The sequence below is a fragment of the Xenia sp. Carnegie-2017 genome, unplaced genomic scaffold, assembly GCF_021976095.1.
Source record: "Xenia sp. Carnegie-2017 unplaced genomic scaffold, XeniaSp_v1 HiC_scaffold_3, whole genome shotgun sequence".
NCBI classification, from domain to species: Eukaryota; Metazoa; Cnidaria; class Anthozoa; order Malacalcyonacea; family Xeniidae; genus Xenia; species Xenia sp. Carnegie-2017.
Genome location: NW_025813493.1, coordinates 2,466,574 through 2,525,340, shown reverse-complemented (window position 1 = coordinate 2,525,340; position 58,767 = coordinate 2,466,574). Strand labels below are relative to the sequence as shown.

At 33.0% G+C, this 58,767-nt stretch overlaps 5 protein-coding genes and 3 long non-coding RNA genes across 10 annotated transcripts; 5 read left to right on the top strand and 3 right to left on the bottom strand.

Annotated features, from left to right (window-relative positions):
• Positions 1-4,766: 4,766 nt before the first annotated feature.
• Positions 4,767-14,414, bottom strand: LOC124455048 (angiopoietin-related protein 7-like). Its single transcript, XM_047005804.1, has 5 exons — positions 14,385-14,414; positions 11,102-11,490; positions 10,093-10,209; positions 8,050-8,427; positions 4,767-5,219 (listed from the first exon to the last, which is right to left on the bottom strand). The coding sequence occupies exons 2-5, from the start codon at positions 11,439-11,441 to the stop codon at positions 4,969-4,971; spliced, it is 1,086 nt and encodes a 361-aa protein (XP_046861760.1). The 5' UTR covers positions 11,442-11,490; positions 14,385-14,414; the 3' UTR covers positions 4,767-4,968.
• A 284-nt stretch (positions 14,415-14,698) lies between these two features.
• Positions 14,699-17,021, bottom strand: LOC124455055. Its single transcript, XR_006951679.1, has 3 exons — positions 16,997-17,021; positions 15,039-15,300; positions 14,699-14,788 (listed from the first exon to the last, which is right to left on the bottom strand). It is a non-coding gene; the product is annotated as an uncharacterized LOC124455055 (long non-coding RNA).
• Positions 17,022-21,582: 4,561 nt separating this feature from the next.
• LOC124455057 lies at positions 21,583-21,987 on the top strand. The gene is made up of 2 exons (XR_006951681.1): positions 21,583-21,618; positions 21,922-21,987. It is a non-coding gene; the product is annotated as an uncharacterized LOC124455057 (long non-coding RNA).
• Positions 21,988-24,813: 2,826 nt separating this feature from the next.
• On the top strand, positions 24,814-25,816 carry LOC124454890 (thyroxine 5-deiodinase-like). The gene is made up of 2 exons (XM_047005642.1): positions 24,814-25,059; positions 25,535-25,816. Exons 1-2 carry the CDS (start codon positions 24,814-24,816, stop codon positions 25,814-25,816), a joined length of 528 nt encoding a protein of 175 aa, XP_046861598.1.
• A 2,150-nt stretch (positions 25,817-27,966) lies between these two features.
• On the bottom strand, positions 27,967-30,240 carry LOC124454889. The gene is made up of 7 exons (XM_047005641.1): positions 30,192-30,240; positions 30,069-30,117; positions 29,860-29,915; positions 29,349-29,436; positions 29,030-29,172; positions 28,028-28,191; positions 27,967-27,984 (listed from the first exon to the last, which is right to left on the bottom strand). The coding sequence occupies exons 1-7, from the start codon at positions 30,238-30,240 to the stop codon at positions 27,967-27,969; spliced, it is 567 nt and encodes a 188-aa protein (XP_046861597.1).
• A 6,351-nt stretch (positions 30,241-36,591) lies between these two features.
• Positions 36,592-38,147, top strand: LOC124454888. Its single transcript, XM_047005639.1, has 2 exons — positions 36,592-37,577; positions 37,783-38,147. The coding sequence occupies exons 1-2, from the start codon at positions 37,250-37,252 to the stop codon at positions 38,145-38,147; spliced, it is 693 nt and encodes a 230-aa protein (XP_046861595.1). The 5' UTR covers positions 36,592-37,249.
• A 547-nt stretch (positions 38,148-38,694) lies between these two features.
• LOC124455049 (52 kDa repressor of the inhibitor of the protein kinase-like) lies at positions 38,695-40,664 on the top strand. Of its 3 annotated transcripts, XM_047005806.1 has the most exons (3): positions 38,695-39,576; positions 40,358-40,452; positions 40,652-40,664. In XM_047005806.1, exons 1-2 carry the CDS (start codon positions 38,718-38,720, stop codon positions 40,426-40,428), a joined length of 930 nt encoding a protein of 309 aa, XP_046861762.1. In that variant the 5' UTR covers positions 38,695-38,717; the 3' UTR covers positions 40,429-40,452; positions 40,652-40,664. The 3 variants fall into 3 exon arrangements, with proteins under 3 accessions (XP_046861762.1, XP_046861761.1, XP_046861763.1); XM_047005805.1 differs by lacking the exon at positions 40,652-40,664 and having other exon boundaries at positions 40,358-40,573; XM_047005807.1 differs by lacking the exon at positions 40,652-40,664 and having other exon boundaries at positions 40,261-40,573.
• A 2,885-nt stretch (positions 40,665-43,549) lies between these two features.
• LOC124455058 lies at positions 43,550-44,829 on the top strand. Its single transcript, XR_006951683.1, has 2 exons — positions 43,550-43,748; positions 44,389-44,829. It is a non-coding gene; the product is annotated as an uncharacterized LOC124455058 (long non-coding RNA).
• The last annotated feature ends 13,938 nt before the right edge of the window (positions 44,830-58,767 follow it).

The window sequence follows — 58,767 nt, the reverse complement described above, 5'->3', positions numbered from 1 at the left end:
TATTTTCTTCACTGCCATGGACCAATTTGGGAGACGGTCTGCGTGGGCCTGCCACCACTCCACCTTCTTTTCCTCTTGTTCAATGACCACATCCTGAGCAGCAACGACGTACTGTGGAAGCTCTTTAATTAGGCCATTGATAGTTGCATCATTGTCGAGGAAAGGGAAAATTCTTAGGGCTTCTATTGTGGCGGGTGTAGGCCTCATCCATTGAGCGGCAACTGGACACATGATTCTTGCAGCTTTGAAGGCCGTGACTGTGTCATAGAGCTTCACATTAAACTTCTGCAAGAACCAAAGTATAGCCGGCTGTACACAAGCTTTTGCCTTCCGTTCTAGATCCGCGGCTCTCTGAGTAGCATCTTCGTTGGCAATTACGGCAGCAATTGCGCGTACATTAGGAAAGTGCGGAGCTTGGCATGCCTCGGCGACAGCCTTTAACTTCTCGTAGCATGAAAACACAAGGGCCCGTCACCTTCCAAGTAGTATGTAGCTTTGACAAAATGCTCTCCTACATCAATGGTCACAGCCAACTCGAGCTTAAGATCGACAAGGTGCTGAGGATCTGAGAGTATAGCTCGAAGCTGTGCCACAATCTTTGGAGCAATGTTCTCTACTTCCGCATCATTCAGGAATCCAGCAACGTCTCCAAACTGCTCCAGTAGCTGCCTGTAAACTTCCCATTTTGATCACCAGCGTGTTTCGCTATACGATTTCGGCTTTCGATCGTTTAGATCCTGCCATGCCAACTTTGCTTTATGGCTGTGACTGAAAAAGCGTACCCACAGGTTTCCAAAACCCCAAAAGCGTAGGAATTTCCAGATGTTTGCCAACATTATCGAGCGTGTGGGAAAAGCAGACAATGTTCAACATCTTTGGGAAGATGAATGCTATCCGATCCAATGCTGCTTGATTGACACTTGCTCCATCCCTCATCGCTGCAAGCAAAGAGTTTGCCTTGATCCCAAATTCAACGCAAAGGGCTTCGTTGAGAACTCTTGCTAGTTCTTCTGAATTCACCGACTTTGAGCAAATGTAAATTCTTATAAGACGCTGTGTTATCATCCACTCATCATTAATAAAGCGAAGGATTATCGCAATAGCCTCACCTTGCCTGGTGCTGCCGTCAAATATTACTGAAACGTCCCTTGTCATATCTTCTCCTGGCAAAGACAGTTCCTCTTTATTCACTCAACCTCTTGCTTGAAAATAAGAGAAACATACTGTCCGAGATGCGCACTATGAGTGAGGCGATACTCATTTTTCTCTAGCAAAGGACGTAGCCTGTCTACCTTCCCGATTGGAATCCCTGCTTTCAAAAATTCCTCCACTACTTCCTGTCGGTATGCTTGCTCAGCCAACGGCAGCGGGTTGTCTTTACGAGTCTTCTCTATGCTGAGTGCCTCGGCTATCGTTTGTTCTCTTAACCTTGATCTCTTCAGCGCATCTTTCCCTTTGGCATGTTTTCTTGAACTACAATGTGATGCTAAAATGCTCTTTTTGGATGATACCATTTCTCTGCAGGCATTGCAAAAGATCGTTGTGCCTCTGACACTCAGGTGCTGATCAGGGAACTGATTAACACGATCTTGCAAAGGGACATATTTCACATTAGTGACATTACTCGTCCCCCTCCTCTTGTATTTTCCAGTGGTGGATTCGAGGCGTCTATCCCGGGCAAGTTGTGCAGGCTTTGGTCTATCCTCTCTGTTCTCGCAACCTTGTAAACTATCTGGATGTAAGTTCACTGCACTTGACTGGTTTGGCGTGGCGGCCGGCATTTTGAAACGAGCACTGGGAGAAAGACTAAGGAGTCTGGGACCGAGACACAGACTTCCGGTTCCGTTTCATCGAACTCCCGCGGTATCTCAACACAAGTAAAAAAAAAATCGAAAAATAGGAGTGGAAGCAACTGTTAATAGTAATCTATCGTTTTTAGTAGCTGAGATCTTCGTTTTCTTGAATTATTCTAAAATTGTGCTATTAAGACAAGAAAATACACGGATTATGCTAGCAGTGCTACTTTTGGAAAAAGGGCAAAACTTATGCTCAATTCCTCAGATTATGCCAAAAGTTATGCTAGCACAATGGGCAAGAGCCTAGTTTGTGGTATATATATTTTTCCCTCGGAGTTTTGCCGTATATATGTTTTTCCCTCAGTGTTTTGACGTATATATATTTTTCCCTCGGTGTTTTGCCGTATATATGTTTTTCCCTCGGTGTTTTGCCGTATAGCTTTTTCCCTCGGTGTTTTGCCGTATAGCTTTTTCCTTCGGTGTTTAGCTGCATGAGGTATTATGTATTCCAGGTCGAAAATCACGCAAATATTTGTGTTTTTAGCAATCTTATAAAAATTTGCACAAAAGTTGCTTTTTTATCGGCCTCGAAATCATCCCGAAGGTCTGCTGTTTTTATATCACCTAAACTCTTCGATATTTCAGGTATTTTTCGTCCGTACGTATCAACAAGCTTATAATGAAACGAATGAAATTACGTTAGATAAGATTGAAAAAGTTATTGACGAAGCTGACAGGTAAATTTTATAACAATTGTCCTCTTATATCAATATTACGCAAGATAAATTTTTAAAATTCTTTTTTAGGTTTCTATGGGTACGTATGTCTTGACTGATTCACTGACGTAGTTCTCGTTTATTTAAGGTTCAGTTAAGTCAGTTAAGAGTTTACTGACATCATTTAGGTCAGTTTTAAGTATACCTAGGGCTTGTCAAGTTATAACTGATGGAATTAATACATAACTTTTTAAAGCAATTCTCTTTTTTATTACATTGCCTATTCGTGTACTCTTTTAGCCATTGTACGCAAGTGCTTACATATTGGCGTCAGTTTTGTCTTTCTGCGAATAAATGTTTTAATTTTACGTATGTTTTAAAAAAAATTCTGAAACAACATCATTCAGTTTTGTTTTTCCTCTTTTCTATAGATTGTCTCTTCTTTCTCATTTCTTTTGGGCAATGTTTTCAATTCTTCAAAGTTATAAATCCTCGATCAATTTTGGTTATCTCGTAAGTAGATGAACAGTTAAATAGTGTTGTTTACCGTTAGATTTACATCACGTGACTGAATTTGACTTTTACCTTGTTGTATTGTCGTACCGTGGTATTGTATCCTAAACACCATTTGCTATTTTTAAAATACCATATCTTATAAGGAACATTCTACATCGAACAATCTTAGAAATGTGCAATACCACTTCATCAACTTTTTGCATATAGTGTGCGTTATTTCTTTACAAATATTTGTGTAAATGCATGGTCTTTTGCACTAAGTTCTTTCCATGTGGATTTGTTTAGAACAGATGTTAGTCAGCAATAATGTCTTATGCGTGTGTATCAAACTTGTACACAATGAGCACTATCATTGTGAACAAACGTAAAAGCAACGTAACACTTTGCGAAGATTTCTTATAAGTTTACAAGAAGGATTTTGTGTATAAATTTTATAGAATCAAATCACTATAAAGCAAATCCCATCCGCAGTAGTAACCATGCAAAGGATCTTGAGTGTGTTTTATTAATCTGTCATATAAGGTATTAAGAAGCGTCAGAAAATATCTGGAGAAATACTTACGTGCAAACCTCCACCTATATAGGAAATGTTACGCAAATACTACATTTACTGCATGATGAAAAATTTCAGTACCTTTCATAAAACCAAATTGTTTATGACGATTTTTAAAATTATTTGTTGGGCTCTAATATTTATATTGAGAATCCGCTTCCCGCCTGGCACTTCATTGGCAACAATACTTTTAACAAAAAATATATGTATGCTAATACTTCAAACTAGAAATAGGTTTTGGTCACAGATTTGGATTACGAGATTTTTGTGCGCACAATTCTGAGAGTACTGCAGTAGCCTGCCCTTCCAAGTAAAAAGTAGGTAGAAATACTAACTCACTTAACTTTTTCGAATGTAGTCCCTGCCTCATCAGCTGCCTTTTGTATTGTTTCATGTTTCTCCTTTGCCGTTGTATTCATTCCCTGATCGTAATAAGACTTCAAGATAGCTTTTTTGCAAGTCAGTTAATACTTCATACTGTATTCCAGTTGCCTCCATGTTCATAAGGTACACGTGTGTCGTGTGCATGTCGTGTGTTGATGATATATAGATTGGTGCATATATAAATTAAATATGGCGTCAACAAGAACGCTTAGAGGATCTCCTACATCACATACATGCGACGTTCTCCATTCAAGAAGTCTTGCTTCAGACGATTAAGAACATGCGACATGGGTAATGATTTGAATTTTTTTTCAAAATCGGCTTTTCATGGCAAACTGTTATTTGTAAATAGACGTCTTACCTACAGATATCTAGAATTATTTGCAGGTAGTTGACCAATCAAAAGTGACATTGTTTACATAGTGAATAATGATGTAAGATAATTGCATGAAATGCATGGTACATCAAGATTGCGGGAAACGGGGCGAAAAGATAGAATTAGCTACTTCGTAACGATCGTTTTGCACCGGTTTCCATTAAAAAAATGCAAGCGCGTAAAAGGTGTTTCCGGTCGTTTCTGTCGCAAGGATAGAACTCTAGTCTATCTCAAACGATCGATACGCAAGGATCGTTTCTAACGTAAGGATCGCTTTTGTCGTTTCAGTTGAGCGTTTCCATATGATCGTCTCTGTCGCTTCTACAAATTGCAAGCGACAAAGACGATCCTTACGACAGGAACGATCATACGGAAACCGGGCTTTAAAGAGCAACATCTCATTAAAAAAAATGAGTGAAATGACGTAACATTAGAATCATATAATTACCTAAATCAGCTCTAATTTTTAGGGAAAATATTAGAAAAGTATTGTTTCACCAACGCATTTTTAACAATTTCATCAAGGTTGTTTTAAAAGACATAAAAGCTAAAATGTTTTTATTATATGTTGAAAGTTTCATTAGAAATAATGATCAAATTTATAACATCACAGTCTTTGGAAATTCTTTATGGTTTTATTTTCATCTCAGTGAACTTTAAGGATTCAAAAACTTTCCAATGATACCAAACCACACCTTGGGTATTGTATTGGTTGCTTCTATAGTAGTGTCCATTCAGGTTAGAAAAATAACAATTATTATACCACCATGCAGCTTTCAAGAGTGCAGCACAGTTTCCTCGACGTTCCTTATCATTATCTGAATCTTTTGTTGTAAACGCCATGCCTTTATGATAACGTAATGAATCTCCAGCATTTCCTAAGAAAAGTAATACCTTTCAAAAATCGCATTTAATGCAGTTATAGAATTCTTTTGAACTTCCATTAACACAAGTTTAATGTATATATCATTTAGGCATTGACACTTGCATTTACAATTGATTATTAGAGGCTTAGATATAAAAAGGACTTCAGTCAATCTTCATTTGACAATGGTTCTTTTGTCTTTAATGCGTTCGGTGCCAGAGCCCTCTATTTGTAAGAGCTAGGACAACGGGTCTGGGGCGAGCGCGGAGCCGCCATTTTCGTGACTACTTGCAAGTTAAACTTGTAATAAAACTGTGTGAAAACTGCTAAATGAGCAAAAGAATAATAAAATTCTGCCTTGTTTAATGGAAATTTTAAATATATCGGAAACCACAATCAAGCTTTTGGCGTTTTTGTGAATAATTACTGCAAACCAAACTCAATTTTGCAGATTTTAGCTACATTCGATGTTGACTAGTTCGTGCTTTGAAACTAATCGTGACCCACTGCTAGACGTTTTTACGTATGTGAACGTATATTCTCGCAGTTTTCAACTACAGCACCAAGATATTTGTTTTCATTGCTTATAATTTACCAGCGATAAAGAAAATACTCGACATTTTGGCTGCATATTCCTGTTCGGGAAAACACGTTACTACACATATCTCCAGATTTGAATCAATGCTTTGGCAGGTATAAGGTATGTAAAAATAAATCACTGCAGCTCATTTTTGGTTATATTTACATTTAGAAAACGTAGAGGCGACTCAACTGGTAAAAATATATTCTTTAAAAATTCCCCACTAATAATCTTATTCTAAAACTAAAAAGTATTCGAATTTACAATTGAGCTGCTATAATTTATTTTCACTTAAACTGTGCCTACCATTGAATCAGTGTTATCCAAGTTTTGTTTTGAAGCACTGTGGTCGTGAAATTTTGCTTAGGTAGTACATATTTTGCAATATAGTCCAGGCATAAAAATTTAATGCAGATCGATTACAAAAAATTTTCTCGGAAAATTATGAATTTAAAATGTTTTTTAAATGCAGTAGCTCTTATGTTCTATTAATCTAATGTGAAGTTGTTGATTTCTTATTGATTGTGAAACTGAGATTATAGTTAAAGTTTAACTCTAATGCAAAACGGTATAGGCTTCTATTTGGTGAAGCATTTGTTGAAAAGGAAATTATGTTTGTGTATTATAAAACAATTCTGCTGTTGAAGAAATGTCTTGTTTGCTACAAATGTCACTGTTTGTACAGACTTTGACATTGTATATGAGTCTGATCCAAGTTTTAATCTATCTTAAAAAAATAATAAGTTGAGTAATGACAAAACTTCTGCATGTTTTCCAAATTATAAAGACCAAAGATCACACCAAACCATTGATTATGTAAAGACCAGAACAAATCATTGATAACCAAATTGAACATGTTCTGGTTTGAAGTACAGTCAGAATGTGTATTTCATTACCAGTAATGTATTTTACCGAGCTGTTTCAGTAAATATTTTAATTATGATTACTGATATTATACTTTCAAAGGATTTCCTAAAGATGCAAAATACAATATTCGAAAGTATATTATTTTAGCATATTGGATTAGCAATAATTATCTCTTGAAGTGGTTAAGAACTTGTAAATTAGAGTATTTTCCGAACATAATGATAAGTCATAATCTTTCTATAAAGAACAGGCTTTGTATGTAAGAAAACTATTGAATCGTTAGCATTAGGAGAAATATTTCCAATGATTTTTCACTTGAAAACAATCTTCGTAAACGAAGCTTTAGATAAAGATTAGTTAGACACAATGGTCACTACACACAATCCAATCTATCGTAAAGCCATTTCTTTCTTTTTTCTCGATCCATAATTATGGCGATATGCAGTTACATGATTTAGCTATCAAATACTCAATTATTGTAGCCATACCTCCAAAAAATCAAAATATTTTCTCAAAACACAAACAAACTTGTAGTAATCGCCATATAAACACTAGTTGAAATTTTAAAATTAGGAAGAAAAATGACGGAAATTAATCATGTGATCGATATTGTCCAGTAAACGTTCGCAAACCAGAGAACAATACATGTCCCAACTCTTACAAATAAAGGGCTCTGTTCGGTGTATGTAAAGTTTGACGTATGAAACAGACCTTACTTAATGGCGTACCTGGGTATTTTCCGACGCTCAATTGATATATTTGTGTTTCATGCTTACAAATGTGAATTGTTCATGTAAACTTAAATAAATTTCTGTTATGTTTTAGGTTGCTGTTATAAGTTCATAAAAAACTTTTAAATGTAGGAACAAGTTATAATGTATATATCATTTAGGCATTAAAACTTGCATTTACATTTAATTACTAGGGGCTTACTTGAATGCTTGCATTTTATAAAAAAGATTTCAGTCAATGATCATTGGACAATATAGATTCTCTCTTATGTACCAAATAATTTAGTCGTGTTTATTAGTTACATGTTGTTCAGGTGCTAGGTTATTACGTAATTTACAACTGCAGTTAAATTTGCATTTAATGTTGATGATAAGTTAATCAAAATCATTACATGTCACAATCAATCGTTGCAACAGAATCGTTTGCAAGTTGGAACGACTTTTTACGTTTGTTTATTGTATTTTTTCGGTAAGTTTTTAAGTTCAAAATTAATTATACTTTTATTGACAAACAAGGCTTTAGTTCGAAACCAACCGTTACTATCCGTTTTTATCAAAACTTGGAGAATCCCCCGTTGCAAACTGCAATCACTCATATCATTCAAAAATATTGTATATATCAAAATGTTTTTTCCTCAAACGTATATATTTACGTATTAACTTACCAAAATATTTACCAAGACTTAGTTGATATTTTTTACTTTCATTCTTTACAGCAAAATAATCATATTCAGCATATGCTTTGTTTCCTGACCAGTCTCCCAGGTCTACACGAAGTTTATTTCTCCTTGCAGATGTTAGTCGGAATATTTTATCCAATCCAAGCCAAAATTCAAAACTAAGATTACCAAAACCTTCTTTATAGTCATTCCACCCACGATAGAAATCAACACTTCCATCTAGGCGTCTTTGAAATACAGTCCAGCCACCACCATATGAAGTCATGTCACAGTAGACATTAAAAGATCCTTGACCATCAGGATCAATTTGATAAACTCCACTTTCGTTCTTGCCATTATTTTGTACCTCAGTGCAATCTTTGGCTATTTAAATTGAAAATGTTAAAAATTCAGTTTCTCAAGGTTATGTTATGATAGGATAAACGACTGAATTTTGTGAAAAAGTGTTTTTAAGCGAATGAAATCATTACTAGGTATTATTATTATTTGTTAAAAATTGCTTGTTTCATGTTTCACAGGCTGAAAACCTACAGAACACAAGCATTGCATGTAAGATATGGATATTATTGACTACTGTGAATTACATTTGAAGTGGGGATGCTGTTTTGCAATATACTCAATTTCAGAATATAAAGTCAATTTCATTGTAATGTGTGCTTACATGAAATTTTTTTATGTCTGAATAGAAAATTCCAGTCTAACTCTAATAGCGTTAAATTGAATAGTAAGAAAGTCATTTGAAATTTTATTAAACCCAGTAGAAATTTAATGCCATCTACTGAAAAACGTTATTACACATTATTTACATACATTTTTTTACCTTATTTATTGTATATCTTAAAAATATTGCTTATTTCGGTTTTTAAAGGAAGTGAATTCTTAATAGTAAAACCTAATTTTCTTACATCGAAAGTTAACAGGATATGTATGAATGAACATTATCAGTGCATACCACCCATACTAAGCGGCGAAGGACTAATTGCGCGGCCTGTAAGCTTAGAAAAATTTGTGGGACTTTAAGTGATATAATTTTCTCCAAAAATTTCAGTCTTTTGACGACGTTTCCGTTTCTTATGCTCCATTGCCTTTGCTTCAGTTTTGTTACTCATAGTGTAAACATTATAGAATAAATTTAAATTTCGAACGAGATAAACTCACTACTTTATGAGTTCTATACATAGAGCATTATAATAGTATATCGTACAGTTTCCAACAGGATATATTATTGAAATTTTGATCATTTATCTCATCTAGAATGGCAAAGAGTAAAAACTATGTTTAAAGAGAACAGGACTTTTAAAAACGCGGGAATGTAAGCTTCAGCCTACATAGCCTACTGAGTAATCGGACAACGGCCATATTTGTCTGTTCTTGGAATAAGTTCATAAAGCTACAATCCATTGGTTGAAGACATTTGATGTAATATTATTGAGGTGCACTCATTCTAGGAGGTCTGGAACTGGAAGCATGTCTGTCAAAATGCTTTTTAAAGTTTGTATTTACAGAATTCTTAGTTTAGGAAAGCCAACCAATAATAAACTCAAGACTGTCTAATATGGTGTATCTAGGTTAGCAGGGCCATGGCTAGATTACTAACTTCAGGAGGAGTGTTAAACTTAACCATAACCCTTACCCAAACCCTAACCCAAACCCTAACCCTACCCCCTCCTTAATGTAGAGAAACTCAAAATGTGTTAATGTTAACATATGCTATTGTCATTTAGAGAACCATACACTTTCAATGTTGTGTGCTTAGGAAGTTTTAAGTGTATTGAAGCTTTTCATAAATTTATTACTGATTTCCTGCTTGATTGTATTGGTAATAATGAACTTGTATGTGTGGCTGTGAGCCTTATTTTTGTGGTTACATGTAAAATGTAGATGCAGCAAATTCCTTGCACAGAAGCAACAGCACAGAGAACAGCTCAGGATTCTCAACAAAGAACAAAGTTTTAAAACTGCACAGAGATGCTCCTTATTAATGATCGGTGATAAAAAATCTTGATAAAGACAGTAATAAATCCATACCGTGGCACGAGTTACATTCTCCAAAGTATCCTTCCATACACGTGCAGTTCAATGTTCCATTAATTTTACGATAGTATGTGTTGGGTCCACACAAAGGAAAGTGAAAAGTGCTTGTCGCTATATCGATCAATAAAATTAAAAATAAAATCAACCAGGGATTCTAAACGAAACATATTCTTCCTCAAAGAACACAAATTATCACTCAGTATCCACGTTGACGTACCCAGCAAGCAAGTTTGTTATGCAATGTTGGTAATTTTGGTGTTCGCGCATTTCGTAAAAACAAAACAATTAAATAAATGTTGAAAATTTACAGAGTATGAACAAATTTGCTGGCTGTTTGGGACACTATAAGGGATATACTAAAGAAGTTAGATAATTGAAAAATGTTCAGAAAATTATCAATTCATCAGTAGTTCTCACAAAATGTGTCAAAGCTCATATATTTTGGCATGGCTTTGCCTTGTTTATTTAAAGTAAAATGAATGAAAAAACTAATCTCAAAAACCATGTGAGTACTTCGTAATCGCCTCAATTTAAACAGCATGCACAAAGAAAATGAAAAGTTTCAAATCTAGTTTAATCCAAAGATGTAAAAGTTTAAACTCTGTTTTGCAATATACTGAAATTTTAAGAAATTTGATAAACATTAAGCTCACTGCACAACATGCTCAATTTGGACGTTTTTCAATCTATTTTCATGATTTTTTTTATTTAAGACTGATTTCAAGCCCAAGTAATTGTTTAAATGATGTAAGAAACAATAAAGACTTAAATTTAACACCCAAGAAGTTTGATAAGAATAGACAAACGGCAAAAATGTCCAAATTAGACACTTTGCACTTTGAACTTAATGTTCATCAAATTTTTTATAATTTTGGAAGGAAGAACAACCGTTTACTAAGGCAATGTAACTTTGAACTTTTAACGTCTTTCTATTTTATGAACATTAGCGTGGGAGTTTTGCAAGTCTTAGATTATTATGTCAAATAAGTAAATATTTAACTACCGTTTGAGTCAGGAGTGATACTGTGTATTGCTACAGCCAAATCAAGATAACTGTTGTTTACAGGAAGAAAATATTTACGTCTCGTACGTTGATCTGTTGTGTTATGGACACTAACGACACTTCGTCCAACACTAGTTATGATATAAATGAAATCCCCAAATACTGCCATGGGACCTCGTGAAGTTCCAAAATCAGTTACATTTTGGGAGTAGTAAACATAGGAAAAAATATTTCCGTTTGAACTTCGCCAATAAATCTTCTCTTTAGCCATGTCAAGCGTTAGATGATGTGCTATTGACTGAAGTGAAACTGAACGAATATGATGTTTATTTGCAGTCATGCTCCATAACCATAAGAAAAGTTCTGTACTTTCTGCCAAGAATAGATACCTTAATAAAAATATTTGTTTTGTACATTAGTTTTCTCTATACGTACTGAAATACATAAACAATTGGCAGGCTAATATGTGCAAGAAAGGAAAGATAGAATACTTTTTTTGTTAAGACAAAGATGTTGTCAAAGTATTCAGAACTACCTTCATATATAGACGGTTTAATGGAGCATATTCAAAAAATTTGATAATATAGCAACATAACGCTATTGTAACTAACAGGAAAAGATCACCTTTATCATTTGAAATCTCTCTTTAAAACCGAACTAAAATATATGAAGTAATTAAACATTGCATGTGGTTCAGAACATACTAATAAATGTAATACGTTATTTTATTCACATAACTTCTATAATGATTGGTATTGTTTGACATTATTGTCGGAATGAGTAATGCTGTAGTTTGGAGTGGCTGCTGAATGAATTGTGTTGGTAATTGATAATGCTGAAAATTAGCTGATGCGTGGAATTTTTGTTCGAATTGAAAATTTGGTGTTGGTAAATGTTATGCACCATTTCATGTAGATATAAAATTAAGAAAGCTTTGTCATTTCAATTTTAAGCTTTCTTAATTTTTCAGTTTCATCTTGCATGAAAATTAGCAGCTCCTTGGATGGATCATCATCCACAAATGTTTTTAAAAGAGCTATAGCTTCAAAAACATTGTCTTTTGTTGATACTTTTTTTCTGTTTGTTTGGACAAACGATTTTTTATAACTATCTTAACCTTCTCTTTTTAATTGTCAAATTTTTTCATTGTTTTTCTGAAAAATCAGAAGAAGATTGACACTGGAGCTAACGCTATTGGTATCATTTAAAAATGATGATTCTATCGCCATGTCATGTTCGTGTTTTTTAGAATCTTTGGATTGGACAAGCTGCAAAAACTGCTTGAACACTATGGCCTTTACTTTATCGAAAATGTTTGATGCAACTGGTAGTTTTGATAATCATCGCAGCATATTTGCATTCTCCAATACATTTCTTAAATGTATTACGCATTTGAGTAACAGTAAAGTCCATGTGGTATTGTCGTTCATTGCTACTTGCCCCGAACTCTTTAAAAACTTTCTCGTATATATGACCGTTCTTTTGGCTTTGTGTGTTCGTGAAACTTAATTTTTTCTTGTAATATGATAACAATTAATGCCTAACATATAGTTTTAATTAGAGCTATAGAAATAGACCAAAAGCTGTAAAATTGAATTTATACTGACATTTCGTCCTTACTCAAGACATATTCAGGCAAGTAATAATTTAAAATGAGATTTTAAGAGAAGATATTGTATTTACAAAAGGTGTTAAATTACGACTAAAGGAGGCGGTGTCAAACGGATTACATAATAAAGAAGTTGGGAAGTAAAATTTAGTGAAGTTAAGAGAGGTTAAGTGGAGTGGAACCTCCTTGCACGAAGAGTGGAGGCTTGTATTTATTTATTAGAAGGCTCTCATGAATGGAGAGTTCATAGGAATCGTTAGTAAGAGGAAATTATTTTAAAGTCGTAAATTATTTATAACATATTCAGAAAGTTCTCGCTCCACAAGGCTTTTAAGCCAATTTCTTTTAATCACATGATTATTATCTTCAGATTCATCATCAGTGGACCAGCTACAGACCTAACGTTTGCCTAAGCTACACTAAGAAACACTGCATGAAATAAAGGTAGTGGAATGATTTTCCATTCAGGTGATTTGATTGGATGTGTGATTGGACTTATTAAAGGGAAGTGTGCAGCCACTTAATTTGCAGCTCTCGACTTTTCAATATACTCTGCCATTCAATGCAAGTTAAAGAAGGCTTGAAAAACTATAAACTTGATATATTTTATGTTTTTTAAATTGCCACATTTTTGAAAACTAAAATCCATTTTATATTTTTCATGTAACTACGTGGGAATGTGTGTAGTTTTTTTATCTTCATTACAAAACGAAAAGTTGAAGTTTTTTACGTTCAACACATTCGGGAATATTTTAAAACTTTATTGCCATTCCGTATTGAGATTGTTGCACATCTCTTACACTGCCTCAAAAAACTATACAAAAGAGCAAAGTATAGCAACAAACAATGCTCCCAATTTGTTGAAATCTTATGTGTAGGGCATATCTTATTAAGCATATGATTACCATGGAGGCGTCAAGCAAATTGCATTTTCTGACAAAGAAAAGCGCTCTTAGGTGGCCAGCCTAAACAAGTAATGGAATTAAATGTACAACACTAAGTTGCACAGTGAAGTTGTACTACTTTTTGTAGGTTGTGGAAAGCCAAGGTTCTGTGAGTATTTGACTAAAGTTTTATGTGCAAAGTAATTATTTAATATTTATTTCAGTTTCTAACGCTCTGTTTTATTTCATTTAATGACTTCATCATATATAAACATTGATCCCTCCGTTGTTACCTTTTTTCAAAGCTCTTTGGTTGCTCAACATAAATATCGCTGTCGATTTTGAAATTTCAGGATCTGCATGTTATTTTCTACTGCATGTGTGCTGAATAATCACACGAAACGTGTTCATTATTGCAGTTGGTTTGAAATGCCTTATAGTCACGCAATAAAATTTTGCTGGCCAAATCTCTCCGAAAGACGTTGATTTTAATAAAAATCTGTCGAACTATATGACGTTTGTTTCTTTATAGCCAACAAAATACTTAATATTCGCTCCCTTGGGAAAAACCGAGTTTTGATTTCCCGGAAAATCGATATTTTTTTCTATTATTAAACCTTTAAATAACAAACCATAATACGGACTTATAAAATTCAACTTTTCTATTAAATTAAAACACCGTCTCTAAAAACAAAAACTCTTACCTTACTTAAGAAAACCCTCCAATAGATTGACATAGTTTATTAATTTTACGCTTACAAGTAAAAAAAGAATTTCAATATCGCCTTACCCATGTTTTGAGTCAAATGCAATGCTGGAAAATTGTAAGCCTGGTTGAAGCCTCATAACACTTGTAATTTTATTTTTCAAATAAATTTGGTAGATAATGTTCGTGGAGTCAATAAAAGATACGACGACCAATCCAGTCAACTGTAATATCATGAACAGAAACATTTTTCGCAAAAATTTCGTTTCTAGTCAAGTCAAGATTTCCCCGTTTGATGTCTTTGTCATCAATGTAGTAAAGCACATTCTCAAGTACATCAATCTCTATGTCATTATATCTTGATGCATGGTCAGATTTATTTTTACTGGAACCATTAATAGTGCTGACATGAATATCTCCAGTAATAGAATCAACAGAGTATATTTTATCAAAGCTCATAATAATCAAATATGGCTTTGGATAAACATCTAAATAAATAATAAAAAAACTATAAATAACAACGATGAAAGTGGATTTTAAAAATGCAAATTTTTATAGACTTTACGATCATAATATTTTGTGAAAGACCAGAATAAGTATTTTTAGAAAGAATTTTTCACTGTAGAAATATTACTAATAACTGAAATTAGATTGGCTGCACAACTTCTACCTATTTTTGTTGAATATTGTTTTTGGTGCTATGAACAAGAAACTATGAAAATTTGTCAAAGATTATACCTTTGTAAAAACACATTTCTGTTTGCATTTGCATCATTTCTTTGTTGTATTGTTTTACTTCCTTGCATGCAGTTGTGTTATCGTCATTGCCATTTTTATCAACGCAAGTTTCCATCCATTCTTTCACGTTGTCTTTTAATGTCTCTAAGCTTTTCTTGCAGATTGATATGTCGTCATTACCATTTACTATTTGGCCACTAATAGACAGGATTATGAGAGTCCCAAGAAACGCTTTTGTTGAGCTTGATATCATCTTTATTTTCTATTTATTAGAAGGTGGACGATTACTAATTTCTTTAAAGCTTTTGTAGTAAAACATTTACTTTATTTATGAAAGGCTTATCATCAATATAATCATATAATCATTTGTTCTTAAACTTTTTTGGTATATAAATCAAGTATTGATTTCTATAATTATGTAACATTTTAACTTCCTTCTCCTTTTCACGTTTGCTTTCAGATAATTTATGATGATTGGATATTGTTGCAATAGATTAGACAAATTGTTCATTATAAAGACTCATGTTTACAATTCAATAAGTAGAGTTCACCCGCCTAGAACGTGTTTTGAATAAATAGATGTAAGGTTTCTAGGAAACGAAAGCATAGAAAGAAATAAAACATTTCAATGTCCACTATAAGGAAATGACGCAATATATGAAATTCACCAAGAGCGGTTTAGAAAAATTTAAAATGGGTTGATTTCAAATTTGCTCATGTTAACTCAGTTTACCAGATGAATGGGAAAGACGTATTGCTTAACTAAGCCAGCAAAATTAAATGCCAAATAATCTGTTGCGCAGTGTTTAACAGACTCGCTGGCCTTCTGTAACTACATGTCGTTTAGTTACAGAAATGAAGGCCGTTAAACAATACATGATATTCTGCTTTACAACATCTGTTAGTCGTATAGAGAAGTTCGACTCTCATAATTATATAAATTCTGAATTGAATGAAATTTATGAGTATTTTGACAGAACTGCAAAAGTAAAGAAAATTTAAAAAGCTAAATAGAGGAATGCAAATTTGCAGTATTAAATAAATTCTTACTTCTTCAAATATTTTGTTTTAGACAATTAAAAGGCATTTGCCATTTTTCAAAAATATTCTTGCAATATTGAATAATTGTAGCAAAGGAAACAAGAGACGAAAAATGTATCATTTGTTTTACATGCATTCCTTGCTTTTTAAAATGACTTCTGCATTGATGTTTGATGATGATTTGCCCCATTTCAATTTGTTGAATTATGTACCTCTCTTTTTTTATCATTCCCCTCAATCCTAAAGCTTAGTTTTAATGTCCAATCAAATATTCTTTATCATACATGCATTCAAGTTTTATTTTACTATCATTCTCATGTAAAAACGTAAAAACATTTGCAAATATTTTGTCATTGTTAAATATCTATGATAGTTAACAAACATTTTTTTGTTATCTCGATTTAGAAAAAAATCCTTAATGATGGTTGCTTCCTATATTTTTGATGTAGCTACTATTTTCTCTGGGGTATCACTGGAAATATGATATAATATATTTGCAGACATTCATAAATATAAATAAGTAGAACTTTATCTTTAGTTGTGATCAATCAATTCGTTTTTGTTTCCATCATAAGGATAAACATAAAATGATAAAAAGATTTGCGAAACGGTAAAAGATTTTTAAAAAATTTTAGACTAGTCAAATTACCAAATGGGAGCTAAGTATATATGATGCATGGCGCGCTACTCTAAACTACAGAAAATGTTTAAAAAAATATACAAAAATGTTTCATAATGCTTTAGGTATTTTAAAAGATAAAGATTGTATAAGATTATCTGTTGGATTACGTATAAGCATGACTATGATAAATGAAATGTATGGTCTTGATAAGAAAGTTAAATCCATAAGAGCTATTGTTTTTGCATTATGTGATAGGCTCTGAATTTTAGGTTTTCTTTATGTTCTCTTTGCTTACCATTGAAGAGGCAATTTGGCTATCAATATATTTTCTCTTTTGACTTCTGACGAGTTGTTTTCTATTCTTCTCAAACATCAGCTTAGAAAAAATACAACTGAAGCAGAAATTGTCTCGTCCTAAAGTGCTAGTAATATTGGCTTTTTGAATTTTGATATCAACACAAGACAAGTAATTTTCTGTGGACGGGGACACAAATTTTGATGATCTTTCATCATATTTTGGATAAAGAGCCATAATTGCGGAAATTTAGTGTAAGAAAAAATATGCAACAAAAATATTTTTTCAACAATTCCAAGAAATATCATTTACATTGAAAATAACAGACCAAATTATTTTAATTCCTTATAACAACACCCCGGGATAAAATGTGTTTATGATGACGTTATTCAAATTGGTCAACTATTTCAAGTGTCTCTATAAACTAAAAGAAAAATGTGCACTGCAGATGCTAGTTTCCGCTCATAGATAAGATACTATAAAGCAAAAAAGGAGTATTGTCTATAAGCAACTTTTGTTAAATTTTGATAGCTCATTATAATATGTTTTACCCTTTTTACTTAACCTAACATGAAACTTTCTAAAGTATATCAAATTCAAACAAGGCTAGTTTCTTAGGTGATTATCTTTATACATCCCATTTCACATGATTTTAATTTCTCATGTTTTAATAAATTTAGTTTATTTCAATGTATTCATTCTCTTTTCTCTCAAAAATGCAGAAAATAAGGACAAAAAGACACATTAATGGTTGCAGACCCCCTCATTTACATTTTCAGAGCACAATTTTCGACTTACATTTTATGATATACATGATATTCTGTTTACAACATCTGTCAGTCGTAAAGAGAAGTTCGACTCTCATAATTATATAAGTTCTGAATTGAATGAAATTTATGAGCATTTCGACAGAATTGCTAATGTAAAAAGTCTAAAGAACTAAATAGAGGAATTCAACTTTAAGTATCAAAAGTTTTAATTCTTCAAATATTTTGTTTCAGACAATTAAAAGGCATTTTCCATCTGTCAAAATATTCTTGCAATATTGAATAATTGTAGCAAAAGAAACAAGAGACGAAAAATGTATCATTTGTTTTGCATGCATTCCTTGCTTTTAAAATGACTTCTGTATTGATGTTTGATGATGATTTACCCATTTCAATTTGTTGAATTATGTACCTCTCTTTCTTTATCATTTCCCTCAAACATAAGTCTTAGTTTTAATGTCCAATCAAATATTCTTTATCAACATGCATTCAAGTTTTAGTTTACTATCATTCTCATGTAAAACGCAAAACACTTTGCAAATATTTTATAATTTTAAATGTCTATGATAGTTGGAAAACATTTTTTGTTATCTGTATTCAGAACAAAATACTTAATGATGGTTGCTTCAAATATTTTTGATGTAGCTACTATTTTCTGTCGTATCAATGGAAATATGATATAATACATTTCCAGACATTCATAAATATCAATTAGTAGAACTTTATCATTGGTTGTGATCAATCAATTCGTTTTGTTTTCATCATAAGGATAAATATAAAATGATAAAAGATTTGCGAAACAGTAAAAGTTTTTTAAGAATTTTAAATTAGTCAAATTACCAAATGGCAGCTATGTATATATGATGCATGGCTGCGCTATTCTTAACTATAGAAAATGTTTAAAAAACATACAAAAGTGTTTCATAATGCTTTAGGTATTTTATAAGATAAAGATTGTGTTAGATTATCTGTTGGATTAAGTATAAGCATGACTATGATAAATGAAATGTATGATCTTCATAAGGAAGTTTAATACATAAGAGCTATTGTTCTTAAATTATGTGATAGGCTCTGAATTTTAGGTTTTCTTTATGTTTTCCTTACTTACCATTGAAGACGCTATGTGGCTATCAATGAAATTTCTCTTTTGAGTTCGGACGAGTTATTTTCTATTCTTCTCAAACAGCAGCTTAGAAAAAATATACCTGAAGCAGAAATTGTCTTGTCCTTAAGTGCTAGTAATATTGGCTTTTGAATTTTGATATCAACACAAGACAAGTACTTTTCTGTGGACGGGGACACAAATTTTGATGATTTTCAATTATATTTTGGATAAAGAGCCGTAATTGCAGAAATTTAGTGTCAGAAAAAATATGCAACAAAATATTGTTTCAACAATTCGAAGAAATACCATTTACATTGAAAATAACAGACCAAATTATTTTAATTCCTTATAACAACACCCGGGAAAAATATGTTTATTTTGACGTTATTCAAATTGGTCAACTATTTCAAGTGTCTCTATAAACTAAAAGAAAAATGTGCACTGCAGATGTTAGTTTCCGTTCATAGATAAAATACTATAAAGCCAAAAAGGAGTATTGTCTATAAGCAACTTTTGTTTAATTCTATAGCTCATTATAATATGATTTACCCTTTTTACTTAACCTAACATAAACTTTCCAAAGTACATCATATTCAAACAACGTTAGTTTCTTAGGTAATTATCTCTATACATTACATTTCACATGATTTTAATTTCTAATGTTTTTAACAAATTTAGTTCATTTTAACGTATTACTTCCCTTTCCTCTCAAGATGCGGAAAATAAGGACAAAAGAAAAATTAATGGTTGCGACTCCTCCTAAACATTTTCAGAGAAAATTAAGACTTACAATTTCATAAGTTACAATCCTCATACAGGTAAGTGTTTTTCGTTTTCACCGAATGTATAAAAGCAAAGTTTCTGCACATACTTTTTTATTTTTCTATCATAAATTTTGGCGTACTACGTATGTTTGTGTCTTTTTAACATAATGTAAAATCTAAGTTCTTTGGGCCCATTACTTGTGCAATATGTATAAATGTACGTCATTAGATTATACTTTTGAACAAGTTTTCTGAAAATAATAATGATTTTTCTACAATTCGTTTTTAAAAATATTACATTGTCATTGAATGCAAAACATTCTCTCAAATTTATTCAGTTTCTACAATAAAACGCTTTCTGAAAAAATCTGCAAAGAAATGTCTCTTTTGTTACGTTGCTTTTGAGTCAGATTGTGTGACAGGGAATATTTAATACTGATTGCAAAAAATAAAACACCTCTTAAAAAATTCTTTTAATGTTTAAATTATTCAACAGCTTAATTCCATTGACGTAATTATATTAGCGTGCTTTAAATTTGCATTGAAATTCTCACGAAGACACGCATATAATATTGTTCATTCTCTTCTTTGAGTCACGCAACGTCAACAAGAGTTGTGAATTTTTAGGTTTGAGAAGCCAGTTAGAGAAGTCATAGGACGTAGATGTGGCTCTAACACGCCTTTTTAGTGATTGTACTTTATTCATTATGTTTCTAATAAATTTTGCTTCGTCAGGTATCAATGAACCCAATTTATTCATCTTTTATGCTTTAACATCCATCCAAAATACTTTAGAAAATTCTCTATGCATGATGCCTTATAATATTTTTCTTGCATTTACGCAGCATAATAGAAACGCTTTACCTGCTGCTTTAATATTTAAATTTTAAAATTGTTTGTGTGGGAGAATAAATTAGTTTTTCTTCTAGCAGCTGAAAAGCTGTTTTGTAAATTTCAATTGACTATATTTACAATGTATGGATCTCTGCAAAGTAAGAAATTTCATTATAATTTTGCTATTGTTCAACCGAATAGTTTTTGATATATTACAGAGTTAAACTTTCAATAGTTGACAGAGGTGATTTTAATAAAATATGTTGTCATGTAGCAATGTAAACTATTTGTTACAAAGAATTCGTTGCTAATGTCCTTTTCTGTGGACATTCAAATGTCACTCAATCCTATTGACTTCTCTACCAATCATGCAATCATAGATCTGATGCAGAAAAATAACTGAACAACAAACACACTAAGAAATCTATTTGAAAAATAAGGCCAAAACTCCTTTGTTAAAGACTGACTGTTTTTTTGGTTTCGCGTTCATAATTTGCCAGCAAAGTAAGAGATACTTCAAAGAGTGACTTACTACAAAAACCAACCTATAAAACTATCTTTATTGAGCAGCTATGAACATGCCAACAAGCAGACTAATCAAAGTGCTTGTTCAACACGACAATATCATAGAGCATGACACGTCATTTAAAAACAGATGGATTTAATTATATACTTTGTACTGCATGTCACCAGGTGGTTTATAGTGCTGCTATCGAAAAAATGCTTCCGCCAATACTTTTATGAACATTTAAAGAATACATTACCACCGACTTTATCTTGTACTTCCCGAAACAGTTTGAGACAACAAATAAAGTTGATATTGTACGGAATATCTTATCTTGTATTCAATATAGATTCACTGGAGAATGTTATCGATTTTGAAAAACTTTGAATAATTTATGGCTCGGAAAAGAAAATTTAAAAATGTCCCAAAATACGACATAGCAAGCTTTCCTAGCTTTAACAGATCTTTAAGCCAGCTATTATTCCATCCATTAACTGAGTGTGACACAGTGTCTTATTTTTGAGGGTGCGACAAAAGAAAATTGCATTGGATGCCTGGAAATTAATTCATCCTTAACGGACTATTGAACCAAACAATTACATCGTCAGAAAAAACATCACAAAGTAATCTATGGACGTTATTGAGAGGTCTGTGTTGCTGTTATTTCATCGAAAGAAAAAGAAACAGATACAAACTGATTAAATCTGCATGCAAAAGAAAAGTCAGTGGAAGTTCTTTAAAGGTAATCTGTATTTAAACTGCGCTTTGTAATATGACTTTTATCCATTGCCTTTTTACGACAGCTGTACGACCAATTTCGTATGAAAAATCAGTTTCCTCGTATTCACAATTTATTGATTGGAACTTTACTGAACTGATTAGCAAATAGTTCATGTTAAATCGATGCAGACAAATGAACCTGTAAAATTGTCTGAATGTTCTGTTTTAAGAGCATGATACACTACTCAAGTTGAAAAAGCTAGATGTCAACAAAGTACAATATTTCTGGCAATAAATGCAGGAATTGACCAAGTGACCATTTTACACAAACTGTTATCGACGCCTTTCCTTTATCGCGTTCCAGACTTTGTTGTGAGCAAAACGCGAGCGCCAAATTGTATTCGAGAAAATGCAAAATTTAACGCTTGAAACAGGCCTTATTATGCGATGCCCGATGTTACTAAAAGATGTTAGATACAACCACATTTCACGTAGTGATTAGCCGCTGACCGTGCGAGTACGGGCAGATTAAGAAAAAAAGTACGTATAGCGTACATATGGATTTAATTTTAAAAAGACAAAATACTATTAACAAGTCTTCAATTTACCTATTGATATTATTCTAATTGCGGGTCAAGCACAATCCTTAATTAACATATTCATAATCACTATACATAAATTTAAAAGTTGCTTTTTATCGAGGAGATAAAGTGAATTTAACTGAATGTAAATGAACTATTAGCTTGAAAAATTTACGATAATCGTAAAACAGAGGGAAATGAGAGCAAAGATGAGCCTGGCGTCCATAGTCCTAGCTTTATACTGTTCGATCACTAATGTTTTACTTGTATTCTCCTACCTCTATGGTCCTAGCTTTATACTGTTCGATCACTAATGTTTTACTTGTATTCTCCTACCTCTATGGTCCTAGCTTTATACTGTTCGATCACTGATGTTTTACTTCTATTCTCCTACTACCTCCACCGTCTTTATATCGGCTGATCTTTAATGTCATATTTCTACTCTCATCTGTCGAAAATCATTTGACTGAGAAACACACAACTTGAATAAAAATTTTTTATATATTCATAAATATACCATATAATAATTAAAAACCATATTTAGGGTTGACACAGTATGAACAAAGGAGTATACAGTCAAGAAACTTAGACACTTCTCAAAAGCCAAGACCTCTTGTACATGAAGACACATTTACGACCTTTCGTTAGCGGAGGTGAATACCAAAACAACTTTCACAAACAACATTATAAACTGTTGTAAGCGGTTGCACTTGATCTATTTTCAGTCAAATTAGTAATTATCCCAACTAATTGACATATTACGGTATATAAATAGATGTTGTTTTGTAATGCATGTAAATTCCTTCGTCTCCTTCATTTTTCTTCATGAACCACTATAGTTTCTTCTCCAGGTTTGCGCATTTATGTTCCTCAAAGAAAATTTTTTCATGTCATGTGAACTTTAAGCATTGTGTCTGTACAATGACAATATACATGATGAATTTGTTATATGATAACGTCTATGGACTCAAACGTTTCACTGTACAGATGTTGGACTTTTCAGTCGTTATCAAGCATATAATCATATTTCAAAACATTGTAAAAACAGTCATATTTAAAAAAATTTTTATAATTATGCAAAAATTAACAAACATCTCATAAGCGGACACCTCCGACAACAGAACACCAAGTCTTGGTCTCAAGGGTGTCCTTTTACGGTAAGTTCGATTGCATTCATTAAATATAAAAATGCTTTAAAACGTCTATGCCTATATAGAGTAAAGAATGTTCTGAATTTTCTTCCTTGATGTTTTCCATCGTTACAAACATTTGCTGGCACGGATGAAACTATCAAACACAATAGTGGTCATTTTACGAGCGTGATTAACACTATCGTATCTACGTCATTCGCATTGAATATTAAAGTTTATTACATGTTATTTTGCTATGACATGATTTCTTTGCACGAAATTTTCAAAACATGTCTCGCATACATTTTACTTTTCTTTCAACGATTAGGCATGGAAATTTTTTGTGAGAGAAAATTTCTGGTTGTTGATCCGTTATTCATGTGTATTCAGTTATTCCTGGCATTTGAAATGTCCCATGAAAACAGAGAACAGGAAATATTATACCGTGATTTTACGCTTTTTAAAAGAATAAAGATGCAAATTAAGAACTTTCAAATACAATAAATGTATGAATCGAAATCTACCCAGTCACATAAACTTCACTCAAGACAGTCATGAAAGGTGAAAACATGTACAGGATCGCAGTTAAATGTTGGGTTACCGTTGAAGTAACAGTCATTTTTGCTATTTGTAGCATATTTTATTATATTCCAGGTGAGAAACCTACGTTGTTTACATGTCACGCCTTAACCATAACAATCATTCGTTTCTTCGGTCATTTTTTCCTGTAATGAAGGCAAGTAAGCTCAAGCTAAAATTTACAAACCTTACAGATGTAAAATTTTATAAACTAAATATACAGATAGCAGAAGTAAAAAGCTTGTAAGCTCTGTAAAGGGGGCCTAAAATTTAGACCTCGCAGAACAATGGACAAGCTAGTAACGGTAGATCAAATTGCTTTTACAAGTTCACATAAAATTTCGGAATTCGTAGTTTAAAATGGCATATACATTATGGATACTCGTATATAGATACAAATGTAATACAATCTTATTTTAGACAGATAGTTCATACGTATTTTGGGCAACATAAAATTTTGTGTGCATTTGGACTGTTCTTAAATTCAAATGTGGGCTTTGTGCTGCTTGTCCAATCAACCATAAAACGTTTTTCTAATCACATACATATTGTCTTGATAAACAAGTACGTCCTTTCACACACAAAAAAAGCCTTATAATGGTGCACTAACTCTCACACCAATATATGGCATCTCTTCCTTTTTTCTGTCAAAATGATCATGATTAATGTTTTATGATTTTCATGAATAACTAGGTTTAGGGTTTGTGCTCGAGAATGGTATGAGAAAAGTGACCGGATTAAATATCCCAAAACCAAGTACTGGGAAACATTTCTTGGATGGGAAATGTTTAAGTCAGTTTGGAAATTAAGAGTTGTCGATATTACAAAGGAAATGCGAAACGGACTGGAGGCACAAAATGTTCCCTTGCTAACACCCGATGGAAAGAAATGTGTGCGTTTACTTGATTTACTTCAAGCTGAGAGAGCATTAGTCGTGTACTTTGGCAGTTGTAGTTGCCCAGTGTTTATGAATAAACTGAAAGAATTTGGTGTTATAGCTCAAGATTTTTCAGATATCGTGGATTTTGTCGTTGTATATATTGAAGAAGCTCACCCAATTGATGGATGGTCTTTCAAGGTAAATTCTTTTATTTCTTCAACATAATTTTGAATTGATGAAAATCGTAGAGTTATATTATAGCTACGTTATTCATTATGAAGAATAGTTTTCCAGTATAACATGAAAGAAACGGCTACAGCAATTTCGTGATTTATAAAACATTCTTTGTATAACCATAATAATAATAACGAAGCATATAAATTTCATCAGGTAAAAATCTTTTGCAAACACTCATAACATTTTAGTAGGCTATATAGCCAGACAATATGTTCTGCTGACATATTAATAGCTTTTTTATCTTACTGATAAAATGGGACCTTTTCAAAGGCAGAAATAGTGAACTTCTGTTGAACTATACTTTCATTAGGCAAAACAAAGATGTTGTTTGAAAAGAATCGTCCCTTTCATTATTTGACAATCTTTTGTGTAGAGAAAACATGTCTTAAGATTTCTTGATAAAGTCATGAAGGAAGCTAATTTCACTTCATTTTAGAATAACTTTATCAAAGTACGAAAGCATCGAAATCAATATGAAAGATGCAAAGCCGCGCAAAAGCTACAAGAACTCAATTTTCCAAGTCAAATAATGGTAGATACAATGGACGACAATGCAAATGTGGCCTATGGAGCGTTGCCTGAGAGACTCTACCCCATCGAAGAAGGTAAAGTCGCATACGTGGGCGGACAGGGACCAATGAATTCATCAATGAAAGAAGCACGTGACTGGCTAGAGTCATATCGCGAGAAAAACACATTTAGAAGATGGACAATCTAACCCAGCGAGCAAGAACTGTACAGAATGCAGACTTCGTATAATGACAATTTGACATATTTTGGCCTTGAGGTTGAGACTGTCGTTTCTTTATCCCAAAACATTTTTTAAGCGATTGACAATGCCCTAATGTATGATAATGTACAGATATAGAAAAACATATTTCAAAAGTGAGATTTTTACAAGGATGCCTCGGCAAAGGAAGTTTGAAAACATACACATGCATATTTTTCTTATAACTTACAAAAGCTTAAAAATACAAGACAATGTAGGTTTCTATGCTTTTAGTATATCTAAACGTGGATCATGAATTCAATTGAAATGAATCGACTGTTAGGAGCAACCAAAGTAGAACATGCATATATATTTGAGATCACTGGGAAGTTTTGGTCAAAACAGGCAACCGAGACAATTGAAATCTATCGCAAATACCAGTTTTTGCATGTCAATACTTGGGCATCATTTAGGGTTAATGGCAAAAGTTTTAAGTCGTATAGACATGCAAACCTGCCACTTTTAAACCATTTTATAGACAATAGTGATGGAATTTAGTATGGATAAGTTTAAGGAGCGAGTATTGAAAGACATATAATTGTATTACGTATTGTATACAAAAATGAATCAGAAATAAGTTTGAAAAAGGTAGAAACATTTTTATGAGGTACAGTTAACGCTCTTGAGGGCATTTGCGTGAAAGTTATATACTTAATGTGCAAGAGAGAACCAATAATTTAAATATGCAAATGATACAATGGTTGGCTACAAGCGCAAGCCAAAAACTAAGTTTCAAACGACTTTCTCTCCCTTACAATTTGTAATAGACCGTATAATTTCACCATTCAACTGTCAAAAAGAACTGCTCAATTTTCTTATTTTATTTGGGAAGACGTTATAGCCTATAATACAAATTTACATTCTGTTGTTAATCATATTTAACCACGGTTAGATGTCCTACAATAGTCACAAATGACATTTGACGTATATATATATGTGTGTAGATGTAGATCACCCATGACAATAAAGTCCTAAGAAGGACTGTACGTGTTGATGTTGACTGACGTTTCGACAAGCTTAGCGGTAGTCATGTTCAGAGTTCCCGGGTTCAAACCATTCACTTTAAGACATATACAGTCGAACTTCATTCCAACAGCACTTAGTGAAAAAAAAATTATTTAGTGGATAAGAAGAATCTAGACAAATTACTGAATTATACGTCCAAAGCCACGAATCAATGTTGAATGTCGTGGAATGGTATTGGTAAGGTCGAAAGATCAATGCTACTCCAAAAGCGAACTAGCTAGTGAAGTGGGTTACAGCTAAAGAAATGTCAGTGACTATGTAGAGAGTAAGAACTGTGGAAACTATGGTCCAAAACTAAAATCCCAAGAATGAACAGTGGGAGAGTATCCACATTGCTTTGGGAAATTATCACGTGATAGCCTAAAATCCCTTCATAGGTATATAGCATGGCTGGAGGAAGGCTTATTAAATACTTTTTAGTTTTTTTTAGTGTATAATTACAATGTTTATTATACATTGAAATATTTACAAATCACCTACAACTCATTTCACATATTTTATTAAAACAGAGATAAAATATTTTGGTGTAAGTAAGTTGTTATTGAGAAAGCGTAACGTTATTGTGAAGTGGTTTTACTTTATGGTTTCTTGATAGCCCTACACGTAATGGCGGACCTGGATTCTTAATTTTAACACCGCCAAGAAAAAAAGAACCACTGGTTTTGTTTGTAAACAGTTTAGGTGAAGAAAATATTGAGATTGTCCCCTCATTTTTCATATGCTTAACGCTCTCTTTAGAAGAATTTATAGGTGATGACTTTTTCTCCTTTGTACCAACGTAAGAAAATGTGGAAATTTTCCCTTCATCTTTCAAATGCTTAACGTTCTCTTTGGAAGAATTTATACGTGATGACTTTTTCTCCTTTGTACCAACAATAGGGGTGCATTTGTAGTCGGATGACTCTTTTTAAAACAAATGTGTATCAAAAATTTGTTATTATAAGCACTCGCCAGGAGAAAAACTAATAAAAATAACACGAAAGACAAGCTGCAAGCAAATGCAATTACGTATGTATCAAACTGTTTTGATATTTTGATTGTATAATCATGCCAACTGCATTTTGGTTATTTCATTATATGCAAATAGGACACTTGAAATCAATGACAATTTTATAAATACAAAATAAAGCCTACCGGAAAACATATGACTCCACCAGACATTTTCTTGCCGTTCTTCAGGTTCACAATTTTCTCTTCATTGGAATCACTTTCGACATCATTGTCATGAATCTTGTTCACTTTAGCACTACTCTTATCGCAGGTGTCACGTGCATCGCAGGTGTCGCGTGCATCATCATCTTAATTAGATTAAATGAGTAAGAGAGCAATCAGCATTATATGTACATGGTACTGCATCTTACATAATAATGATCATGTATTTTCATTTTGAATCACACTCTACAATACCATGCAAAAAGTCAATTTGAAAGTTCATCACACCATTAAAAGTAGTACTACATGCAACACATCACTATCTTCATAGGTACATCACTATCTTCATATGTACATCCCCAACATCATGCATCCAAACCTACCTTCATGCATCCACAACTTGATACATCCTTAACTTTATAAATACCCACCCTTATACATACACACCTTCATCCATACACACCTTCATCCATACACACCTTCATCCATACACACCTTCATATGTCCGCACCTTTAAACATTCCTAATTTTAAGGCTACCCAGTTATAACTGTGATTGATGGATATATGCTACTATGTGCCTAAATTCAACACTTAAATTCAGACCACTAAGAGTGGTGACTAGTTTATAAAACTCTGAGAAAATCCTTCTCTGTCCTCATTTAGGTCAGTATAACAAAGTTGTCATTTTCAAAACTTGTGCTTTTGACTGATTACTCTGTAAACATTATGAGTTTAAAATTAAGGGCTTTGTGATGGGAAAAAGAGTCTTACTAAAATGTGAATTTGAGGTCAATGTAAGACAGCATTATATAATGCTTAACAATGAAAAACTTTAAAAATTCTAAAATCATTGTTTGAATTGGATTTACTTCATTACTGCGTAGATTAGGGCAGCTTCCCAACCTTTTTCCTCTTTCATGATCATGATGTAATCTTTCATGATGTAATCACTTTTCACAGTTTCATTTATAATTTTACATACCGATACCTTCACTATTTATTTTGATATGACTGCTTTCATTTTGTCCAACATCATTATCCTTTCTGTCATAAGGTGTATTTATTAGTGACATTTCAATTGCTTTTTCTATATCTCTTTGGTACAACTTTTCACGAACGGAAGGCCTTACAATAGAAAAAATCTCATGACGTTGTTGTATCACACATTGAAGAAATTAGTGTGTACATTGGATTACACAAGGCAAAACAAAGGCTTATAAAGGATTAGAGATCTACTATAATATCTGTGTAAAACAGCATGATGCCCTTTAGCCAAAATTAAAATCTATTTTGGGTCACACCTTCTCTCGCCTTTCTTCTCTTTGTTCATTTCCTTCTCTTTATGCTTCGCCTTCTTTGTTTGTGGTTCAAAATCAACTTCAAAATCATCTGAAACATATCATGAAGTCATAAATACAAAACTTAGCAATTTAAAACAAGAGAAATCTATAGAACATGCAGGCATGACATTGAAAAGGAAGTAAAGTATGGATCCCCGTATATATTTATTGCATATCTACCAAATTAATAATCTCAACTTTTCACAATAAAACAATGTAAAATGTTTAATAGTGCACTAGATCAATCATGCAGCCAGTAAATAATTGTGGGGCCTACATTCACATTTGTTGCATCAGTATTTTTGAACAGTGTCTATGTAGGTACATGTAAACTGATACAATATAAAATGTACCCTTCTCCTACCTATGTAAACCAGAGTGTATAACCACATACTTTACTGTAAAACAGAGCAATTATAATTTTCATTAATAGCTACGTAGCTATGAGATCACTGTATGTACAATACATTACCATCACTTTCACAATTGGAGCTCATATCAGTATAATTAACATTTTTTCTCCATTTCCTACAAAAGATGATGGTGAAAAATAAAACATGAGTAAAGCTAAATGCTTGTAGATGTAGATCTTCAAGGTTCGAGCAGTCCTGAAAATGACTGTTGGTGTTGTTAATGATTGATATTTTGACATCCTTTGATCATCAGAGTCAAGTAACACACCAACACCAAGAATTCTTTTCAGGACTGCACAAAGCTGGACGATCAACATCTAAAAAATATAAAATAATAGGCAATAAAAATAATAAATTCTAATATTAAAATCGTCCCTGCTATATTAATCACCAATATTGTCAACCAACAGTAAACATGTTTCACCCATACGCCATACCATAGTAGTGATAGGACAAATTGGAATCAAGTGACAAATTTTAGAATTCTTACCTTTTAGATTTTCGCTTAAAGGTCATCTTTAATGCATATTTACAAAATTAAAAATTATGCTATCAGAGAAAATACTAATGAAGTTAGGATTCAAGTTTAACTTCTCGTGGTTTTAACATGATTTTCATTTTGTAGTTGAATAATCTTATAAAGTTTCGCGCCTTGGCGTCATTACACTGGATCATATCATTACACTGGATCATACACTGGAAAAATGCATTTTTGTGTATTTCTTTACTTTTAAACTCATAATAGAGCTTAACAAACAGTGATACATTATTAAAAAAGTATTTTTGTCTTGTTGAAACACTGCTTTAGGCTTTTAAATTATTTAAATCAAATTTTGCTTTTGCATAAAGACCTTAGCACCTGCAAAAGGTGTAAGAAATATTTAAGTTTCCGTTGCTAGTTATCGTAAAGAATGTCAATCACAACAAAAAATGCCACCTTTACAGCTAAAAAATTTACCATACATTGTCAAGATTATTTTTAAAAGAAAAATTTAATTTCCTGTGAAAGACGAACGGTTGTCTGCATATTATCTACAAGTACAGCTCGTATTTTGGCACTTTTACGTCGAATTTCTTTTGTTTTGTCTTTATATAACCAAAGAAGGGAATGACGCAAGCATCACAGCGCAAAAAAAACGGTATATTAGTAAATTTCCGTGAGATGAAAAGATTTTTTCTTTTAAAGCATGTAAAATTTTAAGCTTGGACTAAAAAAATTTATACATAACATAAATTCAATAAGTTCTCTTTTTGGTCGAGTCCTGTGTTTAAATCAGGCTATCAAAATACCGAAATTTAAATACCCAAAATGAAATTTAGAATTTTCTAAATAACCTTTTTAAGATCTATCGGAATAATTAACACCAAAATGTGTTCATGTGTACTTTAAAATACAGATCACGACAGAGCTCAAGAGCCATTACTACTTTTCAGGAAATGTTAGGGATGCATTGAGCTATCATAAAGACACGGCGTTTTCAACAAAAGATTCCGATGATGAAGGAAACTGCGCTGCTTACTGGCAAGGTGCTTGGTGGTATAAAAATTGTTATTATAGCAACCTAAATGGTAAAAATCTTGCTTGGCTTGGTTTTAATAACGTGAAAACCAGTGAAATGAAAATCAAACCATGAAGAATTTTCATAAATATTTATAATTTCACGGCAATGATCAATATCAATGTCAATACGTCATGTAATATGTCTTAAACATTTACACTCGTTGTTAACTATGAGAAAATGTGCAAAAAATTGTCATAGCTAGAAGTCTAGAAAACTGTAATCATTTCATGAAATAATAAAAAATATTGTTGCAATCAATGATGTTGATGAAACATGAGTTTCTAACATGTTTATCTAAATGAAGTTGATGTAATCAAATCATACTCAAAACGACTGCGGCTTTTTGAGTTTGTAATGTGACTGTTTTCGTCTTCTTGGACATGAAATGAGTTTTCACATTACTAATGCTTACACAGTTACACGTTTAAAAGCATTTTACTAGTGCTATTGTGGGCACTAGCCGTTTTGGGTGAGCCACATTGTTGGATAAGTCCCTGGAGGTTTGTTGCAATTCAAGAATATAAAACCCCTAAACACAACCACAATCGCAACACCCCAATCGTATTTAACTGCTTTACAAGAGCAATATATGTGGTGCTTTAATATGATCTCAAAGAAAAATCTCACGAAAGTTTGAATGACAAAGAGTTGATTGTGTTTGAACGAAGTGGACGCTGAATTCACAAGTCTCTGTTTCTATGTATGCTCACTTGAATGTTCTCTTGGAGTCGAAGCTCTCTGCTGTCAACATTAAAGTATGTCACTAGAGCGTTCGAATTTCATGATTTGTGTTTATCATGCATATCCAAATTAACATATATATTATATTTAAAGTAGTTTATGGCGGTTTTTATTTGAAATCATTCATACTTAGTAACCAAGTATTAATCATTGAAGAATTATTCAGATAGCTGTAACTTTAGATTTGTTGTCAACTTGACACTGACAAAATATTAGATTGAAGGCCAAGCCTATTGTAAAAATTCAATGCAGTTGAAAACGACATATCAACAGTTTTACCAGGGATAAGCAGTTCTTCAAAGGTGGGAGAATGTAAGTTGTACTCATAATATATCTAAAGTTTGTAAATCCTATAATTACAAATGCTGCAAGATTGGCTACTGACTAATGTTCTTTACAGTCTGCAGAAACAAATGAGTTCGTGTAGCCAGAAAGCAAGCTTTTCTTGGCTTTATAGGTTTTCGGAAAAGATTTGCCATACTATATTCAAAACATGTGCATGTGCTGTCAGCTTGTCAGTGCTGATGCTTGTCCTCCAGATGCGCCTTAACAACGATTGCTAGGATGTTAATGACGTAGGTGCAAATGGTCTATAGAAAGAAACAGTAGTCTCACTTTACCGTGTAACTTTGGGCTGTATATTTAATTAAATTACTGGCTGCGGCTGGTCACCTCAGCGCTTCTACGCATGCTTATTACATACGTAATAAGATATGCGCTACACAAAAAAATTCTATAAAGTGGAAGTATTGTTTGCTTCTATCCTGCCGTAAGATCAACAACGACTGTCAAAATAAAGGCATCTGATCGATGAAGTTAAATGTACGTTTGCTGAGTAAATTTTACCTCTGAGTCTCTGACATAGTATGACGGGTGTTTTTAAGTCAAAGAAATGTGATGTCAATAAATAATGAATTATTATTAGTTGATGGTCTGTTCATGTGATCCGGGCTGGCCGAATTTGACGGGCCAGTTTATTATTTCATTCACATGAGGCGGGCTGGCCCGACAAAGTAAAGTAATAATTATTTACTCACGAGGCATAAAAGTCCAAATCCCAATTATTGATGTTACTTTTATAAGCTAAAAGAAACTCAATGATGTTATGCATTAGTCTATGGTCCACGGAAAGTTGTTCTTTTGCTTGCCTTGTATTTTGCATCGCATTGAATTTTATGAGCATGCGCACTAGTACGATGTTTAATTCGGCATGCCGGTCTAGCCCGCCTTGTGCATTCACATGAGCCCGTTTATGACAAGATCCCGCTTCGTTTAAGCGACATCCCGGTAAAACGGGCCAGTCCGTCTCTCATATGAATCAAATTTGAAATTATATGTAAATACTAAAAGACGTGAGATCTTGCTACTGCCGGGCAAGCTCGGTAAAGCGGGCCAGCCCGGCTCATATGAATAGGCCCTTATATACATACACTTGAAGTTCTAAGCACCCAGCTTATAACTTATGTTTAGATTATGTGTATAACTTACACTTTCCATAATTACAAATTGTCTTTCTCTTGCAAATAAGTGTTTCATTAGCGTTGCACGAGTTAATTGTATTTAAGTAAATCTTGAATGTTATGAAGCTTGGTATGTTGGCATGGCTACTATGTAAAAGAGAATATGCATGTTAACGTCTGATTGGATCAAGGTGCTCTTACATATTCAGTCATAACAAATATATATAATCAAAGTTTTATTTCGACGAAACTTTTGTAATGGTTCAAAACTTATTATTGCAAAAAAACTTGTCCGTCGTGAACATTTGAAAGTGGTAGCCGGTTTTCTTACGGCAGACGTCGAATTATTTTAACGATTCATTTTATTCAAACAAACATACCTACGTATAGCTTGATCGAAGTCCTTTATAATTTATTTTGACTGTGGGCGCTGATCCAACCTTGCATCTCTATAATTACAGGATTTACAAAATGCGTATATTATAAATATACTTACAGCTTTCAATTAATTTATATTCGCTGTTTCATGGCTTAAGTAAGTATATCATTTTTCAATGCATTTAAATTTTTACAATAGGCAATATAGCTCTTCGATGTCATAATACCTTGTGATTTTCAAGTTAACACCATGTATCTAAAGTGATTCTTGAATGATTGATTGTTCAGTTGACACCAAGAGCACATTCAAAGGAGCATACATAGAAATAGAGACTCCCGAGAGCTCAGGTAACATCAACTTTGCACGAACTTTTCAATACAAATTAAAGTTTTTTAAACCTACCCGCGACCTGCGAGAATTAGACACACTCCAAAGAGTTGTTTACTAACAAATCAAAAACATTAAACAAGATTCAAAAATCCCAAGAAGCGTGTTTTTAGTTCACTAAGCGGCGGATCTAGTAAGAAGAAGAAGTTTTTGCCTATAAACTTAACTGAAATTCTTGGCTAGCATTGATTGAATTAACCAAGAAAGTTCTTGTTTATAAACTTAACGGAAATATTTGCTAACATTGACTGAATTAACCGAGGAAGTTCTTATTTATAAACTTAACGGAAATTTTTGCAAACATTGACTGAATTAACCAAGGAAGTTTTTATTTATAAACTTAACTGAAATTTTTGCTAACATTGACTGAATTAACCGAGGAAGTTCTTATTTATAAACTTAACAGAAATTTTTGCTAACATTGACTGAATTAACCGAGGAAGTTCTTATTTATAAACTTAACAGAAATTTTTGCTAACATTGACTGAATTAACCGAGGAAGTTCTTATTTATAAACTTAACTAGCACAAACCTAACCATAATTTAAAAAGGTAATTCTTAGCTTAGCTAATTGTTTTCAATATGAAGTTATTAACTCAAACATACAACATGTTGATAGAAACTTAAAGAGTTGTAATCTTCGCGTAAAAACTATCTTAACAAGGTCGATAGATGCCAGATATAATCATGCAATGGGCAATTAGTGAACTGGAACCACAGATACCGTTGTATTATAAGGATATATAGGTCGCGTTTATTTTCAACTTTGAGCTCAAAATGTCAAAACATTCTCATTGTCCAGGCTACTGTTCAAATGATAAATTTCGAATTATCATGCAAAGTATATCGTTTCAAAAGTTTTAATGATTTTGCGCCACTCGTCATTTTTTAACCAACAGTCTTTACATATCAATGTCAACCTTGTTTTTATTGTTAGAGACGCGGACTAATGTTTATAAGAATTTTTTATTTTCATGTTGTTCAACGGCTTCCATGCACAATCTGTCACATCCATTTGGTCTTTCATAATACCACAAGCATTTCTTGTTACTATCCATAATTTAACATTTACGACATTGACTACGAAGTGTCAAACAAAGAATGTTGACTTTCATATATAAAGTTGAATGAGAGCGACAGGAAACAAAAACTTTAAAATTTATTGCACCATGCTCGGTCAAAATTCAGCTTTTACAGTACTTTCCACAAACTACATAGATTCTTTAGAAATCAAAACATCTGTCAACGTTACTCTTATCTTTAACTTATTATTAAAGAATGGGCGGATCTAGTAGGCACCATAGGCAAGTGCCTATGGTGAAATTACCAAAATATACTTCGACTTAGATTCGATACGAATTTATCGAATTATGAAACTATGAATAGCACTTTATCGCAGTCAAATCATCTGACTTTTGTTTAGAAATGTTGTGCAATTAAATGACGTAATTTTGATATGAATCGTAGTCCAGATGCGTATGATTATCTATAAAGCTCCGTGTCGTTAGGCAAAGCAGCCATTTTGCCTAAGTCAAGAAGGCGATCTAGCCATTTGATTGGTTGTTAGCAATTTGCCTAAACAAGATGAATTTGCCTAACTTGACATCGTGTATAGGTATTCTGATTGGGCAATTTTTGCAACCGTATGCTTTCATTGGTCAATTTTTTGCCTAACTTGAGCAATTCCAACCAATCATTGCTGTTGATAAGCATGGTTGAGCTAGGCAAATTAGGCAATTGAAAATTAACATACACTCGTATTGTTTCTGAACAGCCTCTGTGCTCAGTTTACGGTTTTGTGATATTTTATGTCTTCATTGTGTTGTGGTAATTTATACGAGACTGCTCAGTCTGCGTTGGCCAAAAACGATTTAAAATGCCTTAATGAGCTTTATTCTCGTTTATTGGTCGACGTTCGACCTATGTTTACGAACGAGCAGCTGTTAGATAGAATTTATGACCCCGACCATACTCTGTGTCGAAATTTTGGAGCTGAAATATATGTGCCAAAGCACGCTCATGACGGAAAGACTTGTACTGCAATAAGGTAAATATATTATAATTATATATATCGTATTGTAGTATTTATATATACGTGTAAAATGGTTAAATCTCAATTTCGCTAGGCTATATCTTTGTCTACAGTCAGCAATTCATTCATACAATGCAATCAATCTACCAAACAAAATATTAATTTCTTTTCTTGAATATTTTTAAGATCTGAAGCTTCTGGCAATTGCCTCTACAGTTCAGCTTCCTAGTTCTGGTAGGTAACAATGCATTGGTCCCTACTTTGCGAATTTTAACATCGCTTGAGCTATTTATTCATGCTGCTTTTTATGCTCAACACCCATGCTTTTTGTCTGTTATAAGTGAGCACAGTGATTACTTTGCCCAAAGCTTAAACAATCTTTTGCCTTTGTCAGTGTCTAAAGAATGTTTAGACACTGGATATACAACAGATGAACTGGTAAAACAGGAGGCTATTTTAAATTGTAATGACCAGAAATGGTCATCTTTTCTTTGTATTTTGGGCCTATCTTCTGTTTTAGGTAGAAAAATTCATACTTTTTATCCTGATTCTGGTGAAAGTAGATATAAATTGTTATTTAATCGTATTGTTCAGCCCCGGTTATTAAGCCAAAGAGGTTTGGATGCTATTAATATTTTGTTTTGTCATGAAGGATCTGTACAACCAGGTGAGACTTTTCAGTCTAATCATTTTGTGCCTCTCATTTTCCATGCCCACAGGTTGAAGCGAAAATTGTCTAATTCCTGTACACAGTCTAATTCTAGCAGCTCAACAACAGAGAAACGAAAATTTGTCAAAATTTTTCCAAATATTGCACCAAAAACAGTTGACATTTCAAATTTTTTTACTTCAACTAATAGGCCTGCTGCCCAACCAACTTTTAAAAGGATGCCCAATGAGAGTTTTTCTTCTGCTGCAGCTCTTGCTCAGACATTAAATAAAGCCAATAGTCTTTTGCTTCACACATCATCCCAGGAACTATTGCCTGGTATTCCAACTTCTGGTGATATGCAACCTGCTGTTTTAACCCATAATTTTGATGTTTCCTTGTATAGGGAGAAAGTTAAGGGTATGGATAATTCTGAAATATGTCATTTGATAAAAAATGTATATAAACCAGATAAAAAGTATCATTTTCCTAAATCTAATGGCAGATCATTTAGGCATGATTGGCTAGACCAGCATGAATGGCTTTGCTATTCACCTTCACAAAATGGTGCGTATTGTCTATCGTGTGTGTTGTTTGGCAATAGATTCCCAGGCAAGGCCAGTAAAGTAAAAAAGTTGTTTACTGAACCTCTTCAAGATTGGAAGAATGCTAAATGCTCTTTCACTCAACATGCTGGAAAAAGTAAAGGAGGGAAGTCGGTTTGCATGCATCCACATCACCAATTTTGATGCTTTGCGTTCCCAAATATCAGGTACTCTGCAGCCTATCGAGATGATCATGGATGCTGGTATCAAGAAAGAAATAGAACAGAATAGGGAAATACTATCTCCAATTATTGATTCTGTCATTTTTTGTGGACGTCTAGGTTTACCTCTTCGTGGGCATCGTGATGATTCCAAGTATCACCCTACTGTTGGTTGTTATTCATCTGGAGGGGTTGGTAATTTCATTGAAACACTCAATTATGGAGTTAGGAGAGGGGATAAAGTTTTAGAAAATCATTTAAAGAATTGTGGTAAGAATAGAAGTTATATTTCTAAAACAAGTCAAAATAAAATCATTAAATGTTGTGGCCAGGTAATCAGTAATCAGATTATTTCTGATATCAAAAAGTAAGTTTTTTCTGTTATTGCTGATGAAGCATCTGATTCTTCACATAAAGAACAAATGTCTCTTGTTTTGCGCTTTGTTGATACCGATATGAATATCAGGGAAGAATTCATTTCATTTCTTTTTGTAAGTGGGGACTAAGTGGTGCTCAACTTGCCAAGCTACTTTTAGAGGCTCTAAAGGAACTGACTTTATCAATAGATGATTGTAGGGGGCAAGGTTATGATGGGGCTGGTTCAGTTGCTGGTTGCACTAATGGTCTAGCAGCTCAAATTTTAAAGCTTAACCCAAAGGCTCTTTATACACACTGCTATAGTCATAGGTTAAACTTATCCATTTGCGATTCTTTGAGTATACGTGTTGTCAATGATATGTTGAAACATGTTAACAATGCCACTAATTTTATTAAAATTTCCCAAACTCGCAATATTCCCTTTGAAAACATATACGTAATTCAGAAACAAACTCGAAAAAGACTAGATTAACAGACGTTTGCAAAACTAGATGGGTAGAACGTATCGAAGGTTTAGATACATTCCAAGAGCTTTTGTACCTGTATACACCACCCTTAACGATATGTCTGAAAATCTAGATGGTGAGTTCAAACCGTCGCTTCAGTCTGATGCCTCATCTTTGTTTCAACTTATTGACAGGTTTGATTTCGTCGTTGCTTTAGTTATCACGAGAAATATTCTTGATTCAACTCTTCCAGTAACACAGTTATTACAGGGTAAGAGTATCGATATAATGGATGGTATTCATTTAATTTCAACTTTGAAAACTGAGGTGGTGAACATGAGGAATTCCTCTGATTTTTATCATGACACCTGGTATGACGAAGCGCTTGAACTGGCAGCAAAAGTTGGCATTGAAGAATGGAAACCAAGAACAGTGCGCAAACAAACGACCAGGGAAAATATTCCCCACACAACCATTTCTGAGTATTATAAACGTGCAATTACTCTTCCTCTACTAGATCATTTGCAATCTTCTTTAGAATCACGATTCGACCTTGAGAGTGTGAATGTCTATAAAGGCCTTAGCATTGTACCGACGAAAATGATGTCCATGACAAGAGATGGGGTGGATTGGAAAGAGCCATTCAAAACTGTGGCTAACTTTTATTATGATGATTTGCCAAATCCTTTGGCCTTAGATGCTGAACTTAGGTTGTGGTACACTTATTGGGAGACCCACTGCGGCCTCCTTCCTGATAACATTGCCCAGACTTTAAAATCTGTTCATTTCGCCGGATTTGAAAACATTAAAATTTTACTACGTATTTTAGGAACGCTCCCCATTACCTCTTGTGAATGTGAACGATCTATTTCTTCCCTTAGGACACTTAAAAACTATCAGCGAAGTACCATGGTTGGGGAACGCTTAAATGGTTTGGCCTTGATGCAAATTCATCAGGAAATTGTACCAGATATTGGTGAGGTTATTAATACTTTTGCTGTTGGAAATACAAGGCTAAAATTTGCATGAATTTATTCATATCCTAGTTTTTTATTTTGTTGAAATGTCCATATGTTAACCATTTATTGTGCGTTGTACACAATAGTAACGTCAATAGAATTTGCATCAAACTAATAGCTCGCCCGATAAAGGTTTTTTCCTATATACATTCCAATCTTAAAACTGCTGAGTACGTGTATGGTACTCGGCCGTTGTCGACATAAATTTACTTTCACAAAATTGTTAAGCATAAATAGAATAATTTTTCCTTACACCAAATTTTAGTCTTCACAAAGACTCTTTATACAAAGCTCTATTTTGACTATTACATTACATTTACATTCTGCTCATTTGTTGGCAAATGAGAGTGCACATTTTAGGTGGGGGGTAAAGGGTTGGAATTGACTGGGATGGTGTAAGAAACTGAGCAATCTTACATCCATGAAATGTCCCACATAGTCACCCATTTCTAACCAAACTCCTTTTGCTATTTGCTAAAGGTGTGAAAGGCGAGTTTCTGGCGCCTTCAAAACCAGAGTGCTCATTTTAGGTGGGGGGTAAAGGGTTGGAATTGACTGGGATGGTGTGAAAAATTGAGCAATATCACATCCATGAAATATCCCATATAGTCACCCATTTCTAACCAAACTCCTTTTCAAAGGTGTGTAGGCGAACTTCTGGCGCCATAACCAGTCTGCTTAATTCGGCTCTCACAGGGCTGTCCATGCCGGATCACGATTTTTTGTTTTGCGTTAAAGTGTTCCTAGGCATGCTGATGAGCCCTGATATGGGGCGAAACAGTCTTGTGTGCATTCAATATTCTGAATAGTGAAAATCAACGACCTTGTGATATGTAAGTATAAATATACAATGTTTTTATGTATTTATACGATTGAGATCTACAAGATTCTGCATAGCTGAATGATTAGACTGTTTGATTTAAACAATTTATCGAAAGCATAAATAGTGTAGTATGTTTTGTAAAGTATGACGTCATAGGTTTAGCACTGAATGACGTCATAATGTTTTGCCTATGGTATCCAAAATCCTAGATCCGCCCCTGGAATGGCGCTTCATGCTTCGTCATCAACTATTGATGCTTGGTTAGTGCTTATCGCCAACATTCTCAAATTCCCATTCTCAATTGACTGGTAACCTTCTTGATCTTCATTAGCCGACTATTCAGGCTAAAAACTGAAATGGCTAACCGTTATAAGGTTGTCGAAACGTCAGTTAACATCAACAACAACAGTCCTTCTCAGGACTCTACTAATCTGGACGATCTACATCCACAAACATGTAACGATACTTTCGGGTTCAAACCATTTAATTTATTACGAATGATGTTTTTTGGATTGCCTTCCATGTCTCTTTCAAAACTATCGAGAAAAAAAAATTGTATGTGTTTTTTTATTGTTTAAGTGCCATGCTGTGTAACATGACCATTGAACATAACTTTAAATTTGTAAACAGCAAGCTCAAATTTTTTTGTTGATTTGACGTAAAAAGTAATTTCCTCTGACGGCGCTCTGCTGAGTCTCCAATCAGTTCAACAATTTCATTTAAATAGCTACGTGTTTCTTCAAAAAGAAAGTAGCTGATGTAAAATTTTCAAATTATGGCGACCTTTGCATACTAATACAGTTTTGATAGTAACATTGTTATAAGGTGGATTTGTCCTTTAACGGACATTATTTCCTAGTATTGACCGAATTAAAAGAGGAAATTCCTCGTCGTTAACCAACCAAAAAAGGAACTTTTTATTTTTATTTATCTAAGTAGTATTGAATGAATCAAAAGAAGTTCTTGTTTGGTGACATGACACAGCTAAATTACAAGATTGAACTCATTCTCTTCACTCAGAGGTTAATATAGAATAATAAAAATATAGAAACATTAAGCATATTACTTCTTTGAAAGAGTTATATAAGAAAGAGTTATATGAAAGAGTTATGTAAAAAATCTTAAGGGTTATTCAAGTGCCTCGTATTTTATTAAGTTTCCTAGTTATTTCTTTACGTCAAGAACATCCAGCCAAATGATGAAACTAGAATTGTAAAAGGACACTGTTAAATGCTTTTTAATTGCATCAATTTTTAATAAACAGTCTTTATATCAATGCAAGCTTTGTTTTGGATGTCGCTCCCTTATAGGTTGACGTCATGAAGAGCATTTAATTAGAAATTTTAGAAAGATCTCGGTTCTTTTTTAGCGAAACACAACACTCACTGTAATGCCTTGTGCTTTTATTATAACTCTTTCTTATTTTTAAATTGTTTTTTTAAAACTCTATAACATCGCGAGCAATCTATCAATAAAGTACAACGTATTTAACAGCTACATTTGGTTTGTTACCAAAATATCACAATAAGTCTTTATTCATTAATTTTATGTTAATTTGCTAGTTTTGTTGTTTTACGATAAATAAAGGCCTGTTTATTAAAGAGTAAATGTTATGTTGAAAATCCTTCAAAACTACCGATTTTAAAGCTTTGAGTCACTTTTGTAAACTTCTTCTAAGTTGAGTGAATTCGACATTAAAATTAAAACAATGTCCAGTTTGTGGCTATGTGTGCAAACTGTTCAACATATTTAAACTATTTAAAGCAGTTCAATTACATCCTGAAACAAATTAGTCTGTATAAATTCGTAAAGGCTTCTTTATCCTCACAATTTATTGATGCTGGACACACACACATATATAAAGAGCCTCGATCTTCATCTCAACCTAAAGTGTTTACTTGTAAGACATTTGAGACAAGACAAGATGGTGAGCTTTATTTGTGCGTTGGTGGCGATTACCTGCATCGTTGTTAATATTCAAGGGTAAGCTATGGTTTCGGGTAAAGAACTTGGAAATGTTTAATGCGCTTTATTGAACGCGAAAAAGACTGTGTTAGAAACACTTCTATGGCGTATTTCTTTTTAAATTTGAATAACATTTAGTACAAATTGTCGAGTTGTAGTTAATATTATGCTGGGGCAGTATACAAACATGATTAACTAAAGATTTTTCAAATCAGCTCAAGCCAAGTTTTTCTTGTTTAAATTGTGTATTGGAGGAGTAAGACTTTTATATGCATTACACCTTTTTAGTACGTTGTTAGCTCTGTCATTTATGTACTTGATATAAGTCTGCCTCAATTCCTTGTTTATAGTGTGAAATATTTCATCTGAAAACTTTTCCATGACTCACTTTACTGTTCATACTTTTGCAGAGTGAGATCAACAAACAAAAAGGAAGATTATTTAAAAGATTTCTACTCAACATTCAGCCATGACATGAAACGCACCATAAAATCCGATAAAACAATGCAACTTTGAAATCACAAATTGCAATAATAGACGGACAAATAAAAAAACTTCAAACATATCACAAGAATCTTCAAACCCAGCACAAACATCTGCAAATCTTTAAGTTAAGTCTTCAACACAAAATCAATAGGACAGAAGTACAAACATATACACTAGTGAAATTACAACAAAAAATTAAGAAAGTTGAATTGAAAATGATTGATCTTTCGTCACAAATGAAAAAACTTGATGCCCAAAGGGCAACATTACAAACGGAGTTAAAAAGTCTTGAAAAACAATTGAAAACACTTTACATGGTAAATGAAGAACTTACAAATATTTCGGAAAAAGGTAAGAATGATTTTAAAAAAAGAAAAGACACTTATAGATTCGAGTAATGAGTAATATTTGTTCAATAAAAACAATATCTTTCATTTTATTTCTCTGTGTTAGTTAATATTTTTATAACCATCAGGAAAAGACTGCGCAGATCTTTACAGAAAAGTGTAAGACACAGTGGAATATACGAAGTAGATCCTGATGGTAAAGGAAACTTTAAGGTCTTCTGTGACATGACGTCATCAGGTGGTGGTTGGACTGTAATTCAAAGACAAATAAAAAATGGAAATACAAACTTTTATCTGGGTTGGGCGGAGTATAAACGTGGCTTTGGTAATCTTAAATCCGAATTCTGGCTTGGATTGGACAAGATACATCGACTAACATCTGCAAGGAAAAATAAACTTCGAATTGATCTTGTAAACACGTCAGGCACTAAAAAATACGCTGAATATGACGATTTTGTTGTAAAGGATGAAAATTATAAGTATCAATTAAGTATTGGAAAATACACAGGTAAGAAAATATTGAAGAAAATGAGTGTTTGTGATAGCAAATTGCGTTGACAGATTGTACCTTAGGGCCAGTTCATTTGAGACGGGCCAGCCCGCTTATGCCAGGATAGGTAGCTTTGCCGAGATCTTGCCTCGTATATTATTTTACAATTTTTTGAAATTGCGTTCATATGAAGAGCGGGCCAGCCCAGCTTGGCGAGATACGCTTGAAGGAAGCTAGGTTCTAACGGGCTCATATAACTGCATCAATTGGGCCAGCCCGGCTAAACAGGGCTGGAAGAGATGAGATGGCGCATTCCCTTGTCTTGTTTGGTTATTTAAATATGACAAAAACTTCAAAACAATAATGTGCAATTGAAAATAAATTTGAAAATTTCATGTTATACCACTACAATAATCGGTGGAACTCACTGGTAGCAATCAGATTGTTGAATGTCTGAGTCTAAACACAATTTAATTTTCCCACAAAATACAATGTTTGTTGGCAGAAATTAAATACAACATTTCAGCCTGGCCAGCCCGCCTCATATGAATGCGAATACAAATTGGCCCTGCAAGCCAGCTAGTCCAGCTTTAAGTGGTTTTAACGTATTTTAAAATACAAATAACCAGAAAACTATAGAACCATTTCTACTTTTCAGGAACTGCTGCGGATCAATTATCCTATCACAATAACATGAAGTTTTCAACCAAAGATTCAGATAATGATAAAGATAGTAGAAATTGCGCTACTTCCTTCAAAGGTGCTTGGTGGTATAAAAGTTGTTATGGTTCCAACCTAAATGGTAAAAATATGTATTGGTCTAGTTTTAACGTGAAAACAAGTGAAATGAAAATTAAACCATGATGACTTTTCATAAATAACTGCAGTTTTTTTAGTTTTACCTTGCTGTAAGCTGCCTTCTTTAAAGTGGGCTGCCTTCTTTAAAGATTATTTTGTAATTATTATACTTTATTCTTCATGGCATGACTTACACATTCATATAGCACGTTGTGTTTTTCAAAAAAACAAATCATAAAAGCAAAGGATTGATATCTGCTTCCTCTTAAATTAAAAATTTGCAAAGATGATCGTCATGAAATTAATTGTACTTGCTTTATTGGCTTCTTTATTACCGTTAATATTACCGTTAAAATTAACACAAAATTTCATGTTCAATTTTATTTATGTGGTTAATGGCCAATTTTATTCATAACACGTAATTTTTATCATCAGCATCATTCGTTTTATTAAAAATTCATAGTATTATGAACAATAAATTATTTACATAGCAAGAAGAAACTTGCGGGTTTGCTACGCCACTGATCATGTGTTAGTTTCATGATGTACGTATATTTTTCATTATTTCCTTATGTGTAAAATTAAACACTATTCCTATTAATCCTATCATGTAATTTAATGCAATGTAATTTTTTAATTAGATTATTTATTCAGCTTGTTGTATCTAAGACTGTTGAAGATGTCTTATGTGCTTCGACAAAGAAATGTCTTCAATGAAAAAACTTTCATGCTACAAATTTATTTAAAAAATGCACGCTTTAAAATATATAATTATTGGGCTTACCTCTTAATGATGGCCCATTATATTTTAATAGAAGATAAAAGAATGGAATATGCCTTATTTTGCTTAGTATATCTTACAACTTAGCGCATGTTAGCTACCCATAAAACACTGAGCATGACAATTAAGGCTTCCTTTGTGCAAAGGGAAAACGATTTTTCTTGTTGAGTCAACACAATAAACAAGTGTTTCTCAAAATACATGAAAAAGTCGATTTTTCTTTAAAGAACTACAAAAAACTTTCTTACTGTTATTAAAAAAATCATGAAAAATAGCAAAAATATACCACCTAATGTGGAAAAGATTATTTAAAGGCATTTGACTTCACCGCAGCCTTTAATGTAAAAAATATTGGGACAAATTCGTTTCGTTGACAACAAGCCAGATAGGGTACAGATACCAGTGCTTAGACCATCCATGACAAATAATCTACATTATAAAGCATTGATTTAATACCATTTGATTTGGATATGGGTTAGGACGAAATATCTTAAATGCAACCTATAAATAGTTACTCACTTCCAAGACATAGAGATATGTGGTCAATTAAGGTAAACCTCAGATTGTCTGTCAAAAATTGTCCATTTTACTTCAAAGGAGATCCAATCAACAAAAAAGTTACATTAAATTTGTAAAATTCATAAAATAATCTTAATGTATATAAGATGCTGTTTTTCCTCATTTTGTGTAAAAATTTCACGTTATTTACTAATCATAAACCTTTATTGAAAGTACTCTCATTCAGTTGTGCTATGTCATACCTTTAGTTCAAGAACAAGACTACAGTGTTTGTGTAATTATCTATTTAACCATTGAAAGATTTAATTAAAACTGCAGAGGGATGTAATAACAAATGCAAATCCTTTTCCCACCTATCTCTTAAAGATGTTAGATAATTTAAACTAGGCTCGTAAATTAGAGTAGAATATGATTAACGGAACAGTACGATCAAAATGTTTTGTAGATATTAAAAGACTAGCTTCATCAATTACTTTGAGCAGAATAGCAATGTTCAGAGAAGCAGTTTTTGTTCAAACCTCTTTTATTTGAAATGTTGAGTCTATATTAAAATTTTCCTCTAGCCATTGTTGATGTATAACTGCCACTTATTAATTTGGATTTTTCGACAATATTTTTTCCATTCATGCCCTGAATTGCTGTCTGCAAGTCTGTGAAAATTTGCACAACAGTTTTTATATAAATAATTAGATTATAGGTGGTATTTGTGTTACGTCATGGCCGTTATGTTGGTTATCAAATACAAAAGAATATTTTATTCATACTGTTGTGGGCACCAGCCATCGTGGGCAAGCTACATTGTTTGAGAATTCCCTGGAGGTGGTTTAACCCTAGCATTTTTAACTATATAGTCTATACAAAAGCAAGGCTGCCATAGCGATGGTTTTAGTATTCAACTTTATTAAAATTCATATTTTTGCTCGGTAATATCATGGTAGCTTTGCTTCCATGCACTTGGATTTAGTTCAAGCTGACTGAGTTTTGTTCTTTTGTATAGTCGTCCAGATTTGACAGTGAAATGAAAGGCTAACATAGAAAGATATTGATTGAAATGTAAGGCCATCTAAACTCTTCACCGTAGGATGAGGAAGATAAACTCAAGTTGCTTGAGTATCTTTTTCTGCATGTACGGGGCTTCAAATGCGTAACTGTTTCTGTGAGGCAAAAACCTGGCTTCTTCTAGTGATCGAGAGGGCAGAAGTCTATATGACATTGAGTCAGTAGTCATGAGGCTGAATGTAGCTAACGAGCAGTTTGACAAGATTATGGAGTTTATGAAAATTTTTGTCCTTGAACTCGGGAATATGTTTATACATCTAACGTGAGTGATAAATGAATGTTTACTAAATATAGGTTTTATGTGTGATCTCTAAGAAAAACAATCATTATGATTTTACGTACGAGATGTATCCAAATACAGCCCATCAATACCAAGCATATAGAGCTGTTTCTAAATAATTGTAGCTAGCAAATTCTTGTAGTTATGGTAAATAAATCTTGCAAATTACTAAAAGAAAACCAACTCAGTCAGTAAATTTGCTTTGGCAAGCCATTTAAGAACATGTCTATTTTAAAACATGTCTATTTGGTCGTAACTAAAGTATAAAGCATATCTTGAAGCCTAACTCACTAATTAAATTGTGATATGTTACATAATCTTGTCTGGCTTGAATACGTAAGCCTGCCTATCCCAATATGTAATTAAAGCTTCAACTAAATATGTCAATTTTCATCGTCAATTTACACATTACATGTTTGAAGAAGGACCATGCACTCCCATGTCTTTATGTTTGCTATTTCTGGCTGAATTCCCAACTTATGTAAACACAACTAAGAATGCTACTTAGCTTTTTTGAATTTGATACCATTGTCAGAACAAGTGTTCAATTAAGGTACGTTGGAAACGTCAAAATGAAATGTTGCTGACCACCACACGTCTGCACCTATAAAAAAAAACAAAACCATATATAATGCTGTTTACTCTGTTTACGTTTTTCTATGCGTAAAAACGAAAGACTAAGTTGTTATTTTTCATATTAAAACCTTTTTCTGCAGTTTTTTTAGTTAAGTAGGTTGTAGATAGACTTTGTGTAAATGCTATACGCCACTGATTAAGTCCCTTAAGTGATATTTGCTCTTTCCTTGCGCAAGTTCCAAAATTTTTCAAGTTTTGGAATCCTTTTCTTGAATTCGGGTATTATCGTCGTGTGTAGAATCTACTTCGTCTCTTCTGCTTCTCCTTCTTTTTATTTATGTGAAAGATAAAACAAATTCACTTGACTTTATGAGCAGTATATTTAGCTTATTTAAACTATATTACTATATATTTAGCTTTTGTTCAGTTTGAAGATCATGGAATGGATTTAAAAGAATTTCTAGAATTTCTGTTTCGACAAAGCAAAACATGCATGAAATTAGTATCATCACAATAATATATAATAATCATTAATTTGTCGGAAATGAAATCAATACAAATCAATAGTCAGTGGTCATATTAAACTTCAGATCTTGAACTTTCTTTATTATTGTATCAAATTATTGATCAATTGAAGGCTGCATCAAAGCACTGTTTATGGCAATGGAATAAAGACTTATACTTCTTAATAATTGAGGAAAGATATATATGCTTCTGAAGTTTGCTATTTTTGACTTCAGTCTATGGGGGCTCCTTTATTGTTTCATTATCTCTGCTGTATTGTTCAAAACTTGTTTTAAATATTATGACTGTATTTTTGAAAAACACTCTTATTATACCTTTTCGAAAAAATAGCATCTCCCAAATTTTTAACATAGACCTGTATGTAAACAAGCTCAAACCGATATGTTTGCAACAGCAAAATATTTGAGTGATGGTAGAATGATAAAGCAATCACACATCTATTATTTTGGATCTTGATAATTGATCATACAAGGTCATGAAACTATAAGAAAAAGTAATTTATTTTCTTTGAAAATGCGTTTGCCTTTTTTAGTGATATATTGCTTCAGCTGTCGTTTGTTCTGTGCACTTTCACCTACGTCTTACTTTGAAATTGATGTTTTTTAAAAGAACTTATCATTAAACTTGTGTATTAAAATAACATTAATAATAAAAATAGCACTTTCTTGTACCCCAAAAGCTTTAATTTGCATTCACTTGACAATAAAATACTTTTCGGGCATTATTGCAAATATTATGGCTGTAGATATCGTAATTAAAAACCCATTATGGCAGGACTTTAGCGAAAATTGATTTTAGCTCACAAAACAAAACAGGACGTCTTTAAAAGTTACTTTATTTTAAATGATTTTGCAAAGTTTTAAGTTTTGATTAATACAGACCTGGTGAATTTAGCAATCATTTATTAACCACGATATGTGAAACGAAGACATATTTGAGTACTTAATGATTAATAACTTAGTAGTTTTAACTTAATAAGTTCTCTATCACATAGGATATAATTAGTGTGAACAATGTTTTAAGATAATGTTCACCAATACATCAATTTATCAATTATCATGAAGAAAGAAAAAATTTTACAAGCTTACGCCTCCTGGATTTAAAAAAAATCAGCTCTTATGGCCTTACAGCTAGATTCCCTAAAATATCCCAAAGTGCTTTATTATGCAATCTAAGAACAGTTTACATGCAGCTGTGCATGTACAAAATATAATTTATTCTTCATGATGGTGGCTATATAAATGTTCTCAATTTTCCTGTCTGTTGTTTTTCGTTAACATGAGAATGACAACCTAGCCATTTTGATTTCTTACTAAAGTAGCACACTAGTGTACATTTTAATCTCAAAGAAACAAATTGTACATGTCATATTTAACGCTTGACTTATATTCTAGCAATCTAGTAACAAAAACATTGTGGTTAGAATGACTATAAACAAGGCTATGGTAATCTTATTTCTGAATTCTTGCTTGGATTGTATGAAATACGCTAACATCAGCAAGGCAAAATAAACTTTGCGGTGACCTGGGAGACTGGTCAGAAAACAAAAAACATGTTGAATATAATAACTGTTACATGTTTGTAAATGTAGATTGTCCAGGTTGGCATAGTCCTGAGAAGGACTGTTTTTGTTGTTGTTGACTGACGTTTCGACAAACTTAGCGGTAGTCATCTTTAGAGTTCAATGAGGAGTAAACGTCAGGTTAGCCGTATTTTTTAGCTGGTTCTTACCTCATTGTATTGTGTGTACAGGAAAAGTGTGGGTGTTAATTGTGTATTGTCATTGTGAATTAATGTGAAGTGTAATGTTTTTAGTTGATCGTTTGTTTGTATTGTGAATAAGTCGTTTGTAAGGTGCCGGTAATTGCTGTTATCTGTTCAGGGGGGTTTGTTCCAAGTTGGTATACCAACTTTCTAATGTAAGCCGTTGTCTATAGTCAGTACTGTAAGTAATGCATTTTGCCGAGTCCCAGTCAATGTTGTGCTTTGTGATTCGGTGATGTTCGGTAATGTGATTAGTTCTGTCTTGTTTCTTTGTACCTCGTTTGTGTTCAGTAAGTCTTATGTTTAAGTTCCTGCCAGTTTCCCCGTTTCACAAGTTCGAGACTGGACTAATGTTAAGGACTGTGAGTAAAAACAATATAGCAAATGATTTTAAAATGATTGGATGTCATTGTTTAATTCACGCTTTGTCATTTTGTCTCAATTTAAATTAATTTCGTTATTATAGCTAATGGACAAGAAAATGAACGAAGGAAGATGACAGGTGTCTTTAAACATTTCGAATAATAAAAAATAGCAAAAAAATGTATGCAACACAACTGCAATTTCACGAAAAGAAAAATGTGATTGCTCTTTTTTAATGTTTTTCGTGAAATGATAAACCTAATCATTAAAAAATTATAATTCTTTATGTTGAAGGATTTTCCCCAGCTATAGGAGTTTCTTTGTTGTTCTTTCATAATCGCTGTGAAGTATAAAAACCTTTTTATCACCTTATGAATTAGCTATATGCATGCATTTTTTAGACTCTAATTTTAATGAAATTTTATTCTTTGAAAAATTCTTTTAAACATATAGGTACTATGAATTTTAATACTATAGAACTTCAAGAGTGAGATAATTTTTTTCTTTAAAAATGCTTTTATCTTTTTTAGTGATATATTACTTAACGCTTCATCTGTTGTTTGTTCTGAGCACTATCATATACGTCTTACATTGACGTATATGTTTTTGTAAAAGAGCTTATCATTAAGCTTATCAAAACAGCACGTCATTGTCCGGTAAAAGCTTTTTAATTTCAGTCCAATTTGAAATAAAAACATTTTCCGGACATTAACACCATCATCATATAGCTAGATATCGCGTAAAAAACCCCTTATATATGGTACGTACTTAGCCCAAAATTAATTTTAAACGAAAAAAACAAAACAGGAGAAGTCTGTACAACTGTTCACTAATTTGAAAATGAGGTTTTTTGCAAAGATTTTTAAACTAGAAACGTTTGTAATTAATACAGACCTGGTGTTTTATTTATTATTAACAATAATTTGTGAAAGGAAGACATATTTGGGTACTTAATAATAAAAAAGCTAAGTTTTAACTAACTCATCTATATATATTTTGTCACATAGGTAAAATTAATGTGTAGATTCTTTAAGATAATGTTCACCAATACACCAATTTATCAATTATCTTCAAGAAAGAAATATTTCTACAAGCCTACGCCTCATAGAATTAAAGAAAAATCGGCATTTATGGCCTTATAGCTCGATTGCCTAAAAAAACCCCAAAGGGCTTTATTATGCAATCTAAGTAAAGCATACATGCAGTTGTGCATGCACAAAATATAATTTATTCTTCATGATGGTGGTTATATAAATGTTGTCAAAAAAGTTTTTCAAACACAAAGTGTTTACTTTTTTTTTATGCAAGATATTGATGCGCGTTTCTGTAGTTTTTCTTTTAGTTGCTTTATGCAATGCATCACATAATGCTTGTCAAAGCGTACAAAGTGGTTTTATGAAGACAAAAGACAATGGTATGTTACAGTACAAAAGACAACAACATCGTCTAAAGATGTCTTTAACAGTTACTTTATTTATGAATGATTTTGCAAAGTTTTCACGTTTTTAATTAATACAGACCTGGTGGTTTTAGCAATCAATTATTAACCACGATATGTGAAACGAAGACACATGAGTACTTAATGATTAATAACTTAGTAGTTTTAACTTAATGCGTTGTCTATCACATAGGATATAATTAGTGTGAACAATGTTTTAATGTAATGTTCACTAATACACCAATTTATCCAATTTATCAATTGTCAACCAGCAAAAATATTTCTACAAGCTTACGCCTTTAGGAATTGAATATAAATCGCTTTTATCGCCTTAAAACTTTCCCAAAATATCGGAAAGTGCTTTTTTATGCAATTTAGGTAAATCAAACACAGCTGCATGTACAAAATATGCATTTTTCTTTATGACGGTCGCTATATAAATGTTCTCAAAAACGTTTTTCAAACATAAAGTGTTTTCTTTCTTTTATGCAAGATGTTGATGCGCGTTTCTGTATTTTTTCTTTTAGTTGCTTTCTGCAATGCATCAAATAATGCTTGTCAAAGTTCACAAAGTGTTTTTATAAAGACAAAAGACAATGGTATGTTTTAATATAAAAGATAACAACATCCTACATGGTTTGTGGATGTAAAAAAAACTGGTATATGTTTTGAAACGCGTACGTGCATTTGTCGTTGCTTAGCTTTTATAGTTTTTACAGTTCTATTTTAATATTCCGTTCTTGTCAATAATTAACTTAAAGCGAGGGAGTTCTATTTTTTGTTAAACCTTTAATGAAGATCGAGGTCTTTAGACTCTTTAACGAGATAAATCAGGCAAAGGGCGTTATAGATAAAGACCGAGCCCGTACGGCGAGGTTATCTACTAAAAGGCAGAGGTTCAATATTTATCGGTAAACACCGAGTAGACAAGGTTAGTTGGTTTATTTTAAGGCATTATTTGACCTGAAACAAAGCTTTCTATCTAGCTTTGACAGCCAGAGTAACTGAAAAATAATGGACCAGCAAAAATTTTTCAGCGCCAATCAAAACACGCTAAATAACAAAAGGGACACTTTCCATATGATATAATATAAAAAAATAATGCACTTAATTTATATGAGACGTCCGTGATATCGTCTTCATTTGGTTTCTTAAAATGTTTTCCAAAGTAAAAAATAGATACAGCTTAGTATAACATCTAAAATAACTCTCATAATCGTAAAATAATTTAAGATGCGGCATTCAATTAATTGAAGAGAGAACTATTTGCATAATTCGTCTTCTTTATTTCATACATGTGTTTGGTTTTCAAATTCTAGACGCTAGACATTGAAAGAATATTCACATTTATAGATAAACAGCAGCAACAAAAGTCTTCTGGATTGCAAGTTATGAGTAAATTGACTTTCTTTTGCATGTTTTTGGTTGTAGTTGTTGTCTTGGCAACTACCTAAAAACTTCACTGATAATTGTTTATGTGCAAAACACAGTGTGGCAAATTTAGGGCAATATCACAGCTGCCATTGTGTTATCACCCCGTCTATGTAATATATGTACAGAAATGTTTTCGTTTTCGTTTGAACATGAATGATGTTGGTTATTTTTGACAAACGAAGATAATTGTGTACTCCCTTTTGCTGCCTGTCTTGTTTCATTTTGCAAATTTTATCTGTTTTATGCATGTATTGCCTAGAAAATGGATTTTTTTCTTTTAGTGCATTATTTACACCTTTTGTAGTTGGTCCTGTTATGCTCTTTATTTTAAAGGTGAGATTTATCACCAAAAGATATCATTTCAACTCATGCTGTTCACAGTCACATTGAATGTTTCTTGAAATGCCATCAACAGGAGAAATGTGTTGGCTTCAATTTCCTATTTGATGCAAAAAATCTTGAGATAAATTGCCAAATTAGCAACAGAATAAAAACCAGAAATATAGAGAAACAAGCCTTCATCGGAAAATGGACTTTTTATCAAATCTATGTACCGACAAGAAGAAAGAAATTGCTTCTTCATTAAGAAAATAAAACACTCACAGGTATAAGAATGAACTGAATAAGTATACGTTTTGTTACATGACTATCGCTTTTGAAAATGACTACCGTGCTTGTCAAAAGGTCAGTCAACAACAACAAAAACAATCCTTCTCATAACTACACCAACCTGGACGATCTACATCTACAAACATGTAACAATACTCCCGGGTTCAAACCATTTACTTTAACACGTTTTGTGTTATACACAGGAGAAACCTTTAGCTATGTATCATTATTGGTAAAAACCAAGATTTGTTTAAAAAGGTTGTCTCAAATTTTGAACTGTATTACCAGGAAAAGACTGCGCAGATGTTTACAGAAAAAGTGTAAGACACAATGGAATATACGAAATAGATCCTGATGGTAAAGGATACTTTAAAGTCTTCTGTGACATGACGTCATCGGGAGGTGGTAGGACTGTAATTCAAAGACATATGAAAAATGGAAATACAGACTTTTATCTGGGTTGGGCGGAGTATAAACGTGGCTTTGGTAATCTTAAATCGGAATTCTGGCTTGGATTGGACAAGATACATCGACTAACATCTGCAAAGAAAAATAAACTTCGAATTGATCTAGTAAACACGTCTGGCACTAAATAATACGCTGAATATGAAGATTTTGTTGTAAAGGACGAAAATTCTAAGTATCAATTTAATATTGGAAATTACACAGGTAAGAAAATGGTTTAAAAAATGAGTATTATGCAAGTGATAGTAGTTTGGAAAGACAGATTGTATCTTAATTGGTGTCCACTTGAAAAGATAGTAAAGTGAAATAATGACAAAGTCGACACAATTTGTATTTCGATTGTAAATAGGGTAATATTAGAAAAATGCATTTTTGTTTATTTCTTTACTTTTCAACTCATAATTGAGCTTAACAAACAGTGATACATTATTAAAAAAGTATTTTTGTCTTGTTGAAACACTGCTTTAAACTTTTAAATTATTTAAATCAAAAATTGCTTTTGCAGGAAGACCTTGGCACCTGCAAAAGGGGGAAAGAAATATTTAGGTTTCCGTTGCTAGTGATCGTAAAGAATGTCAATCACAACAAAAATACCACCTTTACAGCTAAAAAATTCACCATACATTATCAAGAATAATTTTAAAAATAAAATTTAATTTCCTGCGAAAGATGAACGATTGTCTAAATATTATCTAATAGTACAGCTCGTATTTAAGCCCTTTTACGTACAATTTCTTTTGTTTTGTCTTTATATAACCAAGGAAGGGAATGGCGCAAGCAACACAGCGCAAAAAAAAAACGGTGTATTTGTAATTTTCCATGAGATGAAAAGATTTGTTCTTGTAAAGCATGTAAAATTGTAAGCCTGGACTAAGAAAATTTATACATAACATAAATTCAATGAGTTCTCTTTTTGGTCGAGTCCTGTGTTTAAATGAGGCTATCAAAACACCGAAATTTAAATACCCAAAATGAACTTTAGAATTTTCTAAATAACCTGTTTAAGATCTATCAGAATAATTAACACCAAAATGTGTTCTTGTGTTCTTCAAAATACAGATCACGACAGAGCTCAAGAGCCATTACTACTTTTCAGGAAATGTTAGGATGCATTGAGCTATCATAAAGACACGGCGTTTTCAACAAAAGATTGCGATGATGAAGGAAACTGCGCTGCTTCCTGGCAAGGTGCTTGGTGGTATAAAAATTGTTATTATAGCAACCATAATGGTAAAAATCTTGCTTGGTATGGTTTTAATAACGTGAAAACCAGTGAAATGAAAATCAAACCATGAAGAATTTTTATAAATATTTATGATTTCATGACAATAATCAATATCAATGACAATACGTCCTGTAATATGTCTTAAACATTTACACTCGTTGTTTACTATGAGAAAATGTGCAAAAAATTGGTATAGATAGAAGTCAAGAAAACTATAATCATTTCATGAAGTAATAAAAAATATTGTTTCAATCAATGATGTTGATGAAATATGAGTTTCTAACATGTTTATCTAAATGAAGCTGATGTAATCAAATCATACTCAAAACGACTGCGGCTTTTTGAGTTTGCAATGTGACTGTTTTCGTCTTCGTGGGCGTAAAACGAGTTTTCACATTACTAATGCTTACACAGTTACACGTTTAAAAGCATTTTATTAGTGTTATTGGGGGCATCAGCCATCTTGGGCGAGCCACATTGTTCGATAAGTCCCTAGAGGTTGGTTGCAATTCAAGAATATAAAACCCCTTAACACAACCACAATCGCAAAACCCACATCGCATTTAACTGGTTTACAACAGCAATATATGTGGTGCTTTAATATCATCTCAAAGAACAATCTCACGAAAGTTCAAATGATAAAGTGTTGATTGTGTTTGAACGAAGTGGACGCTGAATTCACAAGTCTCTGTTTCTATGTATGCTCACTTGAATGTTCTCTTGGAGTCGAAGTTCTCTGCTGTCAACATTAAAGTATGTCACTAGAGCGTTCGAATTTCCTGATTTGTGTTTATCATGCATATCCAAATTAACATATGTATTATATTTAAAGTAGTTCATGGCGGTATTTTGTTGAAATCATTCATACTTAGTAACCAAGTATTAATCATTGAAGAATTATTCAGATAGCTGTAACTTTAGATTTGTTGTCAACTTGACACTGACAAAATATTAGATTGAAGGCCAAGCCTATTGTAAAAATTCAATGCATTTGAAAACGACATATCAACAGTTTTACCAGGGATAAGCAGTTCTTCAAAGGTGGGAGAATGTAAGTTGTACTCATAATATATCTAAAGTTTGTAAATCCTATAATTACAAATGCTGCAAGATTGGCTACCGACTACTGTTCTTCACAGTCTGCAGAAACAAATGAGTTCGCGTAGCCAGAAAGCAAGATTTTCTTGGCTTTATAGGTTTTCGGAAAAGATTTGCCATACTATATTTAAAACATATGCATGTGCTGTCAGCCTGTCAGTGCTGATGCTTGTCCTCCAGATGCGCCTTGGCAACGATTGCTAGGATGTGAGTGACCTAGGTGCAATTGGTCTATACAAAGAAACAGTATTCTCACTTTACCGTATAACTTTGTGCTGTATATTTAATTAAATTACTAGCTGCGACTGGCCACCTTAGCGCTCCTATTGGTCAGAAAGTGCAAATTACTGGCTGCCACTATGCTTATTACATGCGTAATACGATATGCGCTACACAAAAAATTTCTATAAAGTGGAACTACTGTTTATTTCTATACTGCCATTAGATCAACGCCGACTGTTAAAATAAAGGCATCTTATTGATGAAGTTAAAGGTACGTTTGCTGAGTAAATTTTACCTCTGACATAGTATGACGGGTGCCTTTATGTCAAAGAAATGTGATGTCAATAAATAATGAATTATTATTAATTTAGGGCCTGTTTATATGAGCCGGGCAAGTTTATTATTTGATTCACATGACGCGGGCTAGCCCGACTAAGTACAGAAATAATTATTTACGCACGCAGCATAAAAGTCCAAATCCCGATACTTTATGTTGAAAGAAAGTCAATGATGTTATGCATTAGTCTATGGTCCACCGAAAGTTGTTCTTTTGCTTGCCTTGTATTTTGCATCGCATTGAATTTTATGAGCATGCGCACTAGTAAGATGTTTAACTCGGCATGCCGGTCTAGCCCGCCTTGTGCATTCACATGAGCCCGTTTATGACGAGATCGCGCCTCGTTTAAGCGACATCCCGGCAAGACAGGCCAGCCCGTCTGTCATATGAATCAAATTTGAAATTATATGTAAATACTAAAAGAGGTGAGATCTTGCTACTGCCGGGCTAGCTCGGTAAAGCGGGCCAGCCCGGCTCATATGAACAGGCCCTTATATACATACACTTGAAGTTCTAAGCACCCAGTTTATAACTTATGTTTAAATTATGTGTATAACTTACACTTTCCATAATTACAAATAGTTTATCTCTTGCAAATAAGTGTTTCATTAGCGTTACACAAGTTAATTATATTCAAGTAAGTCTTGAATGCAATGAAGCTTGGTATGTTGGCATGGCTACTATGTAAAAGAGAACATGCATGTTAACGTCTGATTGGATCTAGGTGCTCTTACATATTCAGTCATAACAAAGATATATAATGAAAGTTTTATTTTGACGAAACTTTTGTAATGGTTCAAAACTTATTATTGCAAAAAAAAACTTGTCCGTCGTGCACATGTGAAAATGGTAGCCGGTTTTTCTTACGGTAGACGTCGAATTATTGTAACGTTGCACTTTATTTAAACAAACATACCTACGTATAGCTTGATCGAATTTCTTTATAATTTATTTGACAGTGGGCGCTGATCCAACCTTGCATCTCTATAATTACAAAACATCTGTCGACGTTACAATTATTTTTAACTCATTATTGTAGAATGGCACACCATGGTTCGTCATCAACTGTCGATGCTTGGTTAGTGCTGATGATCAACATACTCAAATTCCTATTCTCATTTGACTGGTAACCTTCTTGATCTTCATTAGCCGACTATTCAGGCTAAAAACTGAAATGGCTTACCACTATACGGTTGTCAAAACGTCAATTAACATCAACAACAATAGTCCTTCTCACGACTCTACTAGCTTGGACGATCTACATCTACAAACATGTAACGATACTCTCGGGTTCAAATTATTTAATTTATTACGAATGATATAGGTTGGATTGCATTCCATATGACTTTCAAAATTATCGAGAAAAAAAAATTGTGCGTGTTTTTTTATTGTTTTTAAGTGCCATGCTGTGTACCATAACCATTGAACATAACTTTAACTTTGTAAACAGTAAGCTCAAATTTTTTGATGATATGGCGTAAAAAGTAATTTCCTCTGACGTATACGGCGCTCCACGCTGCTAAGTCTCCAATCAGTTCAACAAG

Bases quoted from the DNA above. Each gene is read 5' to 3' on its own strand.
- LOC124455048 (XM_047005804.1), bottom strand. From the start codon at position 11,441: ATGACTGCAAATAAACATCATATTCGTTCAGTTTCACTTCAGTCAATA. The intron at 8,428-10,092 runs GTATGGATTTAT...CAATTTAAATAG, and splicing joins AGAATGTAACTCGTGCCACG to CCAAAGATTGCACTGAGGTA. The intron at 5,220-8,049 runs GTAAGTTAATAC...TACTTTTCTTAG, and splicing joins AAGTCTTGGTAAATATTTTG to GAAATGCTGGAGATTCATTA.
- LOC124454888 (XM_047005639.1), top strand. From the start codon at position 37,250: ATGCCCAATGAGAGTTTTTCTTCTGCTGCAGCTCTTGCTCAGACATTA. The intron at 37,578-37,782 runs GTGCGTATTGTC...CCCAAATATCAG, and splicing joins CTATTCACCTTCACAAAATG to GTACTCTGCAGCCTATCGAG.
- LOC124454889 (XM_047005641.1), bottom strand. From the start codon at position 30,240: ATGGTATGGCGTATGGGTGAAACATGTTTACTGTTGGTTGACAATATT. The intron at 29,437-29,859 runs GTAATGTATTGT...GATATGTTTCAG, and splicing joins CTCCAATTGTGAAAGTGATG to ATGATTTTGAAGTTGATTTT. The intron at 28,192-29,029 runs GTATGTAAAATT...AATCTAATTAAG, and splicing joins AATAAATAGTGAAGGTATCG to ATGATGATGCACGCGACACC.
- LOC124455049 (XM_047005806.1), top strand. From the start codon at position 38,718: ATGTCTGAAAATCTAGATGGTGAGTTCAAACCGTCGCTTCAGTCTGAT. The intron at 39,577-40,357 runs GTGAGGTTATTA...TTTGCGTTAAAG, and splicing joins GGAAATTGTACCAGATATTG to TGTTCCTAGGCATGCTGATG.
- LOC124454890 (XM_047005642.1), top strand. From the start codon at position 24,814: ATGCGAAACGGACTGGAGGCACAAAATGTTCCCTTGCTAACACCCGAT. The intron at 25,060-25,534 runs GTAAATTCTTTT...ACTTCATTTTAG, and splicing joins TTGATGGATGGTCTTTCAAG to AATAACTTTATCAAAGTACG.